This window comes from Cupressus sempervirens, chromosome 9 (assembly GCF_028749045.1).
Source record: "Cupressus sempervirens isolate cs-2001-9-10 chromosome 9, ASM2874904v1, whole genome shotgun sequence".
In the NCBI taxonomy this organism is placed as follows: Eukaryota; Viridiplantae; Streptophyta; class Pinopsida; order Cupressales; family Cupressaceae; genus Cupressus; species Cupressus sempervirens.
The window spans coordinates 683,201,507-683,273,595 of record NC_143126.1 but is presented as its reverse complement, the minus strand read 5'-3'; the positions used below and the strand labels follow the sequence as shown (position 1 = coordinate 683,273,595).

Sequence of the window (72,089 nt, the reverse complement as noted above, 5' to 3'; positions counted from 1 at the left end):
TATAAGAGGGTGGAACTATTGGCCATGCTAGAGGATGTCAAGGGGAAATGGAAAACCCAAAGAAGGCATACAAGATTATCAAAGAAAATTGAGGTGGAGATAGAGCTGAAAATAGATGTGGGGAAATTTGGGAAACATAGTAGAAGAACGAAGTAGATGGCAAGGGTGGTGGCTAGTGGAAGGTAACCTACCCTAGAGTCTTTGAAAAAAGGTAGAAAATTATCATTCTATCATGGAATATGAGGGGGTTGAATAGACCTCAAAAATAGTTTTCCCTTAAGCAGTAGCTATCTAACATGAAAATTGATATCCTTTTGATCCAAAAAGTTAAAATGACTATGTCTAACCTTGAATATATTGCTAGTTTACATTGGCCAGGTGCTAATTTTTGTTATAGTGAAGTGGAGGGAGCATCAGGAGGTGTGGCCACTTTCTAGAACCCAAGTACAAGTACAAGAAGTTTCATACATTTTTCTAAAAACTATCTTATTATTGAACATAAGAAATATGACATGAAATGGAACATTATTAATGTGTATGCCCCAAACTTAAGAAAAGGAAGAAGTTGTCTCTGGGAGGAGCTATCTATCTTCCTCTCTTGTAATAAAAATACTTTCTATATGGGATTTTTAACTCTCCACTATACCCCTCGGAGAAAGTTGGAGGAATGGTGGGTTTTAATGAAAGTATGAAGGACTTAGTTGAATTCATCAATAAAAATGAATTAATGGATATGGAGATGCATGGAGTGAAGTTCACTTGGTTGAAAAATAGGAAGGGAATTGACCTTATCCAATGGTCTTGATTGGATAGGAGGGTCTGAATTCCTCCTCTCTGATGGGATTACCCAGGACAATCTTAGAACATGCTCCCATCCTTTTTAATTGGAAAGAAGTGTCTTAGGGGGGCCCAAGACCTTTTAGATATGAAATAATGTGGCAATCTCATCCTAAATTTAGTGCTTGGGTTGTGGAATGGTGGGGATTAATGTGGAAGGAACTGCAATGTACAGACTCTTTGCTAAACTGGGCAATGTTAGAAGGAATGTTTGACCTTGGCAGAAAATATTCTTTCAGGGTATCTTTAAGACTAAGGAAGAGGTGGAAAGGAAGTTAGAGGAGCTTCAAAAAGTTATGGGGAAGGGCTTAGCCTCTAAATAAATGATTCTAAAAGAGGATAATTGTAGGAGGGTTTGGAAAGATATGATGATTAGAGAGGAGACCTTCTGGAAGCAAAGATGAAGGGTGTTATGGCTCAAGCTGGGGGATAGGAATACTAGTTTTTTTCATAGGTCAGCATCCATCCATAAAAGGAGAAACACTATTGATGCTATCAAAGATGATAATAACATGAAGCTCGCTAAAACTGAAGAGATAGATATTTGGGCTATTGCTTACTTCAAGACCTCTTATAAAGAGGAGTACAAAAATATCAAGGAGGACAAACAATGGTTGATTAATTCCACATCCACAATGATCTTGGTGGAGGAGAATGAGGAACTAATACAGTTGGTCACTAAGGAGGAATTTTGTTGAGTTATCTTCTCTATGAAAGCCGATAAATACCCAGGCCCTAATGATTTCCCCCTAGCTTTCTTCCAACACTTTTGGGAAATGGTTAAACTAGATCTACTCCAAGTTTCTTGTGACTTTTTCAAAAATGGGAAGCTTCTCAAGGAACTCAATAAAATGTTTACTGCCATGATCCCTAAGGTCAAAGACCCAGGGGCCCTCTATGATTTTAGGTCGATTAGCCTTTGTAACACCACCTATAAGATCTTTTCTAAAATTATGGTGAATAGGTTAAATTCATTACTGCATAAATTTATTGGTAAAACCCAGAATGGGTTTATTCTAGGGCATCAAATCCTTGATGTGCTATGATTACTCATGAGGTACTTCACTTTATGGAGAAGAGTAGTAATCTAGGTATGGATTTGAAACTTGATATCTCTAAAGCTTATGATAGGATCAATTGGACCTTCTTGTATGAAGTTATAGTTAAAATTAGTTTTAGTCAAAAGGTTATAAGGATGGTTAAATCAATGATAGAAACTGTTAATTATTTGGTGCTAGTGAATGGTTCAACTTAGGGAAACTTTGGAGGGGAGAGGGGACTAAGACAAGGAGACCCCATCTCTCCTTACTTGTTTATTATGGTCACATAACTATTGAGAAGGGCTTTCCTAAGAAAGATGGAAGGGGGGAGATCAAAGGTATTAATCCTACTTCCACACTTCTACCAGAGGTGATACAACAGTTTGTGGATGACACTTTTCTAAGCCAAGAATCCTCTGTGGGTGAAGCTAGGGCCTAGAAATTTTTCTTGGAGGTTTATGCAATCAATGCAAGACAAAAAATTAATTTGGATAACAGTAAGGTGTTCTTCTTCAACACTCTTCTAGATATTCAGCAGAGGATCTTAAATATTTTGGGGTGTAATATCAAGCCTTGCTCCCTGATATGTATATGGGCCTTCCTTTGACTATGAAAGATGTAAGTAATAAATTCTAGAATACCATCCTTGAAAAAATAGAAAAGAAGTTAATCATGTGGAAAGGTAAAACCCTAAGTAGTGCAGGTAAGCTTCAGCTTTTGATTTCATCCCTTCAAGGCCTTCTTGTGTATTTCCTATCACTATCCAAAATCACTCAATGTATGGCATATAAATTGGAGAAAATCCAACAAATTTTCCTTTGGTCAAGAGGAAGTGAGAAGAATAGGTTAATCTTGGTTAGCTAGGACATAGTTTGTAAACCTAAGAGTAGAGGAGGCATGGGAGTTAGAAGGATATCTAATTTGAATAATGTGCTCCTCACAAAAGTGGGGTGGAATCTAACAAAGGAGGAGGCTAATTGGTGTAAAATTTTGAAAGCCAAGTATCTGGGAAATTTGAATTTCTCTCACTGCATCTGGAGAAATGATCTTCCTATGGGATCTAAGGTTTGGGGTAATATACTGAGAAACATAAATCTTTTGAGAGAAGGTGTGAGGTGGTTAGTGGGTGATGGCAATCAGATTAATTTTTGGGAGGATACATGGCTTGCTAAAAAACCTCTTACAAGAATGAAGTATGGGTCCTTTTGGGATCACTTATAGGAGCAGGTGGGGAATAGGGTTGTTAATTTTATTGGCTCAGGGAGGAAGTGGAAAACGGTTGAATTGCAATAGAATGCCTCCAATGGTGGGGAGCTAATTGAAGAGGTAAATGGCCTACTTGAAGGGTATAGAATCCTGTGATCAGACAAGAATGATACTTTTATTTGGAAGGCTACCTCGATAGGGGAGTTCTCTGTTAGATCTTCTTACAAAATAATGTTTTATAAAACCTTAGAGCCTAATTACTGGGGGAATATCTAGTTTAACCATTTAATCCTGAAGATTAATATTTTCTAGTGGACCACCATTCATGGAAAAATCCTCACTATGGATAATCTCATGAAAAGGGGATTTCAATTATCCAGCATATGCCATTTTTGTAAGAAAGTGGAGGAGAATATTACCCATATGTTCCTTGATTTTAATTATGCTTCTAATGTTTGGGGGAGGCTATTACAAAAACTAGATTTGATTTGAGTATTTAATAAGGGAATTGAGAAATTTGTTGAGTGTTGGCAAGGCCCTTTTACCCACCCCCTCCTTGTCCATATGGGGAAGTTAATACCCCCCATGTCTGTTGAGGTATCTAGAAGGAGAGAAATAATAGGGCATTTAGGAATGAAGAGAGAAGTGAGGAGGTTGTTATGAACAAGATCTAAAAATTTTTGGTTGAGAGTATGAAGTGTTGTAGGTGGAGGAAACTGATGATTCCCCCTAATTAGTTGGAAATTAGGATTGCAAAGTGCTAGATTTTGGAAGAGGGGATCATAGAGACTAATAATTCCAATCTGATGGTAAGGAAAAGGACATGATGGAAACCCTAAGAGAGAATTAGGTTAAGCTCAACTTTGATGGTGTTGCTAGAAAGGAGGGAAAGTATCCAACAATATTGTAGAAGCTATGGCTCTATCCTGGGGTTTAAAAATGGTGATCACTGTTGGATGGGAAAATATGGAGATTGAAGGTGACTCAAAAATTATTATTGAGATTGTAAAAAACATCATGAAGGAAGGGTGGGAAATTAAATGTATTGTAGAAGACATCAAACACTTATTAATTATTTTAAAAAGATTTTAATTGCATCATATAATTTAGAAGAGAAATGGGGTGACTAATGGAATGGTTGCTTTAGGTCTAAATGTGTAGGACCTATAATGTTGGAAGAATTTAATGTCTTCCCAAACTTGTTAAGAGATTTAGTTAATAAAAAAATTAAGCATGACAAAGTCTAGCTAGAGGATCCTTTTAAATTATAGTGACTTTTTGCTGAGTAGGTGGATGGGACAAAATCATTATGGATAGATGGCAAGGAGTGGCATAAAAGGTACTTGTGATAATAAATTCACATGGCCCAAAAAGGAAAGAATATTGAAGTTTGAGATGAGTGAATTTTTAATGATTTTTTTGTGTGTGTCCTTGTATGTCCTGATGAGAAAAAACTCAAAATTTAAATCGTTTGAACATACTGGGAATGATGGAAAATATTGGAGCATGGATAGAGGTAGTCAACACGTGACATTTATGTCTAGATGGGACAAAACTATTATTAGCAATAAAGGCCTTTATGTATGCTTAAGGTCCACTATTTTTGTGCTTAAGTGCAATTGTATTTTAAGTAATTACCTCTGAGTTTGGGAGAAGGAGAGATTTTTAGGAAAAATTGCAAAGATGAGGGGTGATCTTTTGCGAATTGAGCCTTCTATGATAGAGGAGAGTGCTAGGAAACCATTGGTTTGGTACATACTAAAGGAGGGAGGATTCATCTTGTTCATAGAGGTGTTGAATGGGTATGATGAGTATTGTTCCCTAAAGTTTGTCAATTCTTCAAAGGATTAAAGATTCATGATTAATGGTATCTCATTTCATATCTCATAGGAAGTCATCTCTCTAGTTATAGGACTTGCTATGAGGGGAAGGAAATGGAAAAAAGTGATAGGGGTGGCTGATGAAGTAGATCTAAATTGCTTCTTCCTAGAAGGGGAGGAACCTATTTGACATAGAAGAGGGTTTATGAGGGAGAAATTCCCAAAGCCTTGGAATGAAGTTTATCTGATGCTGATGAAGTACTCAACTCTAGAAGGGAGGTATGGTCTCTTTTATTATCATCATTTCCCTCTTCTAAACCATTTTCACCACCATGATTTTATTTCCATTTTGTTCTTTCTATTACATGATTTAGTTGATATGGGTGCTAATGTTTAAGAAAAAATGAGGGAGTTAATTATACCATTCTACTTAATTTTCCATCTCTGTCAATTTCACCTTGCTTTGGTCCCCCCAAGATTGTTGAGATTGATATCACTTCTCCCCCCAACCCTTGTCCCCAATAGATCCCCCTTAGGATCATGGGCCTTAGAGCCCCTACCCCACAACCTTCACTTGGTGGGTCCCCTATTGAGTCAAAGCTCTCCCCCTCGATAAAAAAGGGAAGTCTAATAAAGGTAAAGAGAAGGAACCATATGAATCAGAGGATGAGGGGAGAGGTGGTAGTAGGAGGTTAGGGAGGATTGTGAAATCCAATGCTAAAAGGAAGTTGAGATCTGGGCCTTGTAGGAGGAGGATTTAGATTCAGAGCAGATGGGCCACCCTAAACAATGGATTAAACATAAGGCTTCAAATTTTGGTGGGGAAAATATGGAGGAGGAAATGGATGTTTCTAACTCTTCAAGGTTTGGCTTGGGAGATGTGATTAAAGGGAGGAAAGAGATGATGCATGTTTTGGCCACCATTGGGTTGGGATGTGTGGACCTAACTTGGGACCAGTTCCCTGATATTATGGATAGAGTGCCCTCCCCTATTACAATATACTCTCTTGTAAGGGTTTCTTCCAAAGATAATGTCATACCTAACCCCCCAATTGTGCAAGATGTAACTAAGGAGCAAGTGGATGGCTACCATTACAACAAGCAAAAACTCACTGAGGAGGTCTAGAAGATGGTTGGCAATGAGCTATGGGAGATAATATATGCCCTATAGGAAATAATGTGTCTCTTGACTAAATTTACTATCAAGGTGATGCATGTTGCTACTACCACATTATATCTACTAAAGAAATAAGAGGGTGATCTAACCAATGAGGACTCCAGGATGCTATTCAACTTCCTTGCAAGAGATTGGGCTAAAATCCTCCTGGTGGGGAAGGATGCCAAGAAGCCTTAGGGCCCTTTCCTCTTGGTTCTTTATGTTTTTTTTTGCTGGTTGTTGAACTTTTCTAGGTTTAAGGCAGTTGTGCCTTTATTTTTACACTTTCTTAGTTTTATTAGTTCTAGTATAGGTAGTAGTTGTGTAATTCCTATTGATACTTTTTTGTTGTGCTTCTAAACAATGTTTTTGTGTTAAAAGTGGTTGGGGGTAATTTTGGTTGGTGTTAATCTGCTAGTGGTTCACCAATTTGTCTATTTTATGGGCCAACCCCCTTTTTTGGCTACTTTTTAATTCAAAAACAATTTCCCTCTTTGGAATTGATGGCAACACAATATGTCATAATACAATAAAAATTTTGAGAAAGAATAAAGGAACATATCCTTAGTTTTGTCCTGATTCTCATCCATGAGAACTCTCTCTATCAGTGTAAACTTCCCTCTACCTTCAGTTTTCTCCCTCTGTCAACAAAAATTATATCTTCAACATCTTCTTCTAATAGAAAACTCTCCCTTTATGATATTAGACCAAGTTCATCTCCTTTCTTTAGAAATTTTTTTTGTGAAATGTGTGCTCTCCCTCTTTATAAAATTTTCTATTATATGACAGCAAACTCTCCCTCTTTGACATCTCATGCCAAAGATAATATTCAGAGAATATCAATATACCTTATGTATTGATTCATATGCAATGTGCCCTTTTCAATACTACATCAACTAACTGATCTTCAACATGCTCTGGTTGATGCATCACTAAACTTCATTTGGTGAGCTTTAGATAGGGAAATGACCCCTAACTTACCTCTTAGATACAAAACTGCATCCTTAGGTAATGACTTAGTGAATATGTCTATAATTTGTTCTTTAGTATTCACATATTCAAATCTTACCTCTTTATCTTGTACCAATTCTCTCAAAAAGTGATATTTTATAGCAATGTGTTTAGTTTTGGTATACATTATTGGATTCTTTGATCTGTTGATTACACTGGTGTTGTCAGAAAAGATAACCACTAGATTCTTTATTTCTATTTTCATACCTACCAATAGTTGGTTGAACCAAACAACATTGGACCAATTAACTATTGTTGCCACATATTCTACCTCTATTGTAGACTGAGAATTCCAATTCTGCTTCTTGCTTGTCCAAGACACTAGTCTTTTACCAAGAAAGAATGTCCTGCCACTGGTGCTCTTTTTTTCATCAATTATTCCTACCCAATCAACATCAATGAAGGATTGTAACTCTAAGTTTCCTCCTTTCTTGTACTATAAGCCATAATCTTTAGTACCCTTTAGATACCTTATGATTCTCTTGATTGCCATCATGTGATTTTCTTTGGGATTTGCAAAACATCTTGCCACCATACCAACTACTATGCAATATCAGGCCTTATGTGCACTACATATTGCAATTTTCCAATCATTGATTTGTATGAGGTTTGATCTACCTCTTTTGAATCGTCATTTTTGGAAAGCTTATGTCTAGTAGACATAGGTGTTCCAATTGGTCTTGAATCTTCCATTCCATTTTTCTTTAGTATCTCCTTGATATATTTAGAATGAGTAATGTAGATACCATCTTTCTTCTATTGAATCTGCAATCCAACAAAGAATTTTATCTCTCCAAACATGGACATCTCAAATTTTGTACTCATCTCTTCTAAAAATATTTTACACAAGTCATCATTTCTAGTAAACAATGTGTCATCCACAAACATTTTTTCCAATATAATCTTCTTGTCTAGTCCTTATTTGATATATAGGTTGTTGTTATCATTTGTTCTTTGAAAACCAATCTTTATCAAGTAGTTATGAAGTCTTTCATACCACACTCTAGGATTTTTCTTGAGACCATATAGTGCTTTGTGCAATTTACAGACCATATCATTTTTTCTAGTATCCAAAAAACCTTCAGGTTGTTCTATGTAAACTTCCTCTTCAAGAATATAGATTTTACATCCATTTGGTAAAATTTAAATCCTTTATGTGTTGCATATGCTAGTAAAGTCCTAACACCTTCTAATCTTGAAACAAGAGCAAAAGTTTCACCATAGTCAATACTTTCTTGAGAATAACCTTTACAAATTAAGCTTGCTTTGTTTTTGGAAACATCTATATCTTCATTCAACTTATTTCTGAAAACCCACTTTGTGCCAAACACATTCTTATCCTTGGGTCTCGGAATAAGAGTCCAAGTCTTATTCCTTTCTATCTATTCTATTTCTTCATTCATAGCTTCAATCCAACTTTCATTATCCAAATCATCTTTTATTGAAATTCAGCAAGCAAACATGTACATTTCAATATGTTTCTTGTCATTATTCCATCTAACTTGTCTCCAATGACTGATTAGTTGCATGGTTCCTTCTGACATATCTTGCTAACACAAGTGCTTTAGATTTAGAATTTGTTCCACTAACCTCGTCATGATCTTCTATATCAAGCTTGGGTCCCACTGTCTGTGACTCAAGTCCATCAGACTTAGTTTTCCCTTGCAATAGCTCAGTAGCTTCTAACAGCGAGTCGGGTCCTTTAGACTGCGACTCGGGTTCCATAGGTTGCAACTTGGTAGCTTTTTGAGATTTTTGGGACTCAAGAGGTGAATTTTGGTGACTTCCAATTTGATTTGGCAATGTATTATGTTCATAATACACAATTCTTCTATCATCCTCTAGTTCTTTGTTGCTTTCTTCTTCACTCCTTTCTGCAAACTTGTCAATTCTTATATGTGCACTTTCTATGATATTATGAGTAGTTATATTCAAACACTTGTATGATTTATTTCTATAGGAGTATCCTAGGAATATGCCTTCATCACCTTTTACATCAAATTTACCTTTCCTAGACTCCTTCAAGATATAACATTTACTATCAAGTATTTCAAGTAACTTACATTAGGTTTGTAGCTATACCATAGTTCATAAGGAGTTTGATTTGAGTCTTTCTTCAACTGTACTCTATTTAAGGTATGCACTATAGTATTGATTGCTTCCTTCTAGTATTTGATTGAAAAATTCTTTTCTATCATCAAGGTTCTTGCACAATCCATGATGGATATGTTCCTTCTTTTAGCTATACCATTTTGTTGTGGTAAGGGCTGATACTTTTCTCTTAATTCCTCTTTCAATGTAGAATTCATTGAACTCATTAGAGATGAATTCACCACCTCTGTCTGATCTCAAACACTTTAGCTTCTTTCTAATTTCTTTCTCTACTCTTACTAGATACCACTTAAATTCTTGAAAAGCTTCAAATTTTTCTTTTAGATACATTACAGTCATCATTGTAGAATAATCATCAACAAAAAGAATAAAATAGTTATCTCCATTGTAACTATCTATTACAATAGGTCTACATAAGTCTATATGAACTAGCTCCAGGACTTCTTCAGAAGGATAGTCCTTTCTTTTGAAACTTGTCTTTTCCATCTTACCAATTTGACAATTTTGGCATAGACCCATATCAAATTTTCTCAAACTAGGAATGCCTCTTACTCTTTTCTTCTTGCTTATCTTGACCAGATTATCAAAGTTCATATGACACAACTTTTATGCCATAACCAGCTTTCTTTTACTTGAGTAATAAAACATGAAATTTCACTGAGATCTAGGTAGAATAGGTTACCTTTTATTTGTTTGCTAGACCCAACCAAATTTTATTTTCCATCCAACAGTTTGGCCTTCCCATTCATGAATTTTACCTTGAATCCAATGTTATTCAACTATGTCACACTCAGTAGATTATTCTTTAATCCTTCAACCCAATAAGAATTATCACATCCAAGTTCATTAGTTAGTGAGGTACAACTTTTTTCTTTTATGCAATAAGGTTCATTATTTCCAAATCTAACACTTCCACCATCATAGTGTTCCATATGTTCAAACTTTGATTTTTCACCAGTCATATAATGAGAGCAATCACTATCAATAATCCATGTATCATTCTTACTAACTTGAAAAATAAGTGTAATTTTATCTGACTCATCATCAGATTCATCTTTTATATCTATATATACCATTTCATCATCTTCACTACTATCTAAATCTTTAGCCATAAAACAATATTTCTTACCTTCATCCTTGTAGCTCTTGAATTCCTTCTTGCCTTTGAACATATTGCCTTTCTTTTCATCTTTGCCTTCTTTTTTGGGACATCTTGCAGTGATGTGACCAACTTCTTCACCTAAAAAATAGATTAGAGGAATCTTACCTTTGTACTTTCCTCTACTTTTGGAATATTTCCTTGCAACTAGGGCTTCAACAACTTCAAGATCATTGTCTCAAATTTCTTCCTCTTCTTCACTTTCTAATTGTTTGCCTTTTGATTTTCCACTTCTTTTCTTGAGTGAAAGCTTGGCTTCAAATGCAAACTCAATACCTTTGGAACCAGGGACATAGTTATCATAGTTATCCAACTCAAAAGTTGTCAGTCTTCCCACTAGAGCATCTAGATTTATCATCTTAATTGGTTCACATCTCATCTCTTCAATAGCAGACACACTAATTGCATAGATAGGAAGAAGGGTTCTGAGTATCTTGCTTATAACTATTTTGTCATCAATGTCTCCTATAGATTCTTTGATTGCACTCATGCTTGCTTTAATCTACTCAACATATTTTGCAATATTTTCATCCTCTCTAACCTTCATTTGATCAAACTAGCCTCTAGACTTTCTGCTTTGGCTCTCCTTACATTGTCATCACCTCCATATATGTCTTTTAGTTTGGTCCACATTTCATGAGTAGTAGTTCAATCTTTGACCTCATCAAATTTAGCATAATTAAGAGCTGATGTAGTGTCAATCATCATGATGTTATGGTTTTTCTTTTCAACAATCTATTCCATAGTCAATGTTCCAGTAGGATCCTTGTAAGCATTTTCCAAGTATTTCAAACCTAAATCACTAATGGTTGAAAAGTGCTACTTCATAATTTCTTTCCATGTTGCAAAGTTGTCTCTGTTTAACTTGGGAATCTCTCTTCTTTAAGACATCTCGATCTTTAGATTAGGTCCTTGAAACCTTCTCTGCAAGCACCAAGATCTCTGATACCAATTGTTGGAAATATAAAGGGAGTAACTAAGAGGGGAGGGGTGAATCAATTACCAAAAAAATAAATCCTAGATCCCTTAGATGTCAATACAAATTAAAATATAAACTTTGATTAAACTGTATTCTATTGTTACTCGACAAAAAAATAGGCACTCAATTAACACTAGGAAATACTGCAACTTGGAAAGCACTAAGAATCAACTGTAACTTAGCAAAAACTTAATATATTGATCTCAATGTGATTAAATATGATTAGCCTTAAAATTAACTTGGTTGCATACACATAAAATAAATAATATGAACACAAGTGACACCAAGATTTAACATACAAACCCAATTTGGGAAAAACCACCAATTGTAACTAGTTACTATTTTCACTCTTCTGAAGTGAGCCTTGCTAGGAGCCAACCATGTTAAATTTTACAAAATGCATTGTTAGGTTTGACCCTATTAGAGGATTTAATCACCCTATTAGGAGTGGCCTTATTATACGTCTTCAAGACACTTCAAATAGAAATGCCACCTCGTTAGAGGATTTACAAATAGATGTTAAGCCAACTTTATTAAGAGATTTAGATCATTGCTACAATGGTTAGAAAGTAACATTGAGATGACCTGATTTATGATGCAATAGAATTGTTGATTATAGATCTCATCTATGGCTTGTATACTTGATCCTTTCCAATCAAATGTATCTTTGCAGCTCCACAAGGATATACTACTTATCCTTCAAATTTTCTTCCTCTTGGCATATTCAAATCTTCCATTTTCTTCCACACATTCAATCATCAACTTGACCTTATATTTTTATCTTACACATTGTCAAGTCAACTCGAATACAACTTAGAATACCTAATATTCATCTCCTTAGTCAGCTTGAACTGACAAACAAATCAATGGAACTCAAGATGTCAAAATAAGAAAATCCTTCGTTAGCTGACCTTTCTCTGTGGACACTAACCAAAATAGAGTTTCCTTTGTTAACCAAGTAAACTCGATTAGCACTAGTTCTCATGCCAACTTGCTTTATCTCCTGAGTGAACTTGGTAGACACTTCCCTCTGTGAATTCTCTTTGGTAATAAAGTAAGCTCAGTTAATAGTTGTTATCTTTCAAATTTCTTTTCTCTCCTGAGTGAACTCGGTAGACACTAACTTCTGAACTAGGCATACACAAGAATGCTCGATAGACATAGGGAACTATCTTTATTGATTGAGTGAGTTTGGTAGATGTTGTCTAGTGAATGTATGATATTTTGTGTAACATCAAAGACAATATAAATTTATCAATTGTTTTCAACAATTAAATCATTATTTTAACTTGTCAAGCTACCCAATTTTGGAAAAAAAACAAATAAATCCAATACCAAGAACAATATACAAAATCCAACAAAAGCACTTTATTTTTATAAAAGGGAAAACTCTATTATTTGGAGAAATTTTTTATTGCAGTAACATGTGTTATAAGTCAAATTCATTACATCATTATTTTAACTTGCTAACCTACCCCTAATTTTGGCAATAATGTAAACATGAAGTTGATTTCCACAATGAAGTTTTGAATAATGGGGAAAATATAAATTTAGTTTTAACATACATATGCTTAATGATAATAAATTTGTAAGTTCCATATTCTTACATTTTTGGATGAGATTGTGTGTTTTGTATTATCAATCTTTCAAATCATATGCTGTGAATAAGAGAGTTTGAGAATCATTTAATATGGTTGAAAATGTTTATCACTAAAAAAACATACAATCTCATCCAAAAACATAAGTACAATATGTATGTTGCTCATCATGTGAGAGGATAAAAATCATAATGAAGATAATTGGTAATCTATATCAAGAACCTAGATTTATCTTCTTCATCATTCACGTCAATATGAGTTTAGATTTGCTTTCATATCATTCACCCTGATGACAAATAATATTGTATATAATTGGTATGCATTTTTCAAAATTCATATGGTATTTGCAAGATTGTTTCTAAAATTAGCTTTGTATCTTGTTGTATTGATGTTTTAGATCATTTTATTCCATCATTGGGAAGAAGAGAGTTATGAATTTTCTAGTGCCATCCAAAACCCTATACAAGAAAACATACACAGCTGATTCAAAAAACATCTTGTAAGTAATATATAATTCCAAACATTAAATTTTCAATGTATGCCAACATTACATATTTTTTTTGTTTTACTTAAAAAGGGTCTATAATTTGTGTAGTTTTTGAATAAACTTCATTGATTCATGTTTTATGAGTGGTGGTTCATAAGAAAATACTTTTTATGAGAATGAATGGTAGACTTAGAACATATGGTCTCTAGGTGATATAAATAGAGGTGAAATATTGATCCTTCTCAGAAGGTCACTCATTCTAGTTAATTTAGAACTTGAATTGGAGCAATAGTGGGATATATGACCTCTGGAGAAGGTATAATGCTTCATCTTTGTAAGCATCATCTAAATGCAACTAGTGCTAAGTGTCACATTCGTCACTTTTGGTAACTTTTCTTCTTTTTGGCTTGAGTACAATTTGCAAATATATATGTGAGGTGGGAGACATTTTCCATAGCAAGTTAAATTATGATGCTACTATTATCATTTGTGTAGTTTTTGAGTCAAATTGATTGATCTATATTTTATTAGCAGTAATTTTTGAGAACTCAACTCTTATGAGAGTGGGTGGTAGAGTTAAGATTCATAGCATCTAGGCAATGTTCATAAAGGTGTAGCATTGGGCATTTTGAGAGGCCAAGCATCCCACTACACTTTGGACTTGAGTTTTAGACAAATATTAAGATGAGAGGCCTTTGAGAAAGGATGAATGCTTTAAATTTGTGTATATTATCTAGATAGGATGAATTGTAAGTGTTTCAATCATTCTTATGAAATATAATTTATTATGAATTTCTACGTATCAAACATATATGAATAAACTCAATCGAAAACTATGTAGTTAAATCTTCATTGCAATATGATATATTCATGTAACTTTTATGCCCTTACCTGAATGAATAAAAAGAGAAGGTAGGTTGTGATATCTAATATGACATATGAGGAGGCTCTATATGTATTTTGTGAAGACTCCCTTATGAATATGAAGTGCTCCTGGATGAAGGTTGGCAATGCATCATTAGAAGAGAAGAAGAAGAGGCAAACTGTGGATATGAAGAAAGAGAGTACATTGGTCATGCCTTGCACATATTTTTTGTCTTTAAAAACATGGTGGCCATAACCAATCCCATCACTGTCAACACTTCTTGCTTTGACAAAAAAAACTCTAGTGTTCTTTTGATGTTTAGGAAGTTTCTCTTTATCAAGACTAGAACTTCTTTTGGAAAGGAGTTTGGAAACTTTAGACCTAAATCACTATGATGAGGAGACATTTGAGGGGGGTTCTTTTAGAATAGATCCTTTAGAACTATTCAATAGAAATCTTTGAACATACCTTGCAAACAATGTTGACCACAATGTTTGCAATAAATTTTTTTAATAATTCAAATAGCAATCGCAATTATGATAGACCTCCCTTAAAAGCGGTGATCAGTTCCAACGGACATCCATTGCTTGCACAACAGAGTTGTCAAAGATACGTCACAACTATGATGGCTAGTTTTGATGGATAATCATCGCTTCTACAACACAAATAATGCATATATGTCATAATTGTGACAATAGAGTCAAAGTTTCAATTGTTGTAATTACAACAAACTACTATCACAATTATGATGTCATGAACATGAACTCAAGTCCCCCCCTCGTCCAAGTTATGAGTGTATATGTTGTCACCATTATGATAGACGTCCTCGTTGTCACAATTTGAGATAGAAAAAAATTGACACACTACAACATTTGGGGTCAAATTATGATGATAATTTGCAACGACAGTGTAATTTGTGGTCATTTTCATGTTTTTTTGTAGTTGTCCCCGACATTGTCACAATACTAACATCTACATCATAATTGTGATGCCCTTGTGAGAATTAAACAAAAAAAAATGACAATCATTTTCTATTTGTTTGATTTTGGAGAGCTATGTGCAAAAGAGGTGGAGAGCTATGAATGTTTTCATGTCCCTTGTGATTGGTGCATTTGGTTGTTGTGCCCCTGTGATCTTTGCATTTCATTATTGTGCCCTTGCTCTGTGATTTCATTGTCATGTCATGCCCTTGCTCTTTGATTTCATTATCATGACATGCCATTGTGATCTATGTGCCCTTGCTCTGCAATTTTCTTCAAGGGTGAGAAGAGGTACATACAGAAAAAAAATTATTTTTCTTGTAAACATGTATGTCTTTATATTTCCTTCTAAACATGTATCTCTTTATATATTCAGAGAGATATTTTCAAGGTGCTTATTACGTATATGATCTAGTTATATGCATATTCTAGAATCCAAATAATAAAACAATAAAACTCATTGAACCCGTGCTAAGTGACTTGCCTCAAGATCATGCACAAAAATAATGCAGACTGTGAAAAATGGGCCAATTTTGCAAGAAATTTTACAAAAACATATCATAGCATATATTTTTAGAAATAAATAAGCCATAACCAAGTTAAATTGGTCTAGTTTCTAATTAGTTGTGTTGATAACAAATTCTTGTAGAACTGTCATTGGATTAGGTACAATATAATGAACAACAACTTTACCAAGAAAGATCCAGTTGCATACATATTCCAGAATCAAATAATAAAACTCACTCAACACGTGCTAAGTGGCTTACCTCAAGATCCTACACAAAAATAATGCAAACCATAAAAAATGGGCAAAGTTCACAAGAACTTTTACAAAAACATATCATAGCAGATATTTTTAGAAAGAAACAAGTCATAACCTAGTTAAATTGGTCTAGTTGTTGATTAGTTGGGTTGATTACAAATTCCTATAGAAATTTCATTGGATTAGGTACAATAAAATGAACAATCAGCTTTACCAAAAATGATCCAACTGCATACATATTCCAAAATCCAAAATATAAAACAATAAAACTCCTCAACTCGTGCTAAGTGACTTACATCAAGATCCTGCAAAAAATAATGCAGACCATGAAAAAGGGTAGAGTGCACAAGAATTTTTTCAAAAACATATCATAGTAGATAGTTTTAGAAAGAAACAAGCCATAACCAAGTTAAATTAGTCTAGTTATTGATTAGCTAGGTTGATTACAAATTCCTATAGAACAATCATTAGATTAGGTACAATAAAATGAACAATCAGGTTTACCAAAAATGATCCAGCAACATACATATTCCATAACATTGGCCTCCAGATCATTTTACTTATTGTACAATAACATCATAGGGATGGTGAATTTTTCAAATAGATGTAGAGAGTACATTATTGCGTAGAAATATTCATGAGAAGATTTATATGGATCAAGTATAGGGATTTTTTTTAGGAATTCTATGTTTCTTGTAGTATCCAACATTCATTATATGGCCTCAAGAAAGTCTATGGGGCTTGGTAGGAGAAGATGAACTTTTTTCTCTCTCTTCTAGTTTCACTCATTTTCATTCCAATCATATAGTTTACACTCAATATCAAGAAGGAAACAACAAGAGGGGTATAATTTTATCTTCGTACTATATGTAGATGATTTGGTCCTTACAAATAGACTTCACTCTATGATTCAAAGTGTTCAGTGAATATTGATGGAGATTTTTGACATGAGAGATCTTGGGCATCTACACTATTTTGTTGAGATTGAGGTTGTTCAATATTTCCAAGTGATTTTTATTTGTCAGCAAAAGTGACATGCTTTTAAAGGTTTGGCATGCTTGATTCCAAGCCTACTGCCACAATCTTTCAACTGGGTATTTTTTTGAATACCAATAACACTTCTTTATTAGTTGATATTTTGTTTGGCAATATTTTATACCTAACACATACTTGTCCTAATATTTCTTTTATGGTTGACCTTTATGTTCTCACTTTTCTCATGATCCACATGAGTTAGTGGTAGACTATCAAATGCGTTTTGAGGTGTATATAACTATTCATCAAGCGACTCTTGCATCATTGGCTTCAAAGATTTAGATTGGGTTTGTAGTGCCTCTCCCATTTGACTTTTGTTATTCATCCTAATGGATGCAACCTTGCTGATCTTTTGTTGTGATGTGATCATGATTGTGACCCTAAGTGGTCTACACCGTCGAGGTGTTTTAATTTATGTTTTTGTATCAGTTGCTTTGATTATGCTTTTGACTGATCTATGAGATTATGATGTGATTTGTGGTTCACTGAGGTTTGTGCCAGTGGTTACCAAGATCAATGTGGTATCATGAGGTTGTTTCGTGATTACCTTGAGATGTGTACAGAGATTGCACTATGTTCTAGTACCATGCTACACTGGACTAGGTTCCTGTAGCAGTGGTTAGTCATGTTTATGACTGTGTTTGCTTGTGTGTTTTAAATTCCTTTTTAATGCAGAGTAATCAATCATTATTAAATGCTTAAGTAATTAAATGGATTGTTCTATTAGATTCTTTGGTTTTGTTCTGCAGACATTTACCTTGTTATATTTTTTATTAGAGAGATATTTGTTACTCATGTGATGTTTTATATTTGAGAGGACCTGAGGTCAGATGTTACATCTTGATTCTAGTATCATAGATTTTAGACTACTATGCTATTCAGTTAATCATATTGCATGATGATGCCATTTTGAGATGATAGTGTTTTTTATGATGATATCTGGTCATCTGGTATTTGGACATACCTCTGATTTTGTTATGTGATGGATTTAATGCTATGGTTATTTACTTCATTCCTACGTTGTTATGCTTTATGCGAACGTGAGTGATGTAAATAGATTATTTTAATATAATTAAATAAATGGTTAAATTAGGTGATTTAATGCATTTATTGCTTCGACTATGTTATTATATGCAATTGCACTTGATCGTGTTGTTTAGTGTGCAAGATTTATATCCCTGGCAGTGGCACGTGGAGTTATTGATTCAGCCGTTCATATTTTACCAATGTCATCCTTATATGGTCAACGTATCCTTTATTAAATGTTTAAATTAAATCTTTCGGTGATTATTAAATCCGAACTCATTTGCATTATGTGATTAGACCTGTGAGCATGTCTCTGCATTTAGAGGTTCGCTTTGTCGCAAAAGTTGTTAAGGAGATTTATGTATTTTTGTGTTTTCAGCCTTTTTAATTGTTTTATTTTTATTTATGGCAGTTTTTCCATAGATGAATTCCTAATTATAGGAATAGCCTATTTTCATTTGGGTCGATTCGGGGTTTAACTAGATTGGCTGGTTAAATGCCCTAATCGATTATTCACCCAAAAAGTGAATAAGTATCCAAAGAGGAATTTAATTCCTCACTTCTCACTTTCAAATTGGAAATTTGGAGAGTAGAACCCAAAATCCTCTTCATGAGGATTTACTATTTTGTTCGTTGTGGGAGCTACGAGCGTGGGATCGTCGCGAGGTTGAGCTCGTTGGATCTAGCTCGGGGAAACCTTAGATTGCTGCAATTTTCAGCTACTTCTGCGAGATATTTATTTTATGGTTCAGATTCTCGTTTTGCCCTTTTGGTTGTGAGGTAGGGCTTTCTTGTTTTATTGTTTCTGCTCCGTTTCTGCTTTTGTTTCTAGTAGCCATTTGTTTAGAGGCTGACAACTAGTGTTCCCCTCTGTTTCTGTATGTTAGTTCTACCCGGTTGGGCGGGTATGAACATTTCTTATTTTTCGAGATGAGAGTTTGGGATTTTACGTCGTTATGCTAGCCGTTTTTGCATATGGTGTTCAATTCCATTTATTTTTGGATTTTTGCGGTTTTTGAACCCAAAGGCCAAATGGGTTTTAATTTTGAATTTTTCTAAAAATTGGAGTTTTTACCTCGTTTTGTGTGCCACCCTATTTTCTCGAGTTTTCTTGGCACAATGTGGGTCGTGGACTTGGATGATCCATTTGGATATCAGTCAGACCACTTCTGCACTTTTATGTTGCATTGGGATGGGTGTTCTTTCCGTACTCTCGACGTTGTGTTCGATTGAGTGATTTTATACCTATTATGGCTTCCTTTAGACCTTTGCTTTTGTTTCGTGAATGCTAGGATTCGTGTAGAATCCATACTCTCGGATTGAGGCTGATTGAGTGGTTTCATGATGTATGTTTTTTTTGGCTTTGGGATTCATGTAGAATCCATCCTTCCCATGTTGCTTTCAGTTGGGTGTTTTCTTTGCATTGTGTTCTCATTCTTGTCCTTGTGTTGTGATCTTCGTGATGGTGGTGTGCCACACATGAGTACGTGGGTGTACATTTGTTAGAGGACTTGCGGGTCTCGACCTTCCATGTCTTTTCTGGAAGTTATGATCATTGGGGTTGGGATGGGAGTATGCATGCCCACGGGCACTTGTCATAGGATAAGCATGGGTAGGGTAGGGTAGCATATGGAGGGGGCTTCTATCTCGCAGCTCGACGATCATGGCGTCATGGGTTGGCAGAGGAAGCTTTATATAAGTGATAATTAAATAAAATGTGTGAATGATAATAAAACTTAAGATAATAAAAAGGTTTGGAGTGCAAGAGCCTTTCCGTTGAGGGATGTTGAATCTGCACAAATCCTAGCTTGGGCTTTTTGATGCCAAGCGACTCTCCATGATGTTAGTCCCTACATAGTAGCCTATTTAGTGTTTGACTGGGACCTGTACTCCTTGCGTTGTCTTAAGTTCTTGGTTGCAGCCATCATATTGTCTGGCGTGAGTGTTAGCCATGGATGTTTTTTTTGTGTGTTTTTGGTTGGATCTTTATCTCCATCAGCACGAAAGGTGTGGACCTATGGGTGCCACATGGTTGGGAGGCGTAGCTACGTTCACCACTCCTAGGGATCAATGTACAGAGATAATCTTTTGTCCTAGTGCGACCGTTGCTGGATGTCTTCACTTGGTACTTCGGGTTTCAGAGTATGCTTCCTTGTGAGTTATGCTTTCATTGGGATGCTTGTATATCATGTTTAGATTATGTTATTTTATTTGACGCATTCCCTTATCATGATGTTTAGCATATGATTAGATGATGTGATTTGCTTTAGTAGTATATATGTTGCGTACTGTTGTTTAGCATGTGATAGGTGATGTTATCTACTGTAGGATTATCTTATGCTTTTCTACTAGCATGTTAGATTTTCTTATGCTTATATTGTTGCATATTTTTAGTAGTGACATCCCTATTATGACAGTACCAATGATCTGGTCGGTGGCTTGGGATGTTATGCGCAGGGGATGGCTAGGACCCACAATGGTCTTATGATGCTATTGACGGTTGGGAGGAACCGCGCACTTAGTTTGGTTGTTCAGTTGTTGTTTTTTGTATGTTCTTTGTTGCTGTAGTTTAGATGGATAGATGTTCTTCTTTTTGTGTTGTTCTTGCACTCGAGTGTTCATTTCTCGATTCACGTGGATCTGGTACCCCCTGGTGTGGAGGTTCTTTGCTTTATTTTGGTCCCTTTTTCTTCTGGGAGTGTTTTTGTTTTCTATGGGCGACATTTGTTCAGCATAGTGTGACACTTTAAAAAGTATCGCACACCCATGCAAACTATGTCGTAGGACACTGTAAATTATCACACGCTTTCTTGAGAAATGTCATACGACACTGAAAGAGTGTTACACTCCTTCTTGACAAATGTCGTACAATGCTGAAAAGTGTTGCATGCCTTCTTGAGATATGTCGTACGACAATGGAAGAGTGTCAAACGCCTTAAGGAGAAGTATCGCCCTCCCTTAGTAAAAAGTGTTGCACGATTTTTGTGAAAAACCTATGCGAGCCAACAGCGGGCACTTTTCTTCGTGTTTCGATCTTTTTGAGAGTGGTCTTGGACACCCTTTTGGGCGTTCTTTGACCCTATGTTGTTGCATTTTGAATTATGTTGGTTTTTCTTGAATGCAGTTTTGGTGTTTCTGTTTTAGTCTCTTGGGGTTTAAAATATATCATTTAAGTATAAGTTGTACTTAAGATATATTTTAATATATGCGATGAATCTTTTGAGATAGGTTTCAGACCTCTCAGAGATAAGTTATGGATTCTAAGAAATTTTAGGGCTTCAGAAATCCAGACTTAGCCAATTTTCAGGGCTTCAAGATTTCAGGCTTAGCCAAATTTTAGGTTTCCGCATTTTACCCCAGCTTGGTGTTTTGTTGATGAGTGGTTGTTTCCTGTGCCCTAATCATGTTCATTGTCTTTGTTGGCTTTGTTTGTGTGTGTCAGTTTGGTAGTGGCATTTGGAGATTCATTGGTTGCCAAGATGGTGGTGAAGTCTTCCGTTGTGATCGTTGTGATCCCTGTATGATGTTGTCATGTGCATTCATACTTGTAAAAAAAAAAATTCTTGGCTTGTATTTCATCCTTGTTTCCAAGGATCTCCAGGTGGGGCATTACATCTGGTATCAAAGCCCATGTTCAAACATTGGGATCTCTGTGTTATGTTGCCCTTGTAGTTGTTGCTGCGTTGGTTGAGTACGAGTATCTTGGTGAGAACTTGTGATATTTGTTGCTCTGGTATCTACCCATGATGGACTTCCTTTTCCAATAGATGCAACTAGATCTATGTGAGGAGAAGAAAGTGAGTCTTCCTTGTTTTTTTGTTTGTATCATTGTGCCTTGTTTGGTTGGTTGCTTGTGTGACCCTTTTTGGATGGAGCCACTGATTGGTTTCCATGTGTTGGCTTTGAGTGCCTCTTTTTGTTTCTCCTTATGGAGTAGGTGCATTGTTTCCCTGTTTTCTCCTAATTTTAAGTAAATGGATGAATCTTATTTGTGACTCTGTGTTATGTCATTATAATAATAAAATGGTTCCTTTCATTGTAAATGAGTGGTTATTGTGAATCATTGCTAAGTAGTAGTTTTGCATTATATCCTTGGGTTAATGACTTAAGTCCCCAATTTGATTACTTCTTAAGCTTATCAAAATTTGTATTGGATATATGAATATCTAAATGTTGCATTGCATAGAAATTATTATTTTCTGCATATGCATGAGGTTACTGACGATATATTGTTTGATGTGTGTGAGTGTGTTCTCTAACATTGCTAGGATGATGTATTCCTTAGCATTGTGTGGTGATCTATCCCTCTTGTGTGACTGTCCTCAGTCATCACCTGTAATGTGATTTGTTTGATACCTTATTTTATTCAGCTGGAGGTACTTTCCTCATGTTGTTGGGCTAGTAATAGTTTTTAGCATTTTCCTCTCTTGGAGTAATCATCAAATTTTATCTATCGCTCTCTTTGTGATAGTTGCCACATTTGAATTATTGTTGAAGTGAGCTCTTTTTGGTACTTACTATTGGAATTGATAATTCTCCCATTTGGGCTTTTTGATTATGTTTCATGATGACTATTCTGGATGTGTTTTACTGCTGCCCAGTTGTGTGTTGTGACTCTATCATATTCATCTCGAACCTCTGGTAGTACGTACAAGGGATAATATCATGGAGAACATGCTAGTGTATCTTTGATAGATTTAAAGTTGTCATTGTAATTGAATGGTTTAAAAGATAAGTAAATGAAATGTTATTTTTGAAAGAAATTGAAAGCTGTGGACTTGTTTTATGGTGACTCTTGGACCCTTGCTTGAAAATATTTCAATTTATTATGCATTAGTGCTTATGTTACATTTAATTAATGATATTATGAAAAAGGAGTAATGATGGTTTTAGTGTGTGAATTACATTTCATTCGATGTCTTATGTTGTTCTGGGCATGTGTGCTCTTGTGTGGATTTGGACGTTTTGTTCGTTGCTTGTCTTGGTGGCCAGGATTGTTGTTTTTCCTTTGTGGTTTTGTTTTGAGTTGTGACTCAGATCTTGGGTCTTAGGACTCTCGAAGCTCTATCTTGTTGTAGTTTTTTTCGTTGTCTTTTTGACGCTTTTCAGATGGAGCCAATCCGAGTCTAGATGTGAAGCTATGACTTCTAGAGTTGTTGATCGATGTTCTGAGTACCTTTTCGAGTAGAGGCCAATTCAATCATGATATATCATATTTATGGCCATTGGAGAAGTTTAACTCCTCATGTTATTCATAATGGAAGAGTTATCTTGTCTTCATAATCTACCAAGTACTTGTTGGGGTTCGTGCTTGGGTTTTTGTGTTTCCTATTGCACTGAACCGCCCTTGTGGGGTGTAGTGTGGTTAGTGAGCATTCCTTGGTTGAGGTTGTTGTTGCCTTGTCTTTTGGGAGTGACTCAATTCTTTGATGAGTCTAGATTCTCCTTCTTGGATGTTGTCTTCGGTGCACCTCTATATCCTTTTTTCTCTTGTGAGAGTAGGCTAGTGTGGTTATGCCACTAGCTCAGTTAGTGTTTTCAGGTGAGTATGTTGATGGTTGGTGAAATTGTGAGTTTCCTAATGCATCATGGACTGGTTTAGTGTAGAGGTTGAGAGAGTGACTCCCTCTCAGTCCTAATACTCTGTAGTATCCTTCTCCCTAAGCTTATATCTTCATGTGGATTATCTCAGTCAAGTTTTCTCATTAACCATTGACTTGAGGCTAGAGATTGAGTTTAGCAGTAGATTAGGTGTAGTTTTCCTAGCATGGTGCTAAAGGGACATGGTATCATTGGACAGATATTACCATCTCATGAATTGGTATGCAGACATTTGATGATTGTGTCCACTGACGAAAGTCTGTGCAACCTTGTGCAAAGGTGATATCTTGTCTGGTTGGGCTATGTTACCCTAGTTTCCAGTGGTAGTTGAGTTTTTGTGCCTTGGTGAGGTGTCGTGCTCTTATGCTTGGTGGTGAGTAGTCCTTTGGAGTGTGTCCTTTTGTTGGTAAACTTTCATCCTCTTTGTTTTAAGGGTGAGTTTACGTAGATTCCAGAATGATCATGTGTGACACGATAATATTCTTGGGGATTTTGGGATGGTTTTTCCCCATGATTCCAACTCTTGTTGGAAGTGTGTCTTGTTTTGACCTTTTTTGTGGTCTTGTAGTTGGTGCATGTTGTAGTTGGGCACCTGTTGATGAGGTAGAGAGGGTTTTTCCTTACCTTGTATTGTTGACTTTATGGCTAGATGGGTTCTCCCTAGCGCATAGAAGGCTCCTTGTTGGAGGACCTTGTGTTCGTGTGACACCCATTCTCTCATGGTTAACCTATTTGGGGGTTAACTTGATGGGTTAGCATATGATTAGATGATATGATTTGCTTTAGTAGTATATCTATTTCTTACTGTTGTTTAGCATGTGATAGGTGATGTTATCTACTGTAGGATTATCTTATGCTTTTCTACTAGCATGTTAGATTTTCTTATGCTTATATTGTTTCATGTTTTTAGTAGTGACATCCCTATTACGATAGTACCAACGATCTGGTTGGTGGCTTGGGATGTTACGCGCGGGGGATGGCTAGGACCCACGATGGTCTTATGATGCTATTGACGGTTGGGAGGAACTGCGCACTTAGTTTGGTTGTTCAGTTGTTGCTTTTTGTATGTTCTTTGCTGCTGTAGTTTAGATGGATAGATGTTCTTCTTTCTGTTTTGTTCTTGCACTCGAGTGTTCATTCCTCGATTCGCATGGATCCGATACTCCCTGGTGTGGAGGTTCTTTGCTCTATTTTGGTCCCTTTTGCTTCTGGGAGTGTTTTTGTTTTTTATGGGCAACATTTGTTCAGCATAGTGCGACACTTTAAAAAGTATCACACGCCCATGCAAACTATGTCGTAGGACACTATAAAGTATCACACGCTTTCTTGAGAAATGTTGTACAACACTGGAAGAGTGTCCCACTCCTTCTTGAGAAATATCGTATGATGCTAAAAAGTGTTGCATGCCTTCTTGAGATATGTTGTACGAAAGTGGAAGAGTGTCGCACGCCTTAAGGAGAAGTGTCGCCCTCCCTTAGTAAAAAGTGTCGCACGATTTTTGTGAAAAACTTGTGTGGGCTGGCAGCGAGCACTTTTCTTCGTGTTTCAATCTTTTTGAGAGTGGTCTTGGACACCCTTTTGGGTATTCTTTGACCCTATGTTGTTGCATTTTGAATTCTGTTGGTTTTTCTTGAATGCAGTTTTGGTGTTTCTGTTTTAGTCTCTTGGGGTTTAAAATATATCGTTTAAGTATAAGTTGTACTTAAGATATATTTTAATACATGTGACGAATCCTTTGAGATAGGTTTCAGACCTCTCAGAGATAAGTTATGGATTCTAGGAAATTTCAGGGCTTCAGAAATCCAGACTTAACCAATTCTCAGGGCTTTAGGATTTCAAGCTTAGCCAAATTTTAGGTTTCTACATTTTACCCTAGCTTGGTGTTTTGTTGATGAGTGGTTGTTTCATGTACCCTCATCATGTGCATTGTCTTTGTTGGCTTTGTTTGTGTGTGTCAGTTTGGTAGTGGCATTTGGAGATTCGTTGGTTGTCGGGATGGTGGTGAAGTCTTCCATTGCGATCGTTGTGATCCCTATATGATGTTGTCATGTGCATTCATACTTGTAAAAAAAAAAAAAATCTTGGCTTGTATTTCATCCTTGTTTCCAAGGATCTCCAGGCGGGGCATTACAGGGTTTGTGATTTTGATGTTTGGAAGTCTACTTCTAGCTTTGTTTATTTATTTATCTTAGTTTAGGCCTTATTACATTTTTTTGCAAGAACTAATCTCTAATTGCATTATCTTCTATAAAGGCTAAGTACAAAGAAACAATTCTTATTAGTCAAAAGGTTTTATGGCTTAATTAGTTAATGATAGAGTTTATCTTTCCTCATAATGGTCTCATTATTCTTTTGTGTGATAATTAAAGTTTTATTCACATTTTGTGCAACCTAGTGGAGCATCAAAGGATTAAGTGTATTGAATCTGCATGTTCACTCTATTTAACAATTGATTCAAGATGATATTCTCCACCTGGAGTACACATCAATAGAGGAACAAGTTGTAATTAAAGCCTTTGGCATCTCCATGCTATATTTAGTTGCATTTCATTATTTCAATGAAGGAATTTGTCTTTGAGGAGTCCTCTTGAGGCCTCCCTTTATTTTACATTTCATATAGTTAAATCTCTCACTTTTGGAGAGGGTTTTTTGACCATATGGTTTTGCTCCTTTTTCTTCACTTTGAGAGGCTTTCATTGTGCAAGGGTACTTAATAATGTATTTTTTTGTTAAGGCATATTCATGTATTTAATGCTTAGAGAGTTTGCAATCTCACATTAACTAATTGCCTACATATTCAAGAATATCATCATAGACATTTTGATACATAATCAAGAACATGTTTGTACATTCATGCTCTAACTTATGTTCACTTCATTGAGACTAAATTTATAATATTCTAGTCTAATTGGGCTCTAGTTTATACATTGTGCATATCATGCACTTCTAACTTGCATATCTAGCTCTATTATACTATAAATTTAGTTTGAGTTAGCTCTTGCATATTTTTAGGACTAATTATTTCTATAAAAGAATGTGATCTCTTCATTGTAATTTATATTGCATATTATGATTTGTTTTAGGAATATAGAAATTCTTTCTTGCTACCCTTTCTTTTGGAAGGTATTTTTGTTTATTATTTGATCCTTTGGTGCTTGTAATGCAAACTTCAATAAGTTGATCATAAATTTTTTGGGCCTTTTGGATGCAATGACATAATTTACTTGGCCTCAAACTACTCCAAAAAATCAGTTGTATGCAAATAATCTATTTTTGCTCTAATTTCAAAATATGTTATAGCTAGTATTTCCAATTTTAATTATGTGTGGTTTCATATTGAAATGTGGTTTGAAGGTAATGGTTTGTAAGCATGGGTACTCTCTTTGTTCAACTCATTTTTTTTAGTTCTTATACATGGCTATATGTTAAGAGTTGTTGGATATCATTATGTATTTGGCTATGGTCTATTGGGACCCTTCCCTTGTCAAAATTTTGTGAAGGACATAGATTTTCCAAGTAAGTCTTCCAAGTGAATGAGATGCATATAAAACTAATGTAATCTTTAAAATTAATAGTATGATATTCTCTTTCTCATTTTCCTATTATTGATTTTGGTATGTGTCGTGGTCTCACAGCACACATCCCATTCCTGCCTAGGAATGGAGACCCCCTACTTTTTCAGGACCTTGAACTGTGAGTTCGGGATTCGAGAAAAAATAATAAGTTGTTAGGAGTCAAAAAATCAAAAAGTACAAAAAAAATTAAAAATTAGAAAAAGACAAAAAAAATCAAAAATTGAAAAAAATAAAAATAAATATATATAATATAAAAAATTTAAATCGCGCACGCGCAGCCTGAGAGGTGAGCATAGCACACCCATGCACATGCACCGAGGCACAATGTACACCTCACATGGGTAGGGGGTTATAAAACCCCCAACCTCCCCTAAACACTTAACACTTTTCATTTGCATTGGGACTTCGTCAAGTGCACAAGGTCACATACTACGCCATGACACCAACATGCTACACTTGCAGTGCTTAGCGCTCACGACACTCACATTGCACCCGCGGTGCCACCCATACTATGCCATGGTGCCAAAATTCTATGCCCACTTTTCTTAGTGCTCATGACATTTTTTACACTCGTGGCACTCTTTACAACAACATCACTACCAATGATACACTTGTGGCAGCACTTTACACCTGCGGCACCATAGACCCTCCACTCGCAACACCATAGTCACATGCACGTGGTGCCATAAACTTTGTGCCTGCCACCTGTGACTCTTTGCACTCATGGCCCTGACACTTTGTGTGCCACGTGACCTTTTGGTCGTTGTGCACCCAATTGCCCATGGCGCCAACATAACCCTACCACAGCGCCAATGTAAGTAGCGCCTACAGTGCACCCCTTGCTCGTGCGTCCACACCTACACACATTTTTTTTAATAAAAAAATATAAAACATTAAATAATAATAATAATAATTTAGTAATAATAGAAATGAAATAAAACCCAAAAGGATGCATTTTTTTTATTCAAAATTTTTTTAAAAATTAAACATTTTCCTTTGTAATTAGTTTTTATCTGTCAACTGACTAGCATTTTCTCATAACATGCAGGTGATCAAATTGCGTCCACATTCGGAGTGGCACCCAAACCCATCATATTCAATCTCCAAGGTGTAACCTCGAAGTCAAGATTTCATGATGACCATGCAGAAATTCAAGATACTGACCTGGGACACATAGATTTGGGAGAATTCCTTAGAATTTGCAATAAGCCCACCAATAGATCAGCTCTAGTTTCCTCACTGATTCGTTCCAGGTTGGTGAGCATAGCTTTGCATTCTGTATCAGTGCAGTTAGCAGAACTAATCATGACACTGGTGCAACATTTTGTTGCTGAAGAGAGAGTGGTCAAAAGTGTCACAAGAGAAGTCATGTTGGACCTTCAACCTAATAACATTGAGAGGTTCTTCCATCTCCCAAGAGTAGATTAGTTCATTAGGCTCTCGTATGAAGCAGCTGAGAGATGGTATAGGGAGCACCAATAGGAGGCAATAGACATTATACAATCATCTTACCTTATTCAGAAGCCCCCTTAAGGAAGGATAACAAGAAAATTTGATATGACTTGGGGATATATGAAGGAGGATATTGGTTACTCTATCATTCTCTTAAGCAGATTCATGGGTCTACCTGCAGTAGGCCACCTCAGCACTTTTATGGTCAACTTCATTGAGACTATCAGAGTAGCAAAGATACCATTGGATTGGGCCACCACACTAAGTGAAAGCTTGTGTGAGAAATTGAGGATGGTAAAGGATAAGAAGAAGTTTTACATGACTTCTTACATGGTATACCTACTTGTAGCGAAGGCGAAAAACTACCCTAGTTTTTACAAGAGAGGCAATATGCAGGATCCTAATGCCTGGGCATACATCGTATACCCTCAGCTGGTAAAGAAGAAGCTCTCAGAATAGAGCAAAAAGTATAGAATCATGAATAATGCATTCATTTTTGAAATCATTTGATTCATTGAGGGAGATTATGGGAAGAGGTTATCCAATGAAGCCAAGGCACAGATCATAGTTCTCAAAGCCTACTTCATCCAGTTTAAAACATTCACAAATCTTTGAGTAAATAGTGCCTCCATCAATCCTAAGAAGCTCCCAAGATATCCAAGTAAAAAAATGGTGCTATTGGAGATTGCTTGGAAAATTGAATCAGTATATGAGAAGATATAGAGATAACAAAAACCTTGTTGGGCATGGCTATTGGTCATTGGACCATATCAGGTGAAGTAGAAGCAAGATATTCCATCTTTCAAGTGGGAGTGGGAGAATTATCCCCTGGAGGAATACAACTCTCCCCGGCCTTATTTTGACAACATTGGGAGAGTGGAGAGTCTGGCAGGAAAAGACTTTCACCATGAGGATGCTATTGAAGATGACTAGATAAATGCCACGAATGACTACAATGTCCACATAAGGGACTATTGTAGAATGACTTTTTATCTAACAAAGAAGGCTCTCCAGTTGGTTATCTAGGAGGAGATAAGGCAACAGGATTCAAAGGAGTTTCTGGACCCCCTATTCAACTCAGACAAAATAGGAGAAAGGCCCATTATGAATGCTAAGGTAGACAAGGAGGAGGCCGATGATATTAATCATCGGGAAAGGCATGTCATCAGAATGATGAAAGATTGGATCAAGAAAACCTTTCCACTTAATTCAATACCTAATATAGTGATCTTCCACATGCATTCTTTCCCAGAAAGGGGTAAAGGGAAGAAATTAACAATTCCTACTTTTGCGGCCCAGTCTCCTATCAAGCCAGAGAAAGTATACTAGCTTGATCGCCCGGTTCAATATTATCACCCTCCAAAGAGGAAAGGAAAGAACAAAAGGAAGATGACCTCCACTAGAGAATTCAAACAAGAAGAGAGTGCACAAGGGTCTAAAGATACTAGAGCTCCTCAAGTCCAGGTAGAACCCTAATTGTCTCCCATTGTGCTCAACCAACCAGAAGAGGGAGAGATTTTGCAAGTCTCCATTCCTCCTGCACAAGATGAGCCAGCTTCTTCTGCTACCTCCAAGAAACAAAAGAAGAGTATTAAGATCTAGATGAAAAAGAGGCAAAGGATCACTAGGAGATTGGTGCCTTCCCTATCTATTCCTAAAATAATTCTAGAGAAAGATGAAGAGGAAGAAGAAGAAGAATCAAAAGAGGAAGAGGAACAAGTGCCCCTTCAGGGAAGAACTCAACTAGCAAGAGCTGCAAAATTACAAAGGAGAAAGAGTGCCATGGGTACCTTGCCATCCACCCAAGAAGAACCCTTAGAACTCTCTTCCTTGGAAGATGAAGTATAATAGTGGGTGGATGAGCAGAGTGAAGAGGGTGATGACATTTTTTCAATGTCAAATTTTGATTTCATGCTCGTAGGTAGAGAATTGATTAGGGATAAGATCAGGGACACCCCTACAAGAAGACTAGACATAGATGTTGCTAGATACATAGGGTCCTAATCTTGCTCCTGCATCTCCACCACAAGTTACGATGGTAGATAGTGGCTCGGTGACTCCTCCACCTCAGAGTTCAAAGGAAGAATAGGATCAAAAGGGGCCATCATCAGAGGAGCGACTAGAACAAAGGGTGATCGATGAAGTGTCGAAGGAGGGACAAATGGTGAAATATTCTCAACCACCTTCCCAAGACACTAAGGTGCAAGCTACAAGATCCACAAAGACTGAGGCTACATAAGGGGAGTCCTCACAATAGGAGATGACTCTAAGCAGGAGCAACAAAGGGAAGGAAATTGTAGAACATACCCATTCATCATCAAGAGCTAGGTCCTCAGTAGGACACATCCCTAGATGGATTCAGAAGGAAATAATGAGGAGTACTAAGCCTCAATTCCGTACTTCAGAGGATGACATTTGTGACATTGTAGAGATCTTGAATAAACCTGAGTCCCCATCACATGAGGCAACACCATTGGCATTTGTGACTAGTACATAGAGCTAGGAATTATTTGCACAAGTGGCTCTCCCTCCTAAAGGCACAGATGCAGAAAGCCTTAGCCTCGAGGGTTATGAATTGAGGGATGTTATGTTGGGAAGGCCTACATGAGATTTAGCTTGACTGATGATGATCATGGGAGTTAAAGAGGTCCTCAGGCACATGGAGCAAGAGGAGGCTGAACTCCAAACACTTTGAAGGCAAGTCGAGATCCTAAAAGGATATCTAGTTGAAGTTGTTGGTCCTCTTGATCCTAAACACCCTGAACAAACTTTAAATACCATACTTAGAGAAGGGGGAGGTGTACAATTATATCCATTTTTGAAGGCTTGTCAGGAGTGGCAAGAAAGCCTTGAAGATAAAGGTGTAACAATAATCGCAGGCAATTTGAAGTTACTGCATGCTATGCAGGAGAATGTGAATAAGATCATAGCAATTTTGAAGTAGGACTACAATATTATGGATGAAGTACAAGCTTGGAGTAAAGATTTGGAAACTCTACAAGCCATAAAAGGAAAAAGGTACTTCATTTTGATCGATGTATATACGGGAGAAGAACTAGATATAATTGATGATTGGATAGAAAAGACAGCGGATAGCAATAAGGTAATGGGAACATTACATGAGGAGATTCATAGGCTCAAGGACCAAGCCCGAGAGAAAATTTTGGAAGTAGAGAAGCTACATAGTGATGCATGCTTGGACATTTTTGAGGATGAGGAATGAGAGAAGCTATTGCCAGTTAAGGTGGTAGTAGAGATTATTAAGAAGACCTTAGAGGAGGCATCTAGTAATGAAGATATCAGACAAGCTTTCAGGATGGAAGAAGCCTTGTTAGAATTGGATACTAAACTTGGGGATTTTGTTGATACTCAAATTGAGGTAGAAAATTACTGACAAAAGGTCAAAGATAAATATGAGGCTTTAGATCTTCCAGATGCGGCTAAGATTACTGAGATGATAGAGAAATTTAAGGGCAAACATCCAAACATAGTTTTGGGATGAAGAAGAACAAAACCTAGATGCTAGAATTTCAATTTTGACACTCAGTAAAATTTTGAGATTTTGACCCAGTTGAGATCCACGAGTGCATAGGTCTATAGGTATGCAGGTCCACAACTCCACAATTCAAAGGTGCACCGACAGTTAACTACTTGTTCCAAAAAGAGCACTTTTCATGCATCAAGAATGCATTCTGACGACAGTTTAACTTTGACACATGCCTAGTAAAGGACTAGCTTCTATTTTTGGCACTTCCTGACACTTCCACTTTGACTTAGAGCTTTCTCTCTCATATTTCTTTGTTTTTAAACATGTAAAAGGCTCATGCATCCAATTAATGAATAAAATATGGATGGAGTCCTTCTAAGCACTAGATTAATTGTTAGATTGTATATATTTAGTTTGTTTTATTGTTTAAAAGCATTTTATTGCATGAAGATATCTCTCACTCTCAACACAAATTGAGGAGACATTTTTTTATAAATACCCCATTATAATATGTAACAAGGGCTGCTGTTATTATGCAATAAAATTATGCTTTTGGTGCTCGCATTTGGAGTGTACTGATTCTTGCCTAAATGTATCATTTTTTTGTGAATTTTGTTCATGAGATTGTGATTGAGCCAAAGGTTTATTACGTTGTTTCTGGTTGTGTAATCTTTTAGTTTTGGTGTTTGCTATAGATTTACAAATTTTGCTAACATATCAAGCTCGAGAAGAAATCACCAAATTGTGCCTGCATAACTCTTTGTCTCGAATGAGTGCACTTTTCATGGCCTTGATGAAGAGTGAAACATTATTTGGTTATTGAAATTTCCCATCGATGATTGCATCAATGGATTCTAGGAAGTGTTGCTCCTATTTTCATTGGTTTCCTACCGATTTCTTCAAAAGTTTAACTCGCAACGTGTTGTTTTCTGTAGCTTAGGTTCGTTAGGTTTTCAATTTCATGTTATTTCATTTTCATGTTATTTGCTTTCAAGTTTTGTTATTTTCTTTGCTAACCCCTTGTTAGAATAGGAACTCATATTAGTTGCATTATTAGATTGCATTCATAAAAAACATAAAATACAAAAACATAGTTTCCTTTTAGTGTTATTTTGAAACAATGTGCAGATTCTACATTCCATCTGAAATCAAAATGAACTAGCAAGGGCCTCCTCATGAGAATTCACATTTATCTTCAACTGGGTGCAATAGGTCACAAGATCACTTGGAACCTTGGAGTCAATTCACAAGATCAACTTTTCAAGAGAGGAGTTTGCAAGAATTCCTGTCGTTTAGCATCGTGTAAAATGACAGCTCAATAGTATGGACTAACAAAATATATAGAATGATATTACATTGTAAACAAGGTTGTATTTTATATTATGTTTAGTTCATAATTATAGTTAGATATTATATGACTCCCTATTTGAATTTTATTCCCTCTATTGTTTTCTTAAAATTTATGTACCAAGATCTTACTTTGTGCATACTTTGATCATTATAAGTATATGATAATTAGCCAGTTTAGTATTTCATTAAATAGCATCAAACACAAATTATTTATTTAATTGAACTCCTTTTTGAGTTTTTTATTCATATATTTGCAACCACTTTCCTTAGTGTTATCCTAAGATAATATGTGCTTTTCTATGCATCATAAAAATATGGAGAAATAAATTGAAAATCTATTCTACAATATATAACAATAGAGAAGAAATACATCTAAGAGAAGCAAGGATTTCGTTTAGTTGAAGAAGGAGAAATAATTTTTCAAGGGAAAATAATTTGAACAATCAACTGTTCACAACTAGCAGGATCAAATATAGTTTTTCAGGGTGATAATATTGCATATGTAGATGCATCACTTGCATGCCAGACATGAAGTGCATTCCCCAACTTATGACAAATGGTTGGATATAAAGGCTCCATACACTGGCCCAACAATGGATGCTAAGGATGTTGAAGAATAACTTCAGTAAAGAGTTTAGTGACATTACCTCTAAACCTCTAAAGATATTGAGAGACATTTTGTGGTCGACATTGAGGCCCTTTCAAATATGAAAAATAGGGTCCTAAGGGGTAAATATCTTGGACATTAATTTGAGCACCCAAGATTGTGATTAAGGACTTCAAAGTCATGAGGATGAACTAGGTGATATCACCTCCCTAACATGGCTAATGTGATGGGGACGAATAATAATAGCCCAAACCATTAGAAGTTAGCAAGGTAGATCTAATATCAACGCCATGTTCTTGCTTATGAGCTAACAGTTCTTTAGGTACATTTTCTTGTAAAAGATTAATTTTGTTAAACAATTGTAAACTCTTATAAAATGCTTCTTGTTTTTTATTACCATTGACGAGATTCCCTTGAACAAAATCAAAATGAAGAGGCACAAATACACCAATTTTTTCTTTCAAAACCATATGTGCAAATATAAACATTAAGTACAACATGTCTAATATTTTTTTAGATATACACATTAATTACACCAAATTTTTCTTTCAAAACCATATGTGCAGATATAAATATTAAGTACAACATGTCCAATATTTTTGCAGATATACACATTAATTACACCATTTTTTTTTTCAAAATCATATGTACAGATATAAACATTAAGCACATGTCCAATATTTTTGTAGATAGACACATTAATTACACCAAATTTTTCTTTCAAAATCATATGTGCAGATATTAATATCAAGTAGATGATGCTCTTGATGCAAATGATATTGTTGTTGATCATGATGATGATGAGGATGATGATGATGATTATTATTATTATTATTATTATTATAACCTTTTACTGCTTATAATTCATATGTGATGCTAATATTCGATAAAATTTTGATTATATGTATCATGAATTTTTAGCTAACATAAGACAATTGATTTACTATAGCAAAAATATGAAGCACTTTTACAAGCATCCCACATAGTCTCATGGATCATCAAGTATAAGTCAGTACACCCAATAGAGATTAATGTCTTTTACCATTTGTAAAATATCTCTCTCATTGCCACCGATCTCTCTTATTTAGTCGAGTCTAGGTACCAACAAATAAGTATTTGCTAGATTTGCCTTCCTCGAGTGAGGAAAATGTAGGAATGGAAGAAGAAAGTGAGATATTTGGTATGTCTAAATCAAGGAGTTCGACTCAAGGTTAAAATATCAGAAAGAAATTCAATAAGTGCATGAAATTTTTCCTTTCTCAAGGGGATCATGTTCTTATGAGGATGAGAGTAAAGGTGACTCTACTGTGCACTTTAGGTACAAACATCTATAGAAACAATGGGTCCCTAATGAAATTTCTCCAATAAACATTGATTGTTGTGTTAGAGAGAGGATATATCATATAGCACCATCCTCATTACATGGTTCTAGGCTATTTTACATGGATGATATAAAGGTTTCTTACAAAAAGGTTGTTTAATTGATGGAGTATGTGGACCTGGCTATGATTATAGTAGTTGGATGCAGATTGTTAGAAATAAAAAAAGTATTTGTAGGTATGCACTTGTAGAAAATTATACAACAAGAAGTTAGTGAAGAGAGTAAAACAATAGCTATATATATTGATGGAAGGCCAAAAGCATCAAGAAATATTGTAGGTTTTATAAATAGTACATGACCTACATCAACTAAGAAGCAATCCAATTGTATATTTTTTGTATGATAAAATCAATACGTGGAGGTGAAGAGCTTCTTATTGATTACAATTTAAATCACATAGATACAAACAAAGCCACTATCATGGGCGAGGTGGTATGTACTATGCACATTTAAAATCAACTCCAAGCAATAAAGATAAACACACCATTAAATTTATATATTTATTTTGCTAACTTAGAATAATAACGTGTGTTTTTACATGTCTCAATATTTTTTTTTGAAATGCAGGATCAACGGCCGTAGGATATGCAAGATGGCGATGGTTCTTTTTCCCAATAGGTAAAACTCATTGTTGTTGTACAAATTAGATACAAGAAATATGTTAATGTGTATTTTTTATTATGTTTTATTCTTCACTACTATTTTGGATTGATTTTAAATATAGAGCTAATAATATGTCTCTTTCAAATGAGTGTTGATCAAGACAAGGGAAAGGAAAAAGTAGTCCATAAGGATGAGGGGTTGCACAATGAGCTGGTTGAATTCATTATTGATTTTAGTTCAGCCCCTGATCATATGGCTGCATCGAAATAGGTGATTAATGATATAGGAATAAAATTATCACATTTGACATTAACTCAACCTTAGACTCCTACATCAGATGATATGATTGATAGGTTGCTAAACCTAGTTTGCATATATACAATAAGTAATAATGTAGTTTTTAATTATAACAAAAGTTCAATAATGGTTTTTATAATATGCTCTTTTATTTATGTCATTAAATAAAATGCATGTGTTATTTTTTCAGAGGATGCTAAGGGCGTTCAAGGGTGATCCCCCAAAGGATGATACTTCAAGTGGTTCAAGTACATCGCATGTTCTATCCTACACTTTTGTTTTGCTCAAACAATATATTTTTTAATAGCTCTAAAAATATTGTTTTATTGTGCTCTAACAATCTCATTTTTTAGCTCCTACCATTGATCCTCTGTTCACTACACTGCCTGCTACAACGAACAGATCCAAAGAGGCACTATCGATTGCAAATTTGGCAACACATAGCTCAATGACAATTGTGATGGCACCACCTATTGGTAGGCTGATTCCTCTTTTTCTCTCTAATTTTTTATGTGTTTATTTCACTTGAACTATTATTTCTTGGGGGCATTTTGTAATATTAGATTCATTTTATACAAGAGGCAATGAGGACCTTCATGGGTGTTCCTGTGTTAGATGTATAGGAACATTAAAGAATTGTGATCAATTTCTCCTTAGCAATGAAGATGGTCTTCCCTTGAAAGTACCCCAACTTCAAGGTGCTTTAAAGATTGATCTTTTCTTTCACTATACAATCTTATACTCATAATCAAATGCACTAACCTCTCGTGCAATCCTTTGCAATGACTACTAATCACATTTTTATTTTGCAGGGAATAATATATTTTATGAAAAACTTAATGATGAATGTGGCATATATTTGGGTCGACCATACACATGTGGTATCATATTTTGATTTCATTGTTAGATCATATTTCGTTAGTTTAATTAATTTCTTTACATAAATTAAAAGGTAGCTTTAGTTCATTTATGAATCTAGTAATTTTTTTCTTTTCTTAAAAGGTGGAATTTGCAAATGAAAGAGTTAAAGGACCAATTCATTGATGCCATGACATCACTTCTTGGACCCAATGTCTTTCAAAGACTTAGGATCCTTGAGAAAGCAGGCCAAGCTTTGAAGTATATTAGGTGCAACTATATGACCCAAATGAAAAAAAAAAAAAAACTTGTTATCAGCGTCCCCCTATATTCCCATTATTGAGTGGAAGAATCTTATAAAGGATGACATTGAGATAAAAGAAAGAGATGATGGAGAAACGGTACCACCTGAGGAAAGAAGGTATGTCATAATATTAAGAATGAAATTATGTAATAATTACTCTTAATACTTATGTGATCTAACATATTTCAAACTTCACATAATTTTCCTAACACAACAAAGGAAACCAAAGCAAGAAAACATAAGCACGAGTAGCACAAGTTTGGCTTAGGTGGATATTCAAAACTTGCCGCATGAGTTGTACGTATAAGTAAATCAAAAATTATATGCAAATATTTATAAATTGTAAAAAATTTATTCTTGATGAATTTGATTATTAAAAAAATTCATGATACCAAGGAAAAATGTAGGCCATGGAGTTTTTAAAAACAATCTCTAAAGAGGACAAGAAATTAGGCTACACAAAAGGCTATATAATCATGGTTGAATGACTCTAAGCAATGAGTGTGCAAGGTTCTACTAGATTGGTTGATGAGGTAAATAAGTCAATTGATTTTTATTTCAAATTGAATACTTTAGAAATTATTGTATTTGATATTAAGCTCCAAAAATATAAGTCGTTACATTTGCTTAAAGTAAGGAAACAATGATTATATATTTGTTTAAAACTTTAAATTGAATATATTTATATGTATTAAAATGAATGATTAAGATTTCTTAGTATTTTTTGTGAATTTATATATATTGGATTGCATCCTACCAATCCTGGTACATCAGCCAAGCACTATGGAGGCGATGATTCGAATGTGGATCCTAGTACTCCAGGTATATATTTTCTATTTGATTTCTTATTTCTAAATTATTAATACAAGTAAATATTGTAATAAAAGCTTGCATCCTTGCCAATTTTTTTACCTAAGGACAACTTGTGAAACATGGAAACAACTTCCAAGCTATGGGACTTGAACTATGAGGTTGAGTCTCCAGAGAAGGTCAGCTTCCTTTGCTACCAAGATGCACTTTAAACTACTCTTGAAGAGAAAATGGAGAAGGAATATATGAAATTAACTACCTAATCTATTCTAAGGAGGTGATGCACCAAAATAGGATGTTTAGACCAATCTCTTCCCATGTATGCATAGTACAACTTTCATGACAATCCAAAGATATACAAATTTAGACTTGTTTTAATCTATTAGCCACATACAGATCAGACAACCAAATGAGTGACATGAGGAAAAGGAGCTTTGCTTCTTATTATTCATAGGCCAAAAGTGATATAGAAATGTAGGTTATAGATATCCACAGTACATTGAAGAGAGGCAGAAAAAAGCTTGCATAGTACATTGGTGGCTGAGGGAGATAAGACAAGATTTCATATAATTCAAAGGCAAAGATGGAATTTACAATAGTATGCTAGGGCAATACCAAAGAAATATACAAGATCCTAACCTAAGAAAGATTACAAAATATGTTTTTCTAGTGTAAGCATAACTTCGATAGTTTCCACCCTAAGATAAAACTCAACAACTACATTCAAATTTGCATGGAATAATTACTGCAAAAAATGGAAAAGATCTAATTACAATGAAAATATAGATGTGAGAAGATCACTTATCCACCAAACAATCTCTAAGAGGATAGGAATGGTGGTCATTGACCTTCTAACCGAGTGGATGGATCAATAGGTAGCGATAGAGTGTTCTTTTGCATTTATCAGGCCTAGAGAATGATGAAAGTTGTTGCAAGAGATCAAAAAGATCTATCATCAAAGAGCTACTTCCTCTATCATCAACTTGCCAAACCAGATAGAAAAGAATAGGTCAACCATATTCAAATGTTTCTCTATACCTTTCCTGCTACCTAATTGGCCAGGAGCTCCTCTTTGTCCAGCTTGGTGACTGAAACTCTTTATATGTCTTGGTCAACACTGAAACTCATGATCCTACAAGCATCAACTATGGTCAAAACCCTTTATGTCACCTTTTATTCATAACCTTGACCTCTATGATCTTACAATCGCCTATACCTCATAGCATCGAGCCTATCCTTCATTCTCTTCATGATCTTTCGATAGCAACAAGATCTACGATCTTACAACATAATGATGGCATGAAAATTCCCTACCATGAGGTCATGGTACCATTATTCTTCCCTGATGATGTCATAGGCATGATTGATTTGACCTTTATGATCCTACAATTGTAGTTCATCGTGATATCAGCAACCATGGCAATAACCCTTGCGATCCTATGATTACGGTTTGACTATCTTTTGTCATGTCCTCGAAAGGCATCCTTGCTTGTGCTTGTGAACTTAAAACTCTAAGATCATATGACCAATCTTCCCCTTCGTAGCATCAACAACCTGGGAAGTCAACTCTGCAATCCTATAATCACTGACTTTCATGGCATCAGAACACATATCCTTTTGGCTTGTGATCCTATGAGGTCTTCGATATCATGACAACTTGATGCTATGCCAATCCTATACATTGTGTCCTCGAAAGACATCCTTGTGGCAGCTATGATTTCATGATTGTTTATTGTCATAACATCAAGCAAGACCTTTCTTTGGCTTACGATCCATCGACTATCTGTGATGTCACGATGACCTGACCAACAGGAGCCTTGTAGCATTTTATCACTGCTTGATTTTCCTGATGATCTTCTAATACATGAGCTATCATTATATTAGGGCCATACCATTTTTTCATAGCTCTAGGGCTTGAAATATAATAAGAAATTGAATCTTGTGACCGTTGGGTGGGTTTAAATATTTGAATTCAATCCTTACAAGAGGGCACTTTTAGCCAACAATAAACATTTTAAATTGAATTTGGTGTATTAATACAAATTTAACTATAATATGTGTTGAGATTGAAACAAAATCTTGTATTGTAGTTGCAGGGGATGCAAAGGTTGTTCTTGATGAGCATGTTGAGGTCCAAGTTGATGGGCAAGATGATGTGGTTGGACAAGGTAAAGAGTGCTACAATGTTTTTTAAAATCTTTAAAGTCTCATTTTTTAAAATTTAACCCTTTTATTTGTTATTGCAGAGGACTTTCATTTGTAAAGGATAATAAGTGTACGTTCACAGATGAGAAGAAATATCAATGATGACATGTATATGCCTCTACAACAATATAGGGAAGGACCAAAAAAAAAAAAAAGTATTCATGTAACTTATGTAACATATTTGATAAAGATTGATGTTTATGTGTAGATGTTTTATTTATGTTCTATTTAATGTTCATGTTAATGTTCTAATGAATCTTATGTTTCAATGTTAATGTGAATGTTCTAATGAAACTAATGTGTTATTGAATGTTAGCATTTGATGATTCACAAATGTTACATTTTATTAATAGAATGAATGAACTTTAGATGTTAATGAGGAATTTAGATGTTGGGTGGGGAGCGGTAAATGAGCTTCCACCTTCACATGGTTATCCTTGATTAGTAGAGAATATTAAACTATTCTCGAAACCAAGTGAAGCTCAACATTAACTATGATTGCATGACAACTAATTGTGTGAATCTCTTGGTTTCAGGCAATGTAGAAGGACGCCATAGTCAAACTCATTTATTTATGGAATTTTGTTACAATGTATGAAGCATTCAAAAGAATGGCTTACTATGGGATTGCCTCAAATTATTCCTCTCTAAGGTGTTCTATTATTTCTATTTATCTGCAATCATGTTTAATTGTATTTGATGTCTTTTATTGTAAATTGGGAGACATGAAGAAGAATTTGAATAATGGAAACAAATTATATTAAATTATTCTAAAGTATACATTGATTCAATAACTATTCTCATTATTTCTTTTGAGTGCGGTGATATGTTGAATAATATTACAAGGAGGAAGCAGAGGATCCTAAAGTTTGGTCAAAGATTTGTCTTCAAAACATGGCCAAATTAGCAAAGGAGGCCACCGCAATATGCCATGTACTTGAACCTATGTTTCATTTTTTGATAGTGGGAAACACTAGTCCCTTCATAATTGACTCACACTATATGTTCTATATGACATGCAATGCTTAATGGAGAAAGAAGGTAACATTTATAATTTTACAATTTATAATCCTTGTTGCAAATTACAATATACAAAAGTCAAACTTAATTGTCTACATCTCTAGCTAGGTTTATATATGATAACTATTGATTTGAATTTTGAATTTTACTTTCAAAATACTTTGGTTAGATTATAATTTATACGTGAATATTTTTGTTATTGTTTCCAAATGCCAAGTTCACCATTTCAATTTAATATTTTATGATATTTCATGCTTTTTTGCTAGTCAATTTGCAAGCCATTCTAGTCATTTTCTATTGTTTATGCTCATTAAACATCTTGATCAGAAGAATGTTTTTGATTAAGGAAAATAGGTTTTAATGGGGCCTTGAAACACTTACACTGCCAACAGTAAAACATAGAAAAAATAGTTGAAGTATCCAACAAACTAAAAGCAAACTGAAATAGCCCCCATAGGGAAAAGATATAAACCATATAAAAATAGGGGAGCGGGAAAAAAAACTAGGAGAGGACCAAAAGCCAAGAAGGCTACTCAAATAATTTCTCTATGTATTTTTGCAACATGAAATTCCAACTTAGACATTCTTCCAAGCACCTCTTTCATGTCAGATAGATCTTTGTTAGGTTCCTAGATATCCTTCTTCTTTGTGCTAGATTTGGTTCTCTTCCTCAAGCCATCCTCATGAGACCTATATTTGGCATTGCTAGGAGAAACATTATCCTCTTTGTTGACCCTATATTCTTCAATTTTGTTAATGAGCACCTTTATGTTCTCAATAGCCTCTTTGAGGATGTTGTAGCTTTGCTCAACAACAATTTTAATAGAGCCCTCCATGTTTTGAACCCTAATCTTCACTTCCTCCACTCTGTTGTCAATGTCCTTTTCCTCCTCTATTTTCTTGTTCCTCGGGCTATAAATATCCCTCTCCAAACTACTCACTTTGTATTTGAGCTCTTGAATTTCATGGAAAATCCATTTGGTGGTATGATAGCTATCCACCACACTATTTTTTGCATTGTTGAGCACATCCATTTGATGGTTTCCTTAGTGGAATCACTTAAAATTACTAGGGTCAGGTTGATTATCTCATCCATTTAATTTTTCCCTCTTTATTCTCCTTGACCATAGTTATAATTAATTCTCTATTGATCCCCATATTTTCAAAAATAGTATCAAAATTCCTCCACACCACATTCCTATCTTTGCCTATAATCATGCATTTGTAATGGTTGGATCCCAACTCCTCATAATCATGTTCTTGCTCTTCCCCACACCCTTGTTTCTTAACATCCTCATCCCTATCCTTCCCCACCTCTTAGTTTTCATCCTCCTCTTTGTTGGCTAGATGATTATGGTGATGTTTCTCTTACCAGCTGTCCTCTTTTTGTCCTCCCCATCTCTGAGATTGGTTTCCTCTCCTCCCTCGGTGTTGTCGCCCTCCATGTCCATGCCCTGCACCCTTTTATTGTAGTCCTTGTTAGATGAAATCTCATAACCCTATTTAGGTTTAGTAATCACTTTTCTCTTCTTTCTCTCCATTTTGATACTTTTTTTAAGAGTATTGTATTGTGGGGTAGCATCCTCCTCTGTGTTCAAATGCATCTCTTGGTTGTAATCAGTATTAGAAGGAGTATAGTCCTCTCCTAACTCATTCAAGTCATCTCTACCCTTCTTCCCCATATTTCTATTATTATTAATTTGTTTCCCCATAGACCTAGCCTTAAAAAATTCATAGATTACCAAAAGAATGTTCTATCACTAATGAATGTTTTTAGAAACTCTAGCCAATGTTGAAACTTCAAATTCTTAGATATTTGTAGGGATTGTGGTGAAGTCCTCATTGAATTGGTTCTTAGCTGAGAATAATATTAGAATGCTATAGGAATATCACACTTCATAGAATATCGTAAGCATTTACTTGGCAGCACTGATGTCAATGACCTGATATTATTTAGAGCATTGGAAGACAAACATTGTCATATTTCTTTGGAACTCAGAAAACAACATGCTTCTATGCAAGAATGGCATCTTATTTGGTGACGGTTACTCAATGGTGTGACTATGACTTTTTGAATAAGGTTAACCTTGATTCTTCCTTCATCATAGAATAGACTTGTTGATTACCTTCTTTGTCAAGCAAGAACTGAAAAATTTAATGGTCCTTATATTAATTAATTCACATACACTTCATAGGAGGGCCTATTCATATATTTCCCAGCTTCATGGTTATCCATCCTGCACCTAGGTTACTCTATGATCTTGCCTAATATTGTTTGATTTTGGAGTGTAGTCATTGTCTCAAGAAAGAACAGAAAACTCTTGAGATAGTTGAGCTTGTATCAACAAACATCAATAGACATTATTTCAAACTCCACAAAACCTATCATTATAGAAGAGGTATCTCTCTAATTAAATATGATCTTTCTCTTAACTAGGCTCTGATACCATGTTAAAGATCCCATTTAAGATCAGAGTTCTAATTATTCATCAAGTTTGAAATCACCAAACACGAAAATGAGAAAATATTAATAGATTTTGATATCTCTCTTAGATTTGATAAATTGGCATAAGTATATTATGAAGGAGACATATCATGAAAGTACATATCTCCATGATGTGGAGCCATGTCCATTTATGGCATGGCTTCACTATTAACTAATCAAATCATAACAATGGCCTAGATCAGATTAGTTAACTTTAAGCAATAATATTATAAGCTCAGGTCATTGATATACATAGAAGAAGAATGGATAATATACACGGTCCCTTTCATTTATCAACATTATTGTATTCAATCCTTTCTTGACTGATTCTATGCATGAATATCATATCATTACTCGATCTGTTACAAATAAAGGATAGAAATCAATAATACTTTGATTCCCTCCCAAACTGCATTTATGGAACCTGTCTGAAAAATAAATGTGGTTGAAGCTCTATTAGAACATAAAAGAAGCTTAAACACAAAATACAAAAATAATTATATAACACAACACATCTCTATTACAATAGAAAAGAATCTCTTTTATTCCTTGCTTAGCCAACAGAATTTTCTAGAATTTTCTAGGAACATATTGGAGAAGACTAAACAAAGAATGGTGCTTTGTCTATTGCTTTGTTGTACAACATATATGTATAAGCTTGAAGAAGAGATGCCCAACATTGTACTTGTGTCCTTTTCATATGATAATTTAGATATTTTCAATCATTGGGATACCACTTTCTCCATTGGCTAAGTACTGAAATAAGAGTATTGCATTCTGATATTTAGTCATTGTGTTGGCCTCTGATATTTCTCGAAATAATGATTCTTTGGTGACTAAAAAATATCAAATTGATCACAACACTAATGGATTTGATACCAATATTGTGCAGAGGGGTTTGTGTTTTAACTAACCAAACACATTTTTTCTTAACAAGGTCTTAATGACTATCCAAAAGTCTACTCACTAATGGCCTTCCTAAGGTATCTAACAAGACAATCCAACAATTCTTAGCAAAGTTACAAACTCTCCAACCAAACAAACCTTGAATCCTATTCCTTCCCAAGGACTACCTTTCCACAAGCGCTTTACTAACTAGGATATAATCAAATTAGAATTTCTCATAGAGAATGAATGTGTTTATATGTTACTTAGACCCAACATGTAACCATAGATACTTTGGTTCTTGTCCACAGAAAAATCCACAATCCAATTTGTTGCAGTAAGGGCCAAAAGAGACATGATAAAATTAGCCTTCCTAATGAGGTATTTTTGTTTTTTCTCCTACAAATCCTAAATGACCCCCAAATTAATTTGCATATTTAGAAACTCTTTTAGGCTATGAAATAGTATCAAAGAATTGGAATTTGGTTTTTTTCCTAACTCCCTTCACTTAGATTAAGCAAGATTAGGCTTGATTTGTAGATTTACGACCAACTCTCTCTATAAGTTACTATTGAAAATATTCACTTGACATCTCTGTTACTAAGGACAAAATCATATACCCTTGATGGTATGATTTTTATATGTTTTCATTGTTGGTCAAAACCTTTATATTATGTTGTATGACATAAGGAGAAGTGTTATAAGAGAAGTGTTATTGGCATACTTAGCTAGTCCAACTTCCATTAACTTCTAATATAAATAGATCACTGGATTCTTCATCTTGTATTTACATTCTCACTAGGACTTATTTTTAGTTTTTTATTGATTGTTAACCATTATATTTTCCAATTCGCTTATAGTGTTTTCATATCATTCTTTCTTTGTTTCTACCCAATTGTCTATTTGTTCTCATCTCAAATGCATCCTTTTGGCATAGGGTGAAATCATTTGTTAGACAAAGAATTTGTATTTTGTGGAGTAATATGTTTACAAGAACAAGAAATAACTCCTTGTGTTGTTGCCATTGTAAAACAAAATTCAATCTTTGATCTCACACAAACCTTGTTCCAATATTCCCTTTTATCTCCCAAGTTTTCAGGATGGGGAGGATGGTAAGGGACAACAATTAAAATAAGGAAATTGATAAAAGTATAGAAAAATATTTTTTAATTCCAAACAAAAGAATTATTCAATTTTTTTATCTAATAGTTATTACAAGATTCATATAGATGTGAAAATTTTATGAATGTGATCATTACTATATTCAAATATTATATAGATAATAATAATAAATTATAGAGAGAGAGAGAGAGAGAGAGAGAGAATTCTAGTATGCATATCAAAGTCACTCTTAAATAAATTTTTTAATAGTTGTTAATGTCTTGTCAGATTTGGCATTGAGAACAATTACTACTTGCTTGTTAATTTAAACCAAGATCTCATCATAACTTATGTCTTGTCAATTAATTTCCCACACTTCAACTGATCGTCTACACAAATGTACATTTGTCACCTTCTCTTTAATTTAAACCCGTCAATTTGATTACAAGATGCCCTTTCATTGAACTAAGCATATGATGCCATCTTAGGGTTTTTTGGGTACTAGGTAATTTTTCTCTTTATGTTGCTAGGCTTCCCATTTTATTAGTTTTTTAAACTTCCAATGGGTTTGCTTCACATTTCTTCTTAATCACTATTTTTTTTGTCATCTGCATTTGTTGATGTTTCAATTGGTTTGAAAATTTGTTACAATGTTTAACAAATTTTGAATTTAATTGTGTAAAGAATTATTTTGTTATTAGAATGCAAGAGAGCTAAGGAGTTTAAAAAAACAATTCCTTCATCCAAGCACTAAAATCAAGATCAACAAGTAGCGAACAAATTGTAACATAAAAGCATTCATTTTTTGGCCTGAAAGTAATAGGAAAAGTTGGTTTATTCAATCATTACTTTGATGTACTTATTTTTCTTCTAGTTCTGATTTATTTACATGTAATTACAAGAAGGGCAAGATTTTTTATTTTGTTGATTTTAGAATTAGATTTCTTGTTTTGACTGTAAAGCATTTCATTCAATGCAAGCATGAATACAAGAACATAGAAAATAAGGGTTTCCTTTCATGTAAAGTCACTCTAACCCGAAATTCCACTTTAATCATTCATCTATGACATCTTTGGATTTTTTTCACCAGTATGTAGTCTTTCAATGGAACACATGCTTGTCAAAGTCCCTAATGTGCTTGCCCATTCTCACGGCTCGGGTGATATTCTTAGCTTGCATGTTCAAACATTCTGTGCACAGTCATGATTGTGGACCAAAAATTCTGAACCAAACCATTTTGTTTTTTGTTTTTTGACAAAAATCAATTGATTATCTTGATGAATCATGATGAAAAGGGTCTTTGGGAATGATGAGTTTGGTTCCTATATGGAGTAAGAGTTGGTCTTTGGAGAATAGACCAACAATAGGTGATCTAAAGAAAAGGGCTAATGTTCTTTTTTTCAACCTTCATGCACATTGAAGATAAAATGAAACAAATCTATGTAAGGATTTTTTAAATGTTGATGAAACAATTCAAGTGAAAATTGTAGAATTGTGTTGAAGTCTCTACACTTGGCCATATGTTTTAAAAATACCATCAACCAGAAATTGAAATTGATTCTCATGAGCAACACTATGCCAAAAAAATTAAAATAATTTTTAAAAAGAAAAGTTTAAATTACAAAATCCAATTTCACTATAAGTCATAGATTTCAAAATATTCATAACATTGACCTTCATAAATATATTAATTTTATTCTTGAAGATATACTTGACGTTTGTTGGATTTGCAGTGAAAAAGAGTCTGAAACCTGTGGGGCTCACCTTGAATGTGGTCATTTGCATTGTAGGTCTATGGTCCACAACATCATTGTTTGAAGGGTCCTCCTCCACTTCCTCTTCTGCCAACAATTTTTTTAAAAATATTTCAGCATTGTGATGACCTTATCCAATGGAACGACATTGGACAACGAACATTTTTGTCACATGTTTGTCTCCATTATGATGGATAAATCCAATAAATATTCATTGCACCCGTGGCACTACTATTGCAAACTGTCACAATCATGACACCAACTATGACGGATAACTATCAACCTTTGAGCAAGGGCATTGCATTTATGACAACATAGTGAAAATGTTAGACGTCATAATTGTAATGGTTGCATGTTGCAATTATGACAATGTGACGATGAACTCTTGGCCTTGGCCTCTGCCAAATTGTGATAGATTATTTTGTCCCAATTACGACGGATAAGCTTTCTATCATAATTTGTGATGCCAAAAGTCTAACGCCCATCTGACGGGAGCCAATTCTTTGTATTTTTTGTTGGGTGACAGGAGGCCATCGCAATTGTGATGGCCTACCATTGTAATTTAGGTCCAAATATAGTAGTGAGGGGAGCCGATGGGCGATTCTGTCACTCAGGTGACAATTGGATGTCACAATTGCTATGGTTTTCCATTGCAAAATGACCCCAAATGTCGCAATGCCCTTTTAGATTTCAACTCATTCTTCTAAAGTTCATTCTTAGATCTTAGATTTACAATCTCCACATCTTTCCTATCAGGTTCTTGATTTGCACTTAGCAATTGATTGAGCATACCAAATTTCTTATGTGTGAGTTTTTGCACATCAGATATTCTTTCATCAAGTCTTGTGGTCATTTCCCTCTTGTCTTCATTAACCATTGTCTTATCTCTGTTAACTTTATTTTTCCGTTCAGTCACTTCACACAATATTACTAATTGGATTTCATGCTCTCTCTTTAGTCCTCTTATCACATCATTTGACGTATTATTCATTTCCAATAGATTTTCTATTGTTGCATCACTTTCAATGGAATTTCCATTATCAATTATACCTTCGATGTCTTCTTCTTGATATTGATTGTCATTCTACAAGATTTTCATCTCCTTTTTCTTTAAGGATTTCTTCAATTCCTTCATTGCTACTTCAAGTTGCTGCAGTGCAAGTTGTATATCAAGCTTATGATTTTCAAATGATCTTTCTCAAGTTATAAGCCTCCATATCCAAGATCTTGACTCTCAAGTGGTTAGACTTCTCCTAAGAGAACAAAGCTCTGATACCAATTGTTGGAAGTCTATTGGGTAAGTTATATACTAAGAGTGGGGGGGTAAGGGGGTGAAGCAGGGTCTATAAAACTTTTAACCTTTGAAATAATTATCAAATATGATAACTTCACCATAAAACCCTTATCTCAACAATATCATAAATCACATAAACATTTACTGCAATGGCGTATTAGATCTAACAACTAATCTCATGCATAAACATGAATGTAAATGATCAACACTTAACAGAAAGATTTGGTAACCCTAAAACCCTCCAAGGTGAAGGTAAAACTGGGTTGGGGATGACACCCACAAATCTTCACTATTGCAACAATAAAGTTTGCATGTTAGGGCTAAAAGTTTGATCGCTTCTAATGATCTACCATGTAAGGGGTTTTCCTTGTTAAGAGCTTACAAGACTTATTTAGACTACCTTAATTAAAGGATTTAAAGCTTACAACTAAGTAAGCACTCTGTTAGGAGATTTACATAGGTCTGTTAGGACCACTTTGATAAGAGATTTACCCTAAAACACTTGCTAGAATGTATTAGTACCTGATCCTTCAATTTTCACTTCAAATGTTGATTACAGATCCCCTCTTTCCAATCTCTTATTTGATCTCCAATTTGATATATTACCATTCTTCCCTTCACTGAGATATGCTCGATCACTCTGTTTGGTTCACCTTAAAACTTCTCTTCAATCATTCAAACTCACATAAATGCACACCATATGAAAATAGGGTTTGCATCTTCCTTTCATAACCAATTGGAGAAGGTTCTAGATCAAGATCAATGATCCAAATTTCTCCCTTTGGCCACTTAAACCTTCTATTTTTTGATTGGTTAATCACCTTACATAGTGATTAATGATCCCCAAAAAATGTGTAATCATCTCCTTGAATTACTCCTTAATCATTAAAACATGCATCAAGTCAGCCAAAAATGGTTTACCTTAGTATTTGTGAAATTCCAAACAAATATATTGATACTGGCTTACTTGGCACATGAACACTCTAACGCTCGGTCATAAATAATCTTCATGTTATCCCTCAACTTTTGTATGCTTGGCACTTATTGTATAACTCAACATGAACTAACTTTCTATAGCTTGATATATATTGTCTTTTCTCTCACTCAACATGCATAGACTTCTTTCTCACCCAACATGCATAGGAGTACTCAACGACCATAGAATTGCTCAACAATAACAACTGGTTGACTTTAACTGGAATATGAACAAGTCTATATGCATAACTCAACCTTCATAGGATGGCTCAGTTGTAGCAATGACTAACCAACTCTTCCAAATAAATGACAATATGAACAAGTCTATATGCATAACTCAGCCTTCATAGGATGGCTCAGTTGTAACAATGACTACCAACTCTTCCAAATAAATGACTAAGTGTTTGACACTAATAGAAAACACACCTTAGGGATCAACACTATGATTACTTTGAATTTGATGAAGAAATATTTGATAAGTGTGATTATCCTAAGAAGAAGACATAGGGAATCGACATAATTTTGGATAACAGAGTTAGTAAAAGCACCTAAGGAAAACATTACAAAGAATACTTAGTCAAATGGAGAATAAACTAGTTGAATACAATTCTTGGATTTCTCAAGCTGAGTTAGATCTTTATGATACTTCTCAAAACATCAGTGCTTCCTAATGTGGACATCAGTTTTTATTTACCCTAGGTGTCTGATGCAGGAGCATCTTGGGCTCTTTGGCAATCTTGCATCAACAAAAAACATTTCATGTTTATTTATTCATGGAATGACCCTTTCTATTCATGTTTTTTCTTTATGCAAAGTTGACTTCTTGATATGGACCTATCATGGATCCTTTGCCTATGTTCATGAAACTTAATGTGATCATTTGTGGGTGTTATCCTTTTTCTTTACTTGTGGCATTTTTTTTCCTAGTAGCTCGAGTGACATGTAGTGTTGGCTTCTATGAGGTTATGTTTGATATCAAGGCTTTCCATAGCCTTTAGGATCTCTTCTTGGATCATGTGTGGACTTATCTTTGTCCCCACATATGTTATTTTTCTTAATTATAAGGTTGTTGATTCCTAATTTGGGGGAGGGCCTATATTTTGTAATAATCCACCTAACAAGATGACTTCTAGGCTTGTTGGCTATATAATTTGAGATCTAGGATTAGGAAAGTAGGAAAGAAGGAAGATAGAAGGAAGATAATAAGATTTATCTTTGTAATCCTGAGCTTCTATGATCACATATTGTAATTTGAATGTATATTGTTGCAGTTGGGTAGGACTTATGCCTGGAATATTGAAAAAAGATTGTCTTACCATATATGCATTGAATTCAATTTTTTTTTTTGTGGTTACTCCAAAACATTGGAATCCATGTGTAACTCTAGCAAGCGTAGCTTGGGAGTGTCTATTTTAGACCCCTTGTCATTGTGTCAAAAATAAAAATGCACTAAATTTAATGATTTGTTAAAAAAAAAAAGATTTCAAACTTATCCTTATTAATAAATCAACCAGATACTTGCACATAGTCATTTAGAAGTTAGTTAATACATATAGCTTCCTCTATTGAGCCTTCCCATAAAGCATCATGTTATCCACAAACTACTAGTGAGTTATGGGATCCACCTCATTGGTAATCTCAATGCCCTTAATATTGCCTAGAATTTTGGCTTGAGTAAATGATCTTCCTAAGGCTTCAACCATGATAATAAAGAGGAAGGGCAAGATAGGGTCACCTTGATGAAGTCCCCTTGAGATATCAAAGAAACCTTTAGGAGTCCCATTAATTAAAACATACATCTTGGGAGTAGAAAGATATTCAAAAAGTAAGTTAAGCCACTATTTTAAAACTGAATTCATTAAATGTTAATGAGATTTTTAAAATGAAAATGAAGAGCCATTAATTAACACATCTACTAATATATTTATAAATTAAAAGTATATCTACTAACTAACTATATTAACACCAAAATGTGTAGCATATTAACTAAAGACTTATTAAATATCTTATTATTTATTTAACTACTTAATATATATTAAAGAACATTTTAAATAATATTTTTATAAATTATTTAAAATATAAATTGTAAACTATTAATAGTTAGGAGGAGAGAGTGAGAAAATGGGTAGACAGTCAAAGATAATAGGTAGAAATACATAGTAATTAGTTAGTTACAAACTTTTATTCTTCTCTCATAATCTCACGATAAAGTGACAAGTGGGAGTGGGGAGTAACGAGGGAGAGAAAATGGGGAGTTGTGGGCAAATGACATATACCTAAAGAAAGAGGATAATTAGGGAGGGAAGGAGATTACAATATGGTGGAGGATGGATGAGATAGAGTCAAAGAGAATAGTTAGGAGGAAAGAGTGAGAAAATGTGTAGAGGGTGAAAGATAATAGGTAAAAATACATTGTAATTGGCAATAAGAGATTATTGGATGGGGGGAAGATAGGTGAAGGAGAGAATGGGGAGGGGAGAGATGAGGTAGATGGTGAGAAGGATTATGTGGAAAATAAGGTGGAGAGAGAGAGAGAGAGAGAGAGAGAGAGAGAGAGAGAGAGAGAGAGTAGTAGTAGTATATGGAGAGAGTGAAGAGTGAATAGCTAGGATGAGCGAGTAAGAAAATGTGTAGAGGGTGAATGATAAGAGGTTGAAATACATAGTAATTAGTTGGAAGAGATTATTGGATAGGTGGAAGAAATGTGAAGGAGATAAGGGGAAGGGGAGAGATGAGAAGGATTATGAGGAAAGATATAATGTAGAGGGGGCGGGCGAGGGGGTGGTGTTACAATATGGTGGAGGATGGATGGCACCGAATGAAAGTGAATGATTAGAAGTTGGAAAGAGAGAAAAGAGGGAGTGGGTGAAAGATAAGAGGTAGATAGTAATTAGTGGGAATAGATTATTTGAGGGGAGGAGAGAAGAGATGATTTTAGGAGAGGAGAGACAAGTGAAGGAGAGAAGAGGAAGGGGAAAGATGAGGTAGAGAGAGAGAGATGACGAGGAAGGATATGAGTTGGACAATGTGGAGTTATGGACAAATGACATATTCCTAAATAAACAAGATTGTGTGTTTGTGTGTGTGTGTGTGATTACTTGGTGGACATGTGAGATAGATTGGGAAAAAGGGGATAGAGTAATACAAATGAGGTAGAGTAAGAGGGAAATAGATGGTGAGAGAATATGATAACTGTTATTTTTGGCTTATTTAAACCATGCATTCACACCAAATAGAACCTTAACATTAACAAGGAATACATATATATAATAGTGAAAGCTTAGTCTTCACCAAAAGATTAAAACAAATCGAGCCCAAATCATTCTCATGCACACATCGAATTACTCTTAAGTACTAAAATAAAACCTTTCTCTAGACTTAACTAAAAATTAAACATAACCCTGAACCAAACTCTATTGAATGCAAACCCTAATAAAACCAAACAAAATTAAGTCATAACACTAAACAAAATTAAACCCTATTCGTAAACCATATAAAGCACAAGCTAAACCTAACCATCAACCCAAACATAACATTAAAAATATATATATATATTATCCTCACCATAAACCAAATCTTATCATAACATGAACATAAATTTTAATTGATCAAAAGATGGGTGTTATATAATATAGCAAAATTATATTATATGATAAATTATAAAATTTAATTATTAGGACTTATTCATCCTAATGCTACCATATATAGAGAGCACAGCAAGAGAGACTTTTATTTACTTGAAAGAATATTTCCATGTCACAAATTAAAGTCCTAATATCTCTGGGCTTTCTATATATATATATATATATATTATAATCATCATTGTGATATTAAAGACTTACACTTGTAAAACTTGAATTCGTAAAAAAAATTATTGTAACTTCACTAACATATCACGGACACGTTCAGAAATTTTAACTTAAACTGAACAATTTATGAAAGTATTGATCTGGCAAATTAAATTGATCAGCTGACAGGAAATAAGTTAGAAAGAATGTGCGCATTAATTAAAATTAACGCTAGGAATGTACGAAGTACTATGACGTATACTCTCTTTACGTGCGAGGGGCAAGGATATACTCCTGAGTTAATGGGTGTTTTGAGAAAAACATCCACAGACAGCCCTACAGAATACCCTGAGCGTTTGATAAGTCGTTTTTAAAAGAATACAACAATGTTTTGAATCTCTATAAAATTGTCTATTTTTAATCTACTGTAGAAATTAATGCATACGATTTCATGAATGAATTTTAAGGTGCTTGGTTTATGTTTCTATGCTTTGCTTGCTGAAAGAGCATAAGGTCTGGGATTTCATGATGTTAAATTGACCAGAGTGCTACCATTGCAGAACACACACACACACATATATAGATCATATTTTCTTGGGTTTAATAGGACTTTGAATTCTGTAATGATATATTTTGCCTAATTTGTTGGGTTAATAGGACTTTGAATTCAGCACTTAGCAATGATGACTCCCAGCCCCAGAGAGCATATTGAAGAGATAAGAAGAAACAAGTTTTCCATTGGTGGAGAAGACAATCCTCTCACTGAAGATCTTCATCATGCTGTTAGAAATCTCTCGGCAGAACTCTATACCAAGGATGTTCATTTTCTCATGGAGCTCATTCAGGTAGCTTTCTGGGTGATATAATTCAAGCTGTTTCTTCTTTTAAAATTTAAATTGTCTATTTGTTTTTTGGTATGCAAAATTGAAGCTTTGGTTGTTTGTGATATGGCAGAATGCAGAGGACAATGAGTATGAAGCTGATGGTAAACCATCATTGGAATTTGTGGTAACGAGCAGAGATGTGACTGGTGTGGGTGCCCCTGCTACTCTCTTGGTGTTCAACAATGAGAAGGGCTTCACTCCCAGAAACATTGAATCCCTCTGCAGTGTTGGAAGATCCACCAAGAAGGGTAAAAGACAGGGAGGTTACATTGGAGAAAAAGGTACCTTCTCTTGTGCCTTTAAAATGCTCTGTTTACTGGGTATAAGATTTATCGTGCTCTACTTATATCAGGTTCTCTTTTAAAGCTTTTACCACGTGAATGATTGAGATCATTCTTCAGAATGATTTTTGTGCGGTTTATGTAGACATGCAGCGCTCGCTCTGTTTTACAAGTGCATGTGATCTTACACTTTGAAAAACTAGCTTTTATATGGTTCCAAATGTTTACATCGTTACAGGTTGTGAACTGAAATCTAGTTTTCTTGTATTTTCTACAATGGATAACACGGTGAGATTCTTATACTAAGTTTATAGTTTCCCCTGCAACTTAGGGTTACATGTTCAACAATGTAACCTTACCTAGTTTTTAAGCAAAAACAGGGTATTACACATACTATTAGTGATTCAACAATGTAACCCTAAGGAAAAGCTCCTGCAATGTTTTGTGAAATGAGGAACTTTTCGGTCATTATTTTGCATTTGGTTAAATGGTAATTAGGACTCGCTCTGAAATGCAAGTTCAAAGTTATATGGGTTAGTTTGTAATCCCACTGCATTTGTATCGATTTTACTTTGTCATTGTACATGCAATTGACTTGCATATATGAAGATTTTTACATTTTCGTGCAATGGAAAAAAATTAAGTGGTTGTCATGGCAGGGAGAGTTCATCTCTTTCTATTTGGTGTCGCTATTTATTCCTCCTTTTCTTAAATGTTAGTGTATCCTTTGTCACATCACTGTTAATCTCTGGTACTATTTTCAATGTATCTATCAAAGGATACAATTTAGTTATGCTAGTCTGAACTCTAGAGGGACAGGAAAGACAAACTGTGTAGATCGTGTTAATTTGGAAAGGATTTCGAATAGATTTTAAAGTCCCACTTCTTTTCTTTTCTGAATATGTGAGCTATTTTAGGATATCTAACCCGTGAGCTTGAGTCTTCTGTTTGTGATTTAAACGTTTGATAGCACGGAATGAATTACTTTTGTAGCTTTACTATTTTAGCAGGGTGTTGAATTAATTTGGGGTCTTCACTTAGCTTTCTAAGTTTGTCAGGTTCTAAAGCATTTTTATTCATTTGTTTTCATGATACATAGCTGGAAACCATCATCCATTATATTGGTTATTCTTTTAAATTGTAAGTTAAATTTACATCATGAAAAGGTTACATATTAATTTGCTTACAATGAATTGTGAATTTCTATATTCCCCTTCTAATTGCTCTGAAAAAATATTATTCTCTTTAAAATCTCAGGAATTGGATTCAAGAGTGTTTTCTTGATAACAAAACAGCCTTATATTTTCAGCAATGGATACAAAATTCGATTCAATGAAATCCCTCCACCTGAGGTCAGAATTGGGTATATAGTTCCAGAGTGGATTGATAAGCCGAAAATTGAAGATCTGAAAAGAATATATAGTAGTCAATGTGAGGGTGAGCTTCCCAATACCATTATAATTCTCCCTTTACGCTCCGAGAAGGTGAAAGATGTGAAGGAACAGCTTGCTAACATTCATCCAGAAGTCATTTTGTTCATGTCCAAAATTAAAAGACTTTCTGTTCATGAAGATGGCGAAAATCAAAATCCCCGAGTGAATGCAGTCTCGGTGTCCCAGGAAATAGCATTTCAGAATGTGAAAAATGAGGGAAGTGAGTCATTTATCCTCCATCTATCGGCACAGGAAGATGATAAATCCAGTGGAGAATGCAGTTATTACATGTGGAGACAACGATTTCGAGTGAAATCAGACAACAGGGTAGAGGAGAGAGGAGAAATTGCCAATTGGGTGATAACACTCGCTTTTCCACGTGAAGATCGAGTAACCACAGGCAACAGAGTAGGTGCTGGCATTTATGCATTTCTGCCCACAGAAATAGTCACTGGATTTCCCTTCATAATTCAAGCAGATTTTTTGTTGGCATCCTCGAGGGAAAGTATACTTTGGGACAACAAGTGGAATCAAGGAATACTTGACTGTATTCCCTCAGCATTTTGTCAAGCTTTTCTGTCTCTTGTGAAAAGTGTGAGATGGGCTCATCCCTCTGCCAGATCATATTGCTTCAGGTACCTACCCATTAATATTCCCTCTTGTTTACAACTAAGACGAATTCGGAAAAGAATCCAAACCAAGCTCAAGTCAGAAAAGGTCATCTTATGTGAACCTGAAAATGACTATTGCATGCCCATTCAAGCTCACAAGATACTTCCAGGCTTTAGAAATATATTGGAAGAGGCAACCGAAGAAGGCATAGAAAAGCCCAGTGCCCTATGGTCTACTGGAGTATTCATAGTACACTCATGTCTTGACAACTCAAGTTTAAAATTCTTGGGAGTGGACTATGTACTTGATGACTGGTACTCCACATGTATCCAAAGTACCCCCGGTTGGCTTGGACATCTCTCTGAATACTTATATGTAAAACTCCTTTGCTTTATTGCTGAGCATTGGAGCAAAGGAATTCCAAGCTCTCTCCAACAGGTACCTCTTTTTAAGTTTGACAATGGCTTCTATGGTGTGGGGTGGGCAAGCTTGTCCGATATATCTTCTAATAGAAGCAAAATATACTTTTCATCAGGAGAAAAAGATATCAAATGGTTAACGAGGTGGAACAAAAGGTTGGGTAGTGCTCCACATTACAAATTCATGCCAAATGCAACACAGATGGCCATGAAGAGTTTGGGCTATTTGGAAAAGTCAAGATTGCAGGAATGGCTAGATCGATGTGCTAAGATCGCTGAACTTTCTGTTTCAAGTTATAGTAAGCAGCTTTTAAAAGAAGCAAAGGCGTCTAGAAGTAAACAATTCATAATCCTCGTGGCTCAGTTTCTTCATTTTTCATTTGACGGTGTTTATATTGATTCAATACAGACGCTTACTTTGTGCAAGGAGTTGCCTGTAGTTAGTGATTCGGGCCCCATAGTAAGTAGTTGCAAAGCAAAACTTGTGCCTGCATCAATTGGCAAGTGGCACAAGCTAATAGGATACAATCCATGGGTTGCAGAAGGGATTGTTGCAATGTCACTTGATTATCTGAATGCAAATTACATGAAAACAGATGGCTTTGAACTTGAGTTGTTTATGAGAGATGGGCTTGGAGCAGTGGACATTCCCAAGCTAAACCCCCCCGATGCTCCATTGCCTACAGTTTCCTCTCCCATCAGAGAAGATCAAGTTTTTCTTCTTTTAGAGTGGATTCAGTATTTGACAGGGGTCTGTAATGAGTTACTGCCCAACAGATTTCAAAGTAGTATCATGGAAGGAAAATGGCTAAGAACACATCGAGGGTATGAGTCTCCAAGAAAATCATTTTTGTACAATACCAAATGGTCATTGGCTGGTGTAAAGTTAAACGACCTTCCTTTTATAGAGTGTACATTCTACAAGAGGAACATGAATGAATTCAAGAATGCCCTCCAACAGATTGGTGTGATTGTTGAATTTTCACTGGGATGTGAAATAGTTGCCAAAATAATCCAAATTCATTCAGATTTTGAAGTCATAACAAGGCTTTACAAATATCTTCACCATTGCCATTGGCGACCTAGTTTCTTCAGCTCTCACAAAATCTGGATTCCACACGGTGGTGGGCTTGCAGGTGAGTGGATGGATCCAAAAATGTGTGTAATCCATGATGACAATGGCCTCTTCTATGGAAGGTTACAAATCCTGGAGAGCGTTAATGAAGATGCTCTACTTCCCTTTTTCTCTAGCTATCTTGGTGTGTCTCTGCATCCCAGGATTGAGGACTACTGTAATTTGTGGCTGGACTGGATAATGAGTAATCATGTAGTAACTGAGGCCGAATGCTGTTCAGTTTGGAGAAATATTCTAAAGCACTGGGGTGTATCCCTTTCAGCTATACAAAGACTGTTACAAAAGCAAGTTCTAAAGTTTCCAGCTCACACAAGCAGTGGACAAATCCAATTATGCGTGCCCAATGAAACCTTCATTCCTGATGACCTTTCGTTGAAAGAGTTGTTCAGAAGAGCTTCTACAAAGATCAAATTTGCATGGCATCCAAATCCTTCAGATCCCGAGTTACCATTGGATTTATTGTTGTCAATGTATGAGACTCTTGGAGCTCAAAAACTATCACAAGTAGTAGAGAAAAAGGAGGTGTCCATTTCAACTGTCATCTATTTGCACAGGCTTCCAGTAGGAGAAGGTCTGTTCAAAAAAGGTCTGTATATGATTATCCTTGGATATCTTGCATATCCATCATTCAAATTATCAGCAGATAGAAGGCATCAAATCGTTAGAGATCTTTTGGAGTCTATAGCTTGTGAAGCTGATAAACCCTTTGCAGTTATGTACACTCTGACAATAAGAAATGAAGATGATAAGACGGAGCACATTACAGTAGCTGCACATTCCTGTGTACGTTGGGAAAAAGACATCAAGAGGATTTTGATATTGAAATCTGATCCACACAACCAAAAGGAAAAGATGTGCTTGGCAACTGAATTTGCTGAGGTAGTTTCAAAAGGTCTATTATCGGACAATCCAGATCTTGTTGCAGGTTTATGCGAGCTGTTAAAGGTTGGGTGCATCTTAGGATTTGATACTGATGTAGTTAATGATATGCTCCAGCATAACAACCTCCAAATTTTTAAAGAAGATGAGAGTTTCCTTTCAGGATTTTTTCCTATTGAAGACTCTGTTAGACAATATCAACGAACAGGACATCAGGTATCAGGGAGGAAAAGGTCTGGGACAGCAGCTGGGCAAGCTAGGGCATCACAGAGTTATAAGAAATCAGCTGGGCCAGCTAATTCACCACAAAATTTTAGGACATCAGCTGGGAAATCTACGTCAGCATGGCAATTTTCACCAGATTTTGTGGACGGATGGGAGAATAGATTGCAAATATTTAGGCAAGCAATTGAATACATGAAAGAAGGTTCGCCGAGTTCTTTGAAGATTAAGCTGGTAAGAATGTTATTCCCTTCAGAATCATCTGATAAAGAGAAGCCAGTAAGCGGATCGGGCATTCATCTGATGAAGATAATGGGGGATGCCTGCCTTAAAATGCTCATTGGTTCAGAAGTTCTGGGCGCCAATGAAAGCTGTCAAATGGTGCCATACAAACTAGAAAATTTACTGGGTAATGAAGTTTTAAAAATGGGGAAACGCTTTGACAGAGGCGGAACTACCGAGAAACCTCCACCTGTTGCAGATGGTGTAGAGTGTGATTTTGAGATGCTAAAGGCCGTTGCAGGAGCAGCAGCTTTGAAGTTTTTAAGTGCAAAAGACTAAATTCGCTGGCATTGTCTCCATGTAAATATAAACCTACTCTCCGTGTAAATATAAACCCAGTCTCATGGACATTTAGTGTCAAGAGAATGTTCAACAACAACATGTGGATCCTTTTCTTCATAAATTTTCTGTAGAGTTTTTGAAGATTTGAAAAGTGCATTTGATCCCAATGTCGTGCATCTGATTTGCAGTTTTGTAGTAAGTTAATGATTAGATATTATTCCCACAGCTAAAAGGCATCGAAGCCCTAAACAATGCAAAGAAACACATTAGTTTTTGTCAGATGGTGCCATTTACATTGCGGTTCATCTTAAGCAGAATCGGAGAATGTAAAGAAGCATAGAAATTTTTGTCCAGGGTTACCATCGATAAATATGTTGATGTAAAAGCGCAGCAGCTGTGTGTCAAATAAGCAGATCAGAGGATGCATGATGCAAAAATGGTGTTACATTTATTATATTAATGCAAGGAACAGGGGTTATCATTTTGTCAATCCCTTTCAGATTCTTCAAAATGTTAGGGCTTTGCACATACTTAAACTTACAAACAATAAATGTTCATTAAGTTTGAGAATCAAATATTTAATATTCATAATCATAATTATAAATGAAGGCCTTTGAGCTGAAGTTTATAATCGATGGTTGAAAACGCAAGAGAGCATTGCAAGATGATTAATGAAATCAGAGCCAATTACAAAATTAAATTATATAGTGATATTACGAAATTAAATTAACAATTAATTAAGCATTTCTCCCACTCTGAGCAGATATCAGATTTATATTGAATTTGATTTACGTATTATATTCTTTTCAATCAACTATTAAACTAAAATCATCAAAAACATTTTTTTCCCTAACATTCTCACACAACTCTAAATAAATATTTTAGTTACATAGTGCAAGAGCTGCAGGAGTAGTTGGGGGGAAGGGTTAAGACATTAATTGTTGATTTCAATCTAACAAGTCAAATTATGCGTAGAGTATAGATTGTTTAAAAGATAAATTTATAACTTCTTTTTCTCTTTTAAGAATAATTAGTAGTTGGTAGTATTTTATTTAATAATAAAGTAACAAACTATTTTTGGATTTATCAAAATTAAATTATAATATTTTTTAATTAATAAGTTTAAATTTTATGTTGTATATTTTTTTATAAATTCAAAATGAAATTTTTATTATTATTATTATTTGATAGGTAAAAGTTCAAAAGGTTCATTTTTGAAAGTTAAATTAAATGTCTTCAATTATACACTAGTTTAATCATTTATCACCAGCGTTTAACTTTTGCATTGTGTTATTCTGATTTTTAGATATTCTTCTAAACAACCTACTCATTAAATTGAGTTAAAATCAAGTTGTTAGAAACGAAAGACATATATAGTAAAATATCAAAAATTAATTACTATTTCCCATGATAATTATGTTAAGATTATCCATAAATACCTTTGAGTTTGTACCTTACTTTTACCGTAGTAGCTTCAAACTAGTTCGCTAAATGTTAGACCTTTGTTTCTTTATAATAAAGTTTTTATAGCTATAAGGCACCATATATTAAAGTTAACCAGAGTTAGTATCTAACATTTTCCTAGTTGACTTATATGATTAGAATCTCTTCCCCATTTACTCCCCTATTTATGAGGTTATCTGCTTCTCTATTACCTTCTCTCTCTCTCTCTCTCTCTCTCTCTCTCTCTATATATATATATATATATATATATATGCCTAGTAATTATCTTATCAAATTTATTGAGTAAGATTAATGTATATTCATGTTTTGAATTCAGGATCTAATTTGGGGTTTCTCTTTTTCCTAATGCATTTAAAATAATTTGTGAACCCCCTTCTATAACTAATTTATTAATACCTATCTCCCTACTTAGAGTTAATCCTTCAATAGGAGCCTCTAGTTCTGCTTAATTATTAGACACAACTCCTAACAACTTAGCACATTTGGTTTGACAAGTTCCATTTTCTAAATGGACAATACAACTTAATCTTGTCAATCCTGGATTACCCCTAAAGGTCTCGTCTAAGTTTAATTTTGACCATCTTGCTAGCGGAGGTTCCCATTTACATTATTTTCTAACGATCTTATTTTGTTTTGTGTAAACCATAGGTGGATTAACAAGATTAAACCAATTTTTACGCATTTTTGCATCCCAATCTAAAAAGGAACCTTCCTCCTAAGTGATTTTTAGATTAGTGTTAGCTACCTCAATAATATGTGCATCCATTTTGTTTAGAAAGAATGTTTGATCCATTTTCTCATTACAAAAAATTCTTCTATTTCTTTCTTTCCATAATTCCCATAGGAGTAAAGAAGAGGTTATTTTCCAAAGTTTATTATAAACCTTAAAACAATCTTGTTTTGTCCAACTTCTTAACAAATTTAAAAGATTGTGTGGGAATGCAACTTGTATGTTTAGTTACTTACATAACCAATACCAACAGTTCTTGGCAAAATGACCCTCGAAAAACAAATGTTCAGAAGTTTCAAATTTGTTTTTGCATAATGGGCATCTTGATAGTCCCTCAAAACCCATTTTGGTAAACTTGTTTACTGATAGAATTCTCTTTTGAAGAGCAACCCAAAGGAAACTGCCTGCTTTTGGAAGACATGTTGTATCCCAACATAAGTTAAGAGGAATGTCAATCTTATCTCAATTTTGAGATTTAATAATCATTTTGTACCCTAATTTGACTTTGTAATTTCCATCATTTAAAGCTCCCCTTATTAACCTATCTGTCCTATCTTTATGATTCACCTGCTTACTATTTAACAATTGATTAAAACTAAGATTTTCCTAAGATGAAAGAGAAGTTTCATGTGTGGATTTCCATTGCCATCCTTCATACTCATTATTGTTAATTTTAATTTTATAATCATTGACATTTAGACCCCATTGAGTTGAGAGAGTATTTTTTTTATGTTAATTGGCATATTAGCACTATTTGGGGAAGGAAGTTCATCCCATGAATTTTCCAAAACTAAAGTACCCTAACCTAAAATCAATATCCCAAGCTAAATTATTTGTTATTAAAGAACTACAATTCAACATAAAGCTCCAAATTTTGGATCCTATTGGTGGATTTATACTTGTAAACAATGATAAAAGATCAATATTGTTTAAATATTTATGATATAATTTTTTTTTCCCATTTACTATTATGTTATTTGATCATTCTCTAAATAAGTTTTGCCCCCAAACTTCATTTTACCAACTCACATTTTTGATACCTAACCCTCCAAATTCTTTTGGTTTACAAATATTTTCCCATTTAATTAAAGCTTGTTTTTTCTTTACTTTTGTGCCTTTCCTAGAATAATTTTTTTAGTTTTGAGTCTAATTTCCTTTTTACACCTTTAAGTGAAGGAAGACATAACATATGATATTTGGGGATAATCATAAGAATTTATTTAATCATAGTCACCATTCCTATTTTTGCTAACCATTTTTCTTTCCAACTACCTAATTTTTTAATCTACTTTCTCTAGAATCACATACCACATTTTTCCTTCTCTAATACCCTTTTCAAGTTGGATGCCAAGATATTTACATAGAAAGGTTCCTTTTCTATATTCAAAAATTATCTTTCTACTTCCTCTTTGGTATTAATAAAGAATGTCTCTAATTTGTTAGCATTTACTTTTTGGCCTGACACTTCCATATAATTATTTATTATATCTTAAAATTATGAGCTTCTTCTACAATACTTTCTCTTGGTAAAATAATATAATTTGTCAATTTTTGATGTGTTACTTTAGGAACTTCCTCTATTACTGTGATTCCTCTAATTTTTCTTTCATTTTGAGACTTTGGTATAGCTCTACTGAAAGTGATGCAGGAGCATCTTGGGTTGCACTATTATCCTACATGTTTTTAGTTTTCTTAGTTTCTGCCAAGTTGCAATATCTTGCATTTCCAAGTTCTCAGTTGTTGTCGAGTGTATAATGGATGTCGAGTTTCGGAGGTTGCCAAGTTCCTTTGGTTTTCGAGTTGTCTGTGTATAATTTCTTATTGAGGTCAACCTTTGCATTTAATTTTGTGATAGATATTTGTTGTGAGCTGGCTTGTGGCTTATTTTAGCATTTAATATGAGAGTTTATTTGATTGTATTGCAATAGACTGACTTGTGGTCGTGCATGTATTTAAGAGGTCTTGGTTAAAGTCTTAGAAATCATCTTAGGGAGTAGAAAGAATGTGAAGTTTAATCATTAAAGATTGTAACTAAATTGATATTTGTGGCCGTAACCCAGAAGGCCTTACAGTTGGGCATGTAATTGATCATTAGATGAATATATGAATGAAAGGCATTTTTCTTTCTCTATCTCCCAAGTTGTTTGTATTTGTTGTTGTTTCCGCTATGTTGACTCTGTGCAGGTGGTTTGGATAGCTGGGTGTGCCTTTGGCCCTAGTTCTTCACTCCTCCTTGTGTCAGGTGGTATCAAAGTAGAGGTTTGTCCTTATGAAGTCTGGATCATGTAGAACCCTAAGTGAATTTGGTTGTAGGGTTGCAAATCTGTGGATATGACCTATAGCTTGTAGAGGGTTATGATCTTGCAGGAACCTAATTTGTAAAGATGGTTCGAGGTATAGGAAATGTTGATAATGCAATATTAGATACATTGAGACAAAGTGCAGCCAAATTAGATGTTGTTGAGATAGCCTAGAGGAGAGGAGCACATCTTGATGATGTAAGTGATAATGAAGCAATAGCACCAAACCCTAATCCAGAACCTAAAGAAGACCAAGATGAAGCAAGGTTGTTGAGAATGTTGTCTCAAGAAAATTCAAAGCCTGTTGTAGAAGTTGTTCTTTATAATGGAAATTTGGATACTAATGTTATGTTAGATTAGATCTTTGAAATGGAGAAGTTCTTCGAGTGTGAAAACACTCTTGATAATAGGATGGTGAAGATTGTAGTTACAAGGTTGAAAGGATGTGCCTCACTGTGGTGGGAAGATTTGGTAACTAATAGACAAATGAGAGGAAAGGAAAAGATCAAGACTTGGGCAAAGATGGTGAACAAGGTGAAGAACAAATTCTTGCCTGTTGATTATCAAGTTAGTCTGTTAAGAAAGATGCAAAATTTGAGACAAAGAGACATGATTGTGAAGGAGTATACTGAGGAATTTTATAGATTGGACAACAGATCTAGACATGTTGATGATGATGTTGAGAAAATTGCAAGGTAAATAAATGGATTGAGATTTAGAATTCAAGATGAAATAAGTTTTGTAAAATTGGAAAGTGTGGAGGAAGCATACCAATATACCTTGAAAGCTAAGGAGATCTTGACAAAGAAGTATGAACAAAGACAAAGAGGTAGAGGTGGTAGATTTCAGAGAGGCTAAGGTAGATGATATGGAGAAGGCAGTAGATCTAACAATTTTGTGTAAGATAAAGAGAATTTGAATGGAAGAATGATGATAAAGGCAAGATTGAGTGGAAAGGTGGTGATTCTTACCGAGGAGGTACAAATTCTTACCGAGGAAGAGGTAATTCTTTTTCTAGAGGTGGATTCCATTGTAATTGTTTCAGATGTGGTAAAGAGGGACATAGATCCTCTAAAAGTGGACAAGGTAATAGAAATATTGTGATTTAAGGAGACACTGAGGGTTCACCAAGTGGACCTAAGACTAGAGAAAATATGATGGTGAGACGAACCTTATGTAATAAGGGAAGTGATGAGGAACCTATTTTAAAGAGAAGTCTTTTTCAAAACTAGATGTAAGATGGCTGAAAAATGTTGCAAGGTAATCATTGACAGTGGAAGTTCTAAAAATTTGGCATCACAAGAGTCGGTTACAATGTTGCAATTGTAGAGGCTGAAGCATCCTAAACCCTATCATGTTCTATGGATCAAGGATGAGCATAGATATTGGTAAGTGAGCAATGTATTGTGAAGTTCAAGATTGGACATTACTTTGATGAAGTTCTATGTGATATTATGCCTATGGATTGTTGTCATATTTTGTTGAGTAGACCTTGGCAATATGATAGATATGTTGTACATGATGGAAGATTGAATCAATATACTCTTTAGGTGAATGGGAAGAAGCAAATATTATTGTCTTTGATTGAAAGTCCAGATGAAGTTAAATGTACTACTATGAGAATTTGTATGGTTAATGGAAAATAATTTGAAAAGGAAATGAAGAAGAATCAAGTCTACTTTGCTATCATTCCTAGAAGACCAAGTTATGCCAATAGCAACCGAGTACCAAAAAATAAGATGAACTGAGTATTAGGCAGTTGTGATCGAGTAACAACAAAAAGTGGTTGTATTGACTGAGTGCCAATAGAAATTGCAGAATTAATGAATGAGTATAAGGAGACTATTGCAAAAGATATACCTGATGGTTTACCTCTAATGAGAAGTATAAGTCATTGTACAGATCTGATTCCTGGAGCTAGTTTGCTAAACAAAGCACCACATAGATTAACACCTACATAGAATGAAGAACTTAACATACAAGTACATGAGTTGTTGGAGAAAGGTTTGATTAGAGAAATTTTGAGTCTGTGTGTTGTACTTATCATATTAGCATCTAAAAAGAATGGAGAATGGAGAATGTGTACTGATTCCAAAGCTCTATTAACAAGATCATAGTGAAATATAAGTTTCTTATGTCAAGGATGTATGACATAATGGATTGTTTGAGTGGAACAAAGTATTTTACGAAGATTGATTTGAAGAGTGGCTATCATCATATTAGAATTAGAAAAGGTGATGAATGGAAGACTACTTTCAAAACAAAAGATGGTTTGTATGAATGGTTGGTTATGCTTTTTGATTTGACTAATGCACCTAGTACTTTTACGAGATTGATGAATGAAGTTCTGAAAAGATACTTGGGTAAGTTTGTGATTGTTTATTTGGATAACAATCTGATATTCAGTAAGACTAAGGAAGAACATCTTGAGTATGTTAGAAAAGTATTGCAAAGATTGAAAAAGGAGAAGTTGATGGTTAATCTAAAAAAGTGTTCTTTTATGCAAGAAGAGATTGTGTATTTGGGAATTGTGATTTCAGCTGATGGTTTGAAGATGGATCCTAAGAAGATAAAAGCAATTTTGTAATGGCCTACACCTGAGAATGTGGGTGAGGTAAGATCATTTCATGGTTTGGCTATTTTTTACAGGAAGTTTATAAAGAATTTCAGTTCTATTTGTAATGTTATGACTAAGACAGTGAGAGGAGATAAAAAGGAATTTAAGTGGACACGTGGAGCTGATAAGAGCTTTGAGACTTTGAAACAAAAGGTTGTTAAATTGCTTATATTGGCTTTGCCTGATTTCAATAAGATATTTCAAGTTGAATGTGATGCGAGTGGTAGTGCAATAGGAGTTGTATTAAGTCAAGAAGGTAAACCTATTGCTTTCTCTAGTGAGAAGTTGAATGATGCTAAAAGAAAGTATTATGTATATGATCAAGAGTTTATGCTATTGTTCAAGCATTGAAGAAGTGGAGAAATTATTTGATTCCTAAGGAGTTTGTGTTGTATACTGATCATAAAGCTTTACAGTACTTGAGAAGTCAACATAAATTGAATTAGAGACATATGAAGTGGGTTGAGTTTTTGCAAAGTTTCACATTTATAATTAAGCATAAGAGTGGGATTACTAATAGAGTTGTTGATGCATTGAGTAGAAGATGTTCTTTGTTGACAGAGATGAAGATTGAAGTTCTTGGTTTTGATGAGATGAAAGAGTTGTATGATACTAACCCTAATTTTTCTAAGATGTGGAGGGAGTGTAAAGCACCAAATCTAACATATCACATAAGTAAGTATGATGAATATTTCATTGAAGAAGGTATGTTGTTTAAGGGAATTCAGTTGTGTATCCATAGAAGTTCTATGAGAGTTAATCTGATTAAGGAAAAGTGTAGTGGTGGATTGGCTGGACATTTTGGAATTGATAAGACATTGAGTTTGCTCAAGGATAAGTATTATTGGCCACAAATGTATAAGGATGTTCATAAATTTGTAAGGAGTTGTGGAGTTTGTCAAGTTGCAAAAGGAGTAAGTTAGAATACTAGTTTGTATACACCTATTATTGTTCCCAAGAAACCTTGGAGTGACATTAGTATGGATTTTGTTCTTGGATTGCCTAAGACAGTGAAGGGGTACGATTCTATATTTGTTGTTATGGATAGATTTTCTAAAATGGTTTATTTTATACCATGTAAGAAGACATTAGATGTTGAGAATGTTGTTGAAATTTTCTTTAAAGAGATTGTGAGTTTGCATGGATTACCAAGAAGTATTGTTTCTAACAGAGAGTAAGTTAAGTAAGCTTGTTGGTTATTTTTGGAAGACTTTGTAGAAGAAGATGGGTACTAAGTTGAAGTTTAGTTCTACATTCCATCCACAGATAGATGGATAGACAGAGTTTGTGAATAGAAGCTTGGGTAATTTGCTAAGATGTTTAGCTGGAGATAAGCCAAGTAATTGGGAGATGGTATTGGCAAAAAATGAGTTTGCATATAATAATTATGTGAATAGGAGTATAGGGAAAACACCTTTTGAGATTGTTATAGGAATGCAGCCTAGAGGAGTATCAGATTTAAGGGATGTTGCAGGTGAAGAAAAGAGAAGTGTTACAAGGGAAGCATTTGCTGATTTTATGGAGTCTTTCCATAAATAAAGTTGAGGTTGGAACAAAGTAATTAGAATTACAAGGAGAATGCTGATAAATCTAGAAGACATCATGTTTTGGAAATTGGTGATGAAGTGATGGTTCATTTAAAGAAAGAAAGATTTCTTGTTGTAACATACAGTAAAATGAAGATGAAGAAGTTTGGACTTTGTAAGATCTTGAAGAAGTTTGACAGTCGTAATGCTTATGAAGTTGAGTTACCTGATGACATGGATATATCTCCTATGTTCAATGTTGTTGATTTATACAAATATCATGAGTCAGATGATGAAGTGGATGTATCAGATGATTATCCTAAGAAGCAAATTGAAGAAGTTGAACAGATATTGGAGCAAAGAGTTGGTAAGAGCACAAGAGGAAAAGACTACTATGAGTATTTGGTAAAATGGAAAAATAGACCTAGTGAAGATGCTACGTGGATTTCTCAATCTGAGTTGGATTCAGCTCGGGTTGTGACATCTTAATGATTCAGGAGAATCATTTTCTCCAACTTCGGTTGTCTGGTGTAGGAGGATCCTAGGCTGCACTGCTATCTTGCATATTTTTAGTTTTCTTAGTTTATGTTGAGTTGCAATGTCTTGCATTGTCCAGTTCTCAGTTGTTTCCAAGCATATAATGGATGTCAAGCTTCTTTATTGATGTTGAGTTCTGTTGGCTTCTGAGTTCCTTTGGTTTTCGAGTTCCTTTAGGTACTAAGTTCATGTGATTATCGAGTTGTCTATGTGCAGTTTCCTATTGAGGTCGACCTTTGCATTTAATTTTGTGATAGATATCTATTGTGAGCTAACTTGTGGCTTATATCAACATTTAATATGAGAGTTGGTTTGATTGTATTGCAATAAGCCAACTTGTAGTCGTGCCTATATTTAAGAGGTCTTAGTTAAAGTCTTAGAAATCATCTTAGGGAGCAGAAAGAATGTGAAGTTTTTTCATTAAAGATTGTAACTAAATTGATATTTGTGGTTGTAACTCAGAAGGCCTTACAGCTAGGCATGTAATTGATCATTGGATGAATATATGAATGAAGGCATTTTTCTTCCTCTATCTCCTGAGTTGTTTGTATCTGTTGTTGCTTCTGTTGTGTTGACTCTTTGCAAGTGGTTTGGATAGTTGGGTGTGCCTTTAGCCATAGTTCGTCATTCCTCCCTGTGTCAAAAAGCCTCTACCATAATAATAAATAAAAAAGGTGGTATAGGATCCCTTTATCTGATGCCCCTAAATATACTAAAAAAGCTTTCAAGAGTTCAATTAATGAGGAGAGAAATTTTTGGAGTTGAAATATAATTAAATATTAAGTTTATTCATTCTAGTGAAAATTCAAATGATTCTATTATTTTACATTAGATTCTCTAGTCTACTTTATGATAGGCTTTTTGAATATCTAATTACATTAGCATACAATATTCTTATTAATTTGCATGAAATGTATTAATTCTTGGATAATAATGATACAATCGAGAATTGACCTATTAGGGATAAAATATGTTTGTTCCTCAAAGAATAGTGTTGATAATACTTTTTTAAGTCTATTAGCTAATTCTTTTGAAAGAATTTTATATAGTGTTATATAAAGTTATGGGTCTAAAGTCTCTTGGTTCCATATGGTATGTGTTCTTTGGGATTAAGGCTAGGAAAGTATTATTAATTTTAGTTAAAAGGGATCCAAAATTCCTAGTTGCCTCAATTGCCTCCCATAAGTCATGTCCCAAAATGTCCCAATATTGTTGAAAGAAAAAAGCCTCAAAACCATAAGGGCCCGAAGATTTATCAGTATTAAGTTAGATTTTATTGTATTCTACAATTATTATTTTAGGAATAGCTTCTAACATCTCCTTTTGGGCAATTAAATTAGATGATTCAAAATCGTTTAAAATATCAGAATAATATCTAACAAAGGTTTTCACTGTCTCATTTGGATTTTCAACTTCCCTTCTTGTATTATCCTTAATCTTTGATATTCTATTAATATTTCTTCTATTGATGGTACTATTATGAAAAAAATTATTATTGCTATCACCTTTTAACAACCATGTTTCTCTTGATTTTTGTTTCCAAAATATTTATTCTTTACCTAGGATATTTTCCTTTTTTAGCTAGAAGTTCTTTTTCTTTGATATATTTGTCATTATCCAATCTCATTATAATAATTTCTTCATTTAGATTTTTCAATTCTTTTTCAATCTCTATTTTTATTTAAATATGTTATTCAAATGATCCTTATTCCATTTCTTAATTTTTCCTTTTAATGATTTTAGTTTTTCTATGCAGCAAAACATTCTCGATGCTTCAAATTTCTCTTCATGCTACCATTGATGTAATTTCTTTAGAAAATCTTGGTCTTCAAATCACATTTTTTTTGCATTTGAATGGATTTCTTGATGGTTTTTTAGGATCATCTATCTCAAGCCTAACTGAATAATGGTCAGAGATCCTACATTAGAGAGGATAGTTGGATTTAAAGAATAATTAAAAGTTATTATTTTAAATATAAATGCATCCAATTTCACTACTATATTACGAAAGCCTACTCTTCTATTATTCCATGTATAAGTCTCATTAGCAAAAGGAATATCAATTGGGTTATCTTTGGCAAACCATTCTATGAAATCTAGCATTACTTGGGTGATGGTAGTAGACCCACCTACTTTTTCTCCTGAGTCTAGAATTGCATTAAAATCTCCCCCAATAATTGTATTGTCTAGAGGATTTAACTAAGAATTCACTAATCCCATTCCAGATTTCATTATTATTTAATGTTAGTCTTAGTCCATAAACATTAATAAGTAATGAATGAATTTCACTTTTAAACTTTTTTCTTTTCCCCCAATCCAATTACTATTGGATATGAGTGGAGTAAAATCCAATCTCCTTGAATCCCAAATGATACCAATCCCTTCTAAGGCTGCTGTTGACACAACCAAATCCATTTTCCAAGATCCCAATTTTGTATTAAATTTCTCTCCTTATTTATTAAGTTTAGTTTCTTGTATTAAAACTACATCTAGTTCGAATAAAGTTAAATTACACTTGAGTAAGCACTTTTTTTAGGATCATTTAAGCCCCTAATATTCCAAGATGTTAGCTTCATTGCT

At 34.6% G+C, this 72,089-nt stretch overlaps 1 protein-coding gene across 1 annotated transcript; it reads left to right on the top strand.

Moving 5' to 3' along the window:
• Positions 1-27,973: 27,973 nt before the first annotated feature.
• Positions 27,974-60,332, top strand: LOC149540568 (uncharacterized). The gene is made up of 5 exons (XM_089802713.1): positions 27,974-28,064; positions 28,299-28,564; positions 54,578-54,751; positions 54,861-55,071; positions 56,329-60,332. Exons 1-5 carry the CDS (start codon positions 27,974-27,976, stop codon positions 60,330-60,332), a joined length of 4,746 nt encoding a protein of 1,581 aa, XP_089658839.1.
• Positions 60,333-72,089: the final 11,757 nt, after the last annotated feature.

Coding starts and splice junctions, on each gene's coding strand:
- LOC149540568 (XM_089802713.1), top strand. CDS start 27,974: ATGGCCCTGACACTTTGTGTGCCACGTGACCTTTTGGTCGTTGTGCAC. Junction 54,752..54,860: donor TTCTCATGGAGCTCATTCAG/GTAGCTTTCTGG, acceptor GTGATATGGCAG/AATGCAGAGGACAATGAGTA. Junction 55,072..56,328: donor AGGTTACATTGGAGAAAAAG/GTACCTTCTCTT, acceptor TTAAAATCTCAG/GAATTGGATTCAAGAGTGTT.